At 38.2% G+C, this 72089-nt stretch overlaps 3 protein-coding genes across 3 annotated transcripts; 1 reads left to right on the forward strand and 2 right to left on the reverse strand.

The window, feature by feature from the left end:
• The first annotated feature begins 46008 nt into the window (after positions 1-46008).
• On the forward strand, positions 46009-56887 carry LOC139192956 (uncharacterized). The gene is made up of 2 exons (XM_070815891.1): positions 46009-47013; positions 48196-56887. Exon 2 carries the CDS (start codon positions 48392-48394, stop codon positions 53717-53719), a length of 5328 nt encoding a protein of 1775 aa, XP_070671992.1. The 5' UTR covers positions 46009-47013; positions 48196-48391; the 3' UTR covers positions 53720-56887.
• Positions 56888-64605: 7718 nt separating this feature from the next.
• LOC139193102 (uncharacterized) lies at positions 64606-65577 on the reverse strand. The gene is made up of 2 exons (XM_070816065.1): positions 64803-65577; positions 64606-64739 (listed from the first exon to the last, which is right to left on the reverse strand). The coding sequence occupies exons 1-2, from the start codon at positions 65575-65577 to the stop codon at positions 64606-64608; spliced, it is 909 nt and encodes a 302-aa protein (XP_070672166.1).
• Positions 65578-69174: 3597 nt separating this feature from the next.
• Positions 69175-69737, reverse strand: LOC139193103 (uncharacterized). The gene is made up of 2 exons (XM_070816066.1): positions 69314-69737; positions 69175-69182 (listed from the first exon to the last, which is right to left on the reverse strand). The coding sequence occupies exons 1-2, from the start codon at positions 69735-69737 to the stop codon at positions 69175-69177; spliced, it is 432 nt and encodes a 143-aa protein (XP_070672167.1).
• Positions 69738-72089: the final 2352 nt, after the last annotated feature.

The following is a 72089-nucleotide window of genomic DNA, read 5'->3' on the forward strand; positions in this document are numbered from 1 at the left end:
ATCGGAAACGATCTCTTACAACCAAAACAGTATGATTTTGTCACTCTCTCTCTCCCTCCCTCCCAAAAAAGCCAAAGGTGAATTTCTACCCTTCCCTCCTTATTCATCTAATTATTAACCTTTCAATTTAATGAAGAAGAAAAGAAGAATTAGAGGTACTGTTTTTCAATTTTTCTTCTTCAGTGGAATTCATCGTTTGTTTCTCCAGAATATAATTTTGAGATTTGTTAGCTTTTTTTTTTTTTCAGATACAATGTATATTTTTTTTCCAGATATAGTTTTGCCAACATTTTTTTCCAGAAACAATGTTATTTTTTTGTTTTCCAGAAACAGTATTATATTTTGGTTTTTTTTTCCAGATACAGTGTTTATTTGTACAGAAACAAAACAAACACTGTATCATATTATTTTTCTTGAAACAGTGTTATGTTTTGGTTTTTTTTTTTTTTTTTTCAGAGACAGTGCTAGTTTTTTCAAAAAATAGTGTTATGTTTTGGTTTTTTTTTTTCCAGAGATAGTGTTAGTTTTTTTCCAAAAACAATGTTTTTTTTTTGTTGTTCCAGAAACAGTTTTATATTTTAGTTTCTTTTTCTCCAGAGACAGTGTTAGTTTTTTTTCCAGAAAAAGTGTTAGTTTTTCGCCTATTTGTTCGTCCCTGCTGTCACATCTTGGCCCAGGCCCCACCACATCCCGGGCTCGACTCTACCGTAGCACGATATTGTCCGCTTTAGGTCTCAACCACACCCTCACGATTTTGTTTCTGGGAACTCACACAAAAACTTCCCAGTGGGTCACCCATCCTAGGATTGCTCTCACACAAACTTGCTTAACTTCGGAGTTCCTACGAAACCCGAAGCCAATGAACTCCCAAAAGGTCTCATGCTAAGTAGAGATGGGAATATACATATAAGGCTTACAAGATCCACTCCCCTGGGCGATGTGAGATGTTACAATCCACCCCCCTTAGGGACCCGACGTCCTCGTCGGCACACTTCTGGCCAAAGATTGGCTCTGATACCAAATTGTCACATCCCGGCCCAGGCCCACACCACATCTCGGGCTCGACTCCACCGTAGCACTATATTGTCTGCTTTGGGCCCCGACCACACCCTCACGGTTTTGTTTCTGGGAACTCATATGAGAACTTCCGAGTGAGTCACCCATCCTGGGATTGCTCTCACACAAACTCACTTAATAACTTCGAGTTCCCAGTGAGATCCCAAAAGACCTCGTGCTAGGTAGAGATGAGAATATACATAGAAGGCTTGCAGGATCCACTCCCCTGGGCGATGTGGGATGTTACACAAGCCCTTTTCATTAAAGCTCCCAAGATGTAAGGGGGTGTATTCAATTGTAGAGATTTTATGTAAAATTTTGATTCAATTCCCTCAAAATCTCATGGAGAGTGATGAGATTTATGGATGCTTAAAATACACTATAAAATCTCTCAAATTCCTCAACTTTTCCAAATTCTTTAAATTCAAATTCTAATTGAATACACCTGAAATGTTATAAATTTCTTTAAAATTATAATTGAATACACATAGATTTCTAAAGATTTTAATAAACTATCTTAAAATCCTAATTGAATACTTATTGAATTTCAGAGAATCACTTAAAATCTTGATTGAATATCTCTAGATTCACTAAAAGAAATAAAATCCCTCAAAATCTCAATTGAATACACCCCTACCAAAAGCAATAACCCATACAATTAATTAATTAATTTATTTATTTTTTTGTCCAAACCCAAATAATTAATCTATTCATTCTATAATGAATCCATTCCATACAGATTCGAGTTTAGGCGTTTTTTAATATATTTAATTTATTCCATAAATAATCGTGCTAAGGTTAATGTGTTCTCCATTCAATGTTTTTCACTCAAACACAATTATAAGGGAAAAAATTTCGCGGGAAATTAAAATGATGTAGCATAGTTGATTAATTCTTGCCATTTACCTGGAGCCTTACAAAAGATAAAAAGATGAAGAAGTCAAAACTCAAGGAATAGATAAAATCTACAGTAGAACCAAATAAACACATAAAACAGAGAGAAAATAATACACTCTCCAATTGTATATCTATATACTCTTCATTAGCCAAATTGTCTGAGAAATCAGACAAAAAAAAAAAGCCAAAAACACAAAGAATCAAATCTTAGGAGAGAATATATGCAAACCTCCATTTGAAAAGGGCCTTTACGAATTGGCTGTAGGAAAGGGATAAAATTTCATGAGCGGATAAGGTTTAAATGTAAGCAACCCTGTGTCTGCCAATCTCAAGAGAGTCTGAAGCCTAATCTGAAAATGAAGAAGCCTAATGAAAAACTTACCAAATAATAAAGCATAAAGTGCATATTACTTCTCCATGGCAAAGCTTTTGTTGAATTCCTGTTGAGAAACCTTGACTTTCATCAGATCTTGTTGTACCACACTTGTAGCTTTAAACAATTTGATAGTCCGATTCAAATCTACACCTATTCTCCTTGGGTTTATTGCCCTTCATACTGCAAGCATCGAAATAAAAATTAAAAAAAATTAAATATACTTACATGTCCAATTAACCAATGGAAGCCGACGCCAAATTTCAATGAACTCTTCCCTGTCAAAAAAAATCAAAGGCAAACTATAAGAAAAAAAAAACTTAAATTAATATACAATACATATAGATAAAACTTAAATTTTTTAAATTTATACAGAATAATAAGACACTAATACATATTTAATATACAATACATACATATACACTATGGCTATTATATTTTATGGTAAGGTTTTTTAGCAGTTTAAAAAATTAAAATCATCAAAATGACATTTTTCTCAACGTGTCAAAATGGGTTACCCACGTGTCACCCTCGAAAAAACCTGTTAAGCACCCGTTATTAACGGATTCCTATCATGTGACACCGATTAGTTATCATGTTAACCCGAAATCCGTTATTTTCGTGTCATTTACATGTTGTGTGATGTGAAAATTAACTAGCACTCAAATTAACCCTCTTTTTATCAATTGTAGTAAGTATGTAAGTAGGGATCGTTCTAGGCCGGGGATTAGGAGGGATTGTTAAATCACTTGAAAACTGACTCAAAAACGTAAAAACAAAGTTTAAAACACTAAACTAGACTCAAAAAATGTAAAACTATAACTTAAAACACCAAAACAAACCAAAAGACTCAAAACAGCACCAAAAACATTCAAAACTGCCTTAAAACACTTTCTGGGCAGTTTTGGGACTCTAATGCAAACTTGAACGAATTTTGGTTTCCTAATGACCTAAAACACTTAAAAACATAATCTAAGACAAGTTCTAACTAATATGACTCAAAGAAATAAAGTGGGGTTGATTTTGGACGAATTTAAATTAAATGGCAGATTGTAAAGAAAACAGATTGTAAGACAAAATTGTGATGAATCAATGGATGATGGAATAGCTAAGGGGTTCTTCTCCACACATGAAACATATGCAACGTAAATCAATTTCCAGTTATCAATTTAACAAGTTATGAACCTCGGCACTCCAAGTTAATTAGGTCCGCTTAAATTAACCTTCAGATTTCCCTACAATCATTGAATTGGATGAATATGCATCGCAAACAAATTATTCCTAACAAGTTCTCTATATGAACAGCATGATAAAGATACAAGTTAGAATCATTACGTTCTTTGGAAATCATAAGCATCGACAAGGCATTCGTAACTATGAAAAGCATGATACTCTTGCCAGGAATCTACTTAACATGATCGTGACTAGCGACCTTCACTACTTGCGAATATAAATTCATAACGATTAGGTGAAACAAACTTATATCCTAGCACCAAATTCAAGCATGCAAATTAAGCGTGCACTCTCAATCAACATACAAGAATAAGTTCTAAATCAAACGGTTAAGCAAATTGTAATCACGACTTATGCAACGATAACTGGAAGTAATCAACTTATTTCACATATATAATCATGGTTTTGAATCCCCCCCTAGCCAAGGGGGGTTTTAGTTCCTCATACTCGCAAAGCAAAGATACATAAAATTAGAAATTAAAATCCAAAGAAAGAAAACACCTAGAACGCTCCAACTTGGCAGCAAGATCATCAACGATTTCTCCTTACTCCTTACTGCGGCAGAGAAGTTTAGAACAGGTTTTGGGTGGTATTTAGGGTCTAGAATGGATGGGGAATGGTAGGGAACGGTGTAGGGTTGATGAGTGGTGCGGCTAGGGTTGTTTTTGGGCAGAAATTATGGACTATGGTGATGAAAAGGTGCGGCAGAGAGCAAGGAACAAATTCTGGCGTGAATGATGTGAATGGGAGATGATGATCTGATCTAGGGGTTATAATGAGTATATATAGGCATCCAAAACCCTAGGGTAATCAGATTAGGGTTTCTAGAAGCCCAAATCCACCAGAAATTAGGTTAAAACAATCAGATTTTTAGTGGGAATAAGGCCTAAGGTGCGGCTAGGGTTAGGGTCCACAAGGAATTAGGGTTTAGGTCATCTAAAAGCCCAAAGCCAAGAATAGAAACTCTCGAAAATGGAAACCTCCAAGAATAGAAACTTCCAACTTTAGAAACTTTGGTTTCCAAATCTGAATTCTTTGTTCTCCACTTTCATTTCTTCATTTCTTAAGATCCTTTGACCTTCAAACTCGTCCATTCCTTGTGCTCCATTAGCATACACTCCATTCCAGCTCAATTTTGCTCTAAAATGTTCCATTTTGCACTTCTTTGCATACTTCGTCTCTAAACCTGAAATTGCACGAAAATGACTTTAAACACTAAAATAACTAAAGAAAAACAACATAAATGCTTAAGAACAAGCCAACTAAGTCGCATAAATATGCTCCTATCAAATTCCCCCACACTTAGCTTTTGCTAGTCCTCGAGCAAAACAAAGAAACAAAACAAAACAAAAACACAATCTAGACCTTCCAACATTTGCCTCAGGGATTTCCAATGCGCATGACATGTTAAAAATCATCACTCCCACAGATTTTAGTCATCTTCACACTTAAGCACATACTTAATCATAGTCACCACGTACTAGTTCACATTTAACCAATTAAAACATGATTTTGAATGTAGTAACATGCCTTAGAGAATGTGCTCAATTCCTTACTCGATATGCACTCAATTTTCACTCAGATTTTCTGACTACACACCCTATACTAGTTATATGTGAGAAGATTGATGTAAATATGAAAACGAATGCTCACATATATGTATAACAAAGAAAGCACTTTTCGGAGTTAATAAGCATGTTTAGATATAATCTCATGAATGGAATGTTACTACTTAGATGCGAGAACCAGTGACACCATATGCTCATACCAATTTTAAACTCCACAAATTGAAACACATAACACTCAAGATTAAAGTCAAGGGTTGTAACGGGGCTAGGGGAGTTGGCTAACAACGAAAGGATAGGGAAAACAAACGTTCTTTAAGCAATAGTAAGCAAAACAATGAAATCGTACTCAGAATTCCCATTAGCATACAGAAATTAACTTTTAAACACAAAGGGAAGATTCAACAACAATTAGGGCCGAATTCACTGTTTTGGACCCTTCCTTCAACAAACACCACTTAAGAACTCTTTTTCACATCTTTTCAACTCCTTTTCATTCTTTTCACAACTTTTTCGTTCTTTTTTTTTTTCTTTTTTCTTTTCCACAAAATTTTTCTTTTTCTTTTCTTTTTCGTGCCTCATTCAAGACTTTGGCACACCCATAACAAAACTCACTTCCCCCACACTTGTTTTCTGCCAACAATGACCAAAAGGAATTCATTTTGAGTCATTCATTACTATGCTTCAAGAACGAAGGTATGGATGGTCCTAATCTAGGCTAGGTGAGGATAATGTGGGTTAACGAAGAAAACATAGGCTAAACAAGGCTCAACGGGGTTAAAACCTACAAAAACGACTGCATGGAATGAAGGCTTTTTGGCTATGGTCGTAACTACTAACTTCATCTTGAATATGTGTTATGTAATTCAATAACATGTTTTGAATGAAATTGGCATGAGTTCTAGCATTTGGAACTAAATGATGAAACGCCTTCTAAGTAATAACCAAGCAAAGAATAATGAGATCACGCAACGACTTTAGAAAACAACAATGCACAGATTTTAACTCTCCAAATAAACGTTTAGGCTCAAGTCTCACAAGGTTGTAGCGTTTGTTTGAGTTCCTTCCTTCAAGCATGTTACAAAAACTAATTTTTTTTTCTTTAGGATTACATGTGAATTCATAAGTTATAACCACAACCAAGCATAAACCAAAGAGTAAATCAAACTTTTATCCATGTTTATAACTCGCTTTAACAATCATGCAATTACAAACCGAATCCTCATCATTGTGTTGGAAGGTACCCTAAGACACAAACAAACACACAAAAACAACTCTTTTTGGGTTTTTAAAACAATTTTTTCAAATTTTTATGGGATTTTCGGATTTTTGAATCAAAACACACTAAAACAGCTTAAAAACACTTAAAAACACTTAAAAATAGCAAGGAACAACATTTAGAAGTTATGAGTGATAAACCCTACGAATTTGCATCAAAACACTTTGGTTACCCCCCCCACACTTAAATCAAACATTGTCCTCAATGTTTCAAGCATAGATGCACACAAATAACAAACAAACAAACCACACAACATCTAAACAACCTAATATGGCAGAAACGAAATAGCAACAAAGAGAAGGGTTTAGGAACGTAAATTTGGAATTGCAGTGCTTTCTCGGTCTTCCTTTGTTGAATGCATGGGTTGCCTCCCAAGTAGCGCTTTCTTTAACGTCATGCAGCCGGACGATGCTCCATTGAAGGTTTATGGAACCCCACGGCATGGAGGGTTTTTTCCACAACCTGTCCTACGAAATACTTCATTCTTTGGGTCCTTGAATGGGATGGGATAATGATCCTTTCTTATTGTCATGTTTTGCTTCTCTAAATCAACACGAACTCTCCCACCACGTTGTCTTCGATTAGGTACCTGCATCATACAAGGTAACAACCTATTAGTTGAAATGGGAATCGAATTTGGAATAGGTGGCTTACCTTTGTACGGCAAAGAAATGGTAGCACTATGGACAGATGCACAAGGAGTGCACTCGGCTAGATTTGGTGATTTCAAGGGTGGGGCCGTGCTCCCCTTGTTGTTCACTCCAATTCTTTCCTCGATGGTAGTTCGAGGTACTTTCGTCTTGATGAGTGTTGAACATTCTTGCCCTATATTTGCAATTACATTAATGGCACAACAAGAACGAACAACATTAGGAGTCTCAATAAATTTAGAAACTTTAAAACAAATCATGTCACCACCAAATGCCATAGTGACTTCTCCTTTGGCCACGTCAATCTTGGTTTGAGCCGTTTTCATGAAAGGTCGGCCAAGCACGAGTGGTGGAGGTGGAGAGTGGCCTGTATCCTCCATATCGAGCACGTAGAAATCTGCCGGGAAAATCAAGTGGTCTACCTGCACCAAAACATCTTCCAAAACTCCCTTTGGATAGGCATTAGATCGATCGGCCAATTGAATAATCACACCATCATTTTTCAACTCGCCTAAATTCATAGATGCATAAACTGAATATGGCATGACATTTATAGATGCACCTAAATCTAACATGGCGGAATCAAAGCGAGTGTTACCAATGACACAAGGAATTGTAAAACTACCCGGATCTTTGCATTTGGGGGGTAGTTTGCGTTGCAACATGGCGGAGACATTCTCACTTACATGTACCACTTTTTTCTCCCGAAAACGTTTCCTTGTTGTACAAAGCTTCTTTAAGAACTTGGCATACTTCGGGATTTGCTTGATTGCATCCAAAAGGGGTATGTTGACTTGAACTTTCCTAAATGTCTCTAGAACATCTTTCGCCTCCTCTTCGTTCTTGGATTGCAAAAATCTGCTAGGAAATGGTACATCCGGAGGAATAACATTAGAATTAACTGGAATTGGACCTTTCTTACCTGTGTTGGCCGAATTGGAATGCTTGGGTTGTTGCGGCAAAGGTGGTGCTACCTTTGCCGTGAGTGGACTTGGTGTCTCCTCTTCAGATTTCAATGTTTCATCCACTTTGGGACCTGATTTTGGTGGTGTAGGACCTGCCCCAACTTCTTTTCCACTCCTTAGCATGATTGCATTTGCGGTTTCAAAGCCTCCTCTCGGATTTGGAATGGTGGAACTAGGGAGTTGTCCGGGATCTCGAAACTTACCTACAAACTCGGCAATCTGCCCAATTTGTTTCTCAAGTTGATCCACCCTTTTGTCTTGGTTTTGCATAGCCTTAGCTTGATCTTCCTGCCCATTAGACAACTTAGTTAGTATCTTAAGAAGTGCATCATTGTCAAGAGACGTACCTGAGGCACTTGGGCCGGATTGGGCTTGATTTTGAGGTGGGCCGTAGGTTTTGGGAAAGAACCCCGGGGGTTGTTGCCTAAAGCCGCTTTGTTGTTGGCCTTGTTGGGGGTCTCGCCAGTTGAAATTCGGATGATCACGCCAATCGGGATTATAAGTATTGGGAAATGGATCACCACGTGATTGGTATTGGTTGCCATATCCCACGGCATTGAGTGTCTCCCACCCTCCATTCTCTATCAATTGGGGGCACTTGTCCGTATGGTGGTTTTGCATGGAGCATACGCCACAAGAAGCTACGGTTTTGACTTTTGAACCTTCCACCACCTGAGAAAGCAACGTAGTAAGGTTAGCCATTTGATTTTGAAGTTCGGTTATGGCACTTACCTCATTGACTTAATGTTGCCGTGGCATGCTCCTTTGTCCAACACCTTCGTATTGTTGAGCGTTCAACGCTCGATTGGCAATCAAAGTCTTTGCTGCCGTGGGGGTCTTGTCCACCAATGCTCCTCCCGCTGAGGCATCTAACATTTGACGTTCGATTGGTAGAAGTCCCTCGTAGAAATATTGTAAAAGAAGCTCCTCCTTCATTTGATGCTGTGGACATGAAGCAACAAGAGATTTAAAACGTTCGTAATACGTAGGAAAAGACTCACCTTCATCTTGTTGAATTCCACTTATCCTTTTTCGTAGGAGGATGACTCGAGAAGTTGGAAAAAACTTCTCCAAGAAGGCCCGTTTCATGCTCTCCCAAGATGTGACAGTTCCGGGAGCCAATTCATACAACCAATCTTTCGCCTTTTCCAAGAGAGAAAAGGGAAAGGCCTTCATCTTCAATATGCTCCCATCCACGTTGATTGGAGTCATGCTTGAACACACCACCTCGAATTCTTTCAAATGCTTGTTAGGATCCTCCATGGACAAACCATGGTACTTCAGAATGTGGTGTAGCAAACTTGACTTCAACTCGAATTCCTCGGTCTTTCCTTGGGCAGCCGCTGGGTATTGAATGCATAGGGGTGCGGCATTATCCAATCCTGAAGCCGAAAGCTCATTGATTGTACGATTGTCTTGTGCCATAACTTCCTCTTCTTCACCCACTCTTGTCGTGGGTTGGTCCTCTTCTTCAAGGGGATGTTCCTCACGCTCAGGTTTAGGAATTTGATCTTGTTGATTCCTATTCCTTCTCAAAGTACTCTCAAAATCGTCGTCAAAGTCCAAGATGTGTTCACGAATCGGATGAGAACTCCGAGTCATAAACTAGTACCTAAAAACAAGAAACAAAACAAACTCAGAATCTGGAACGAATTAAAACAAACTAAAATAAACAATCCAAGGGATTAGCAGTGTTGCTAATCCCCGGCAACGACGCCAAAATTTGATGTGAAAATTAACTAGCACTCAAATTAACCCTCTTTTTATCAATTGTAGTAAGTATGTAAGTAGGGATCGTTCTAGGCCGGGGATTAGGAGGGATTGCTAAATCACTTGAAAACTGACTAAAAAACGTAAAAACAAAGTTTAAAACACTAAACTAGACTCAAAAAATGTAAAACTATAACTTAAAACACCGAAACAAACCAAAAGACTTAAAACAGCACCAAAAACATTCAAAACTGCCTTAAAACACTTTCTGGGCAGTTTTGGGACTCTAATGCAAACTTGAACGAATTTTGGTTTCCTAATGACCTAAAACACTTAAAAACATAATCTAAGACAAGTTCTAACTAATATGACTCAAAGAAATAAAGTGGGGTTGATTTTGGACGAATTTAAATTAAATGGCAGATTGTAAAGAAAACAGATTGTAAGACAAAATTGTGATGAATCAATGGATGATGGAATAGCTAAGAGGTTCTTCTCCACACATGAAATATATGCAACGTAAATCAATTTCCAGTTATCAATTTAACAAGTTATGAACCTTGACACTCCAAGTTAATTAGGTCCACTTAAATTAACCTTCAGATTTCCCTACAATCATTGAATTGGATGAATATGCATCGCAAACAAATTATTCCTAACAAGTTCTCTATATGAACAGCATGATAAAGATACAAGTTAGAATCATTAAGTTCTTTGGAAATCATAAGCATCGACAAGGCATTCGTAACTATGAAAAGCATGATACTCTTGCCAGGAATCTACTTAACATGATCGTGACTAGCGACCTTCACTACTTGCGAATATAAATTCATAACGATTAGGTGAAACAAACTTATATCCTAGCACCAAATTCAAGCATGCAAATTAAGCGTGCACTCTCAATCAACATACAAGAATAAGTTCTAAATCAAACGGTTAAGCAAATTGTAATCACGACTTATGCAACGATAACTGGAAGTAATCAACTTATTTCACATATATAATCATGGTTTTGAATCCCCCCTAGCCAAGGGGGGTTTTAGTTCCTCATACTCGCAAAGCAAAGATACATAAAATTAGAAATTAAAATCCAAAGAAAAAAAACACCTAGAACGCTCCAACTTGGCAGCAAGATCATCAACGATTTCTCCTTCCTCCTTGCTGCGGTAGAGAAGTTTAGAACAGGTTTTGGGTGGTATTTAGGGTCTAGAATGGATGGGGAATGGTAGGGAACGGTTTAGGGTTGTTGAGTGGTGCGGCTAGGGTTGGTTTTGGGCAGAAATTATGGACTATGGTGATGAAAAGGTGCGGCAGAGAGCAAGGAACAAATTCTGGCGTGAATGATGTGAATGGGAGATGATGATCTGATCTAGGGGTTATAATGAGTATATATAGGCATCCAAAACCCTAGGGTAATCAGATTAGGGTTTCTAGAAGCCCAAATCCACCAGAAATTAGGTTAAAACAATCAGATTTTTAGTGGGAATAAGGCCTAAGGTGCGGCTAGGGTTAGGGTCCACAAGGAATTAGGGTTTAGGTCATCTAAAACCCCAAAGCCAAGAATAGAAACTCTCGAAAATGGAAACCTCCAAGAATAGAAACTTCCAACTTTAGAAACTTTGGTTTCCAAATCTGAATTCTTTGTTCTTCACTTTCATTTCTTCATTTCTTAAGATCCTTTGACCTTCAAACTCGTCCATTCCTTGTGCTCCATTAGCATACACTCCATTCCAGCTCAATTTTGCTCTAAAATGCTCCATTTTGCACTTCTTTGCATACTTCGTCTCTAAACCTGAAATTGCACGAAAATGACTTTAAACACTAAAATAACTAAAGAAAAACAACATAAATGCTTAAGAACAAGCCAACTAAGTCGCATAAATATGCTCCTATCATTGTGTTAATGGGTCGTGACACACCCTGACCGAGATCAAGGCATGCTGGCTGTCACGTGACAGTGACGTAGCCATGTGCACAGTGCGGAAGCAATAATGAAAAGAAATATACAAATAATCAAAAACCAAATTACTAGAGTGCACTACTAAATAGGAAGTGATAGGAGTTAGTTACAAACGTAAATACTCCTAATCAGAGCATAGTAAGTCTAGGTGCAATCCAATAGGACAAGTACTAATTATACAATACCAGAAATGTCCTACTATTATTTAGGTAGGTCAAAACTGCCGACGTCCTCAAGCCACCAACAACAAGCTTACTTAAAACCTGGAGGGGCGCAAAACAGAAAACGTGAGCCGGCAAAAACAAATGTTTTACAAAATCATTTTCTTTATCAACATAACTAACCCCTCGTTGTAAAACATGTATAATTTTTCCCAGAATCAGAATACAAGCATATACATAATATATATATATATATATATATATGAAATCATATTGATTCAATTCATGCTTCACATAATCATTTTCAAATATATGCCATGCCAATATATAACAGAGTAAGCAATTCAGGTAAGAATAAATTCATAGAAATATGATATGTTAGCCGAAACCCCTGTGGTAGTATGTACGGCTGAATTCATAGCTCAAAGTTACTCTAGCCGGAGTCACTACAATGACCTATACATCAACATACTACACATAAGTCGGAACCACTAAAAAGGGGTCTGTACGACAAGATTAGGTGTAATATAATTACGCCCAATTCTATTCTCTCATAATAGCCGGGCGATAAATCGCTAGTCACCTACGAGTCAGAACCATAAATAAGGTCTGTACGATAAGACTGTGCACTTAAGTTAGATCCACTATGAGCATATAGTGCGGGAGGTGACGTAAATAAACATGCATGTACTTTATATCTCTAGCTAAATCACAATCACCCTAGGTGCAGTTTTATGAGCTTAACATTATTCAATCACATATCACATCATTGATGATTCACATAACCAAACGTAACTTACCTGAACTTACCTGTGCCTCCACAACACCACATTTATATATATATATATATATATGCAACCATGAAATGCATATTCAGAATATGAAAGCATTTGGCATATTATTTCAAAGCATACTTTCCTAAAAAATGCATTTCTGGGAAATATATCAAGTATATAAGCATATACTGAAAACAAAAGCCCACTCACTGATATGTCGATGGGTCGTAACCCCTGAGTCGCCCATGGTTACGCTCGTCCTCGGGATAAGCCTCACCTATATCCGAATTAAGTATAAAAACGTTATTTTAAAGCACATAGACAAAACTATCGAATAACTTCTCATACAAAGCTTAATTTTGGTATTTGAATATACTAGCGTGACCTACACAACCTCACAAACATCGTGAAATTTTTAAAATAATTTTTCTGTGGCTCACGCGCCCTCACGAGCATCACATTCAACCTCTAGACACCAGAATAACGTCGCCGGTGCCGGATTCTGGGCAGACCTGCAACTGCCTCTTTCTCGCTCATTTTTGCACCATTTTTTATAAAATTTTCACCAGAATGTCATAAATCACGAGAGGAAGAAGGTTATACCTCTTGGGAGCTTCAAATCCCTCGAAAACTCGTCAGGAGAATCCTACCAAAATCGGCCACCTTCGAACTTCGTGATCCCGACATCAAAACCGAGCCAACGAAGCACTCCGAGCTTCGTGAGAACCTCTTAGAGCTCTCTGTGAGCTTGGATTGTCCTAAAACATAACCATTCAAAAGTTCATGAATAATGCTCAACTCAGAGCTTGAATTTCCAATGTGATATTGAACGAGTTCTTACCTGAAATTGGTACCTTTGAACTCGTATGGTCCTCACGAACACAATGGTACCATTTTCTTCCTCAATCTGTGAAGATTTGGCTTGGTTCAAGGTTATCCGTACGGAGGAAAGGGAAGAGATAGTGAGTCCGAGAGAGAGTACGGGAGAGAAGAGAGAGAAAGGGTATGGATATGTGTGTGTGGTTCCAAAATGTACACCAATCATAACTCTTTAATCTTTTAGCTCTAATTGGGTCCAATTAGTTAGGGATCAAAATAATTGACCCAATTTCTTAACCTAAAGTACAAGGGTAAATTCATCTTTTCACAATCATGATAATTATTTCTCGGGACGAGTTGTGACAATCTCCCCACCTTATAAAATTTCATCCTTGAAATTACATACAACTAATACATCTACTAATAATCATAAAACAAGCATGGATACATCTCTCTCATCTGATCCTCAGTCTCCCAAGTAGCTTCTTCCACTGAATGATTTATCCATACCACTTTTACCAAACGAACTGTCTTGTTCCTCAGTTCTTTATCCTTATAATCTAAAAGAGTCACTGGTTCCTCATCATAAGTTCAGTCCGAATTGATTTCCAAAGGTTGAGGAGGAATCACATGTGAAGGATCTGAAACATAGTGTTGAAGCATCGAAACACGAAATACATCGTGCACCTTGGACAACTCTGGAGGCAACTCAAGCCTGTAAGCAACCTCACCAACTCGCTCAGTGATCATATATGGTCCAATGTACCTAGGACTCACCTTTCCTTTCTTTCCAAATCGTACAACACCTTTCCAAGGTGATAGCTTTAGGAATACCCAATCGTCTACATCATACTTCCGATCAGTGGCATGTTTGTATTCTAAGCTCTTTTGTCGATCTTGGGCCATTTTCAGGTTAGACTTAATTACCTGAACATTTTGAGTAGTCACATCCACAATCTCAAGGCCTACTAAAACTCTTTCGCCAACCAACATAGAGGCGTACAACAAGATTTCCCATAAAGTGCCTCAAATGGTGTCATACCAATACTCGAATGATAGATGTTGTTGTAGGCGAACTCCATCAAATCCAAACAATCATGCCAACTATCTCCAAACTGCAACACTGAAGATCTTAACATATCCTCTAAAGTCTGAATGGTCCTCTCAGATTGTCCATCTGTCTGAGGATGATATGTCGTACTATAAATCAATCTCGTACCAAGAGCTTCTTGGAATGCTATCCAGAACTTGGAAGTAAATCTAGGATCCCGATCTGAGATAATATTAACTGGCACACCATGATACTTCACAATCTGCGATATAAATAACTTAGCTAATCGGCTTAACTCCCTCATTGGAATAAAATGTGTTGACTTCGTAAGCCGATCAACTACCACCCAAATGCCGTCATAACCATTCTGTGTGCGAGGAATTTTGTACACAAATCCATAGTAATATTTTCCCATTTCCACTGTGGAACGGGAAGTGGCTGCATCAACCTAAACGGCTTCTTCCTTTCAACTTTAACCTGTTGGCAAATGGCACACCTACTCATATATTCTCTTTTCATAACCGGCCAATAATAAAATGGTCTAATGGTATGATACATCTTAGTACCTCCTGGATGCATTGCATATGCCGAAATATGTGCTTAATCCAAAATTTCTTTCTTTAACTTAACATTATTCGGCACATACATCCTGCTTTCTTGCATAAGCATGCCATCAGTTTCTCGAATCCCAAAATCTTTCTTTTTGCCCTGGTTCCTTACTTGAATTATTTCTTGGGTTTCCTTATAAATCATCTGAGCCTCAAGCACACGATCAATTAAAACTGGCTTAACCTGAAAATTAGCAAGCAAAGCTTCTTCTCGAGTTTCCACTCCTAAATCCGCTCCAGTGGACCTCAAATCTACTAGAAGGGGAACATGACAATCATAAATGGCATTAAGTCTAGCTGGAGTCTTCCTACTAAGTGCATCCGCCACTACATTTGCACGTCTAGGATGATACTCAATCGTGCAATCATAGTCACTAAGTAACTCAATCCACCTCCGCTGTCGAAGATTAAGATCTCTCTGAGTAAACAAATACTGAAGACTCTTATGATCTGTAAAGATCTTACATTTCTCACCCTAAAGATAATGTCTCAAAATCTTCAAGGCAAAGATGATAGCTGCTAATTCCAAATCATGTGTAACGTAATTCTTCTTATGAGGTTTCAACTATCTCGAAGCATAAGCAATCACCCTACCATGTTGCATTAATACACAACCCAAACCATTCAGAGAAGCATCACTATAAACCTCATAATTACCGCTATCATCTGGAAGTGCTAGAACAGGTGCATGAGTGAGATAATACTTCAACTGTTGGAAACTTTGCTCACATTTATTATCCCACTCAAACTTAACATCTTTTCAAGTCAACCTCGTCAATGGTAGAGCAATCACTAAAAAATCCTTAACGAATCATCTATAATAACTGCTAAGCCAAGAAAACTCCGTACCTCGGTGACGGTTCGAGGTTGCTCCCAATTCTCCACAACCGCTACTTTCTGAGAATCCACTTGAATGCCTTGAGAAGAAACGACATGTCCCAAAAATGCTACTTGATTCAACCAAAATTCACATTTGCTAAACTTAGCATATAGTTGGTGTTCCCTCAAACTACTCAACACCAACTTCAAATGCCTAGCATGCTTAACCTTAGACTTAGAGTATACCAGAATATCATCAATGAAGACAATAACAAACCTATCCAAATATGGTTGGAATACTTGATTCATCAAGTCCATAAAAGCTGTTGGTGCATTAGTTAATCCGAATGGCATCACAAGAAACTCATAATGACCATATCGAGTCCTGAATGTGGTTTTAGGGACATCTTCATTTTTAATCTTCAACTGATAGTAACCCGAACTCAAGTCAATCTTAGAAAATACGCAGGCATCTCTGAGTTGATCAAATAAATCGTCTATACGAGGCAATGGATAACGGTTCTTAATTGTTACCCGATTTAATTGCCTATAATCAATGCACAGCCTCAAAGTTCCATCTTTCTTCCTCACTAATAAAACCGGAGCTCCCCAAGGTGAAGTACTCGGCTGAATAAAACCTTTATCCACTAACTCTTGCAATTGGACTTTCAATTCCCTTAATTCAGCAGGAGCCATTATATAAGTAGTTAAGGATATGGGATTCGTACCTGGAAGCAGATCAATAACAAACTCCACATCTCTATCTGGTGGCAATCCAGGCAAATCCTCAGGGAATACATCCGGAAAATATCTGACCACCCGAACATCCTCCACACTACTAGGAGCATCATCATTCAACACCACATGAGCCAAATATCCCTGACAACCTTTCGACAACAATCTCTTTGCTTTCATGGCTGAAATAATACCATGCCTCACCCCACTAGGTTCTCCTACAAATGTAACTTCAGGTAATCCAGGACAATGAAATGTGATTGTCTTCCCATAACAATCTATCTTGGCACAATTATAGTGCAACCAATCAGTGCCCAAAATCACATCAAAATCCATAATATCCAACGGCATAAGATTAGCCGGCATAATAATATCCTCTACTATCACTGGACATCCTGGATATACCTGATCCACGAAACATCTATCCCCTTTAGGCATAGAAAATTCTAAATTATATCCTAGACGTGTAAGATGAGGTTGTGTCACTTGAGCAAATGTATGAGAAGTAATAGAATGTGTAGCACCACAATCAATCAATACTCTAGCAAAATGACCAAGAATATTTAACGTACCCATGATTAAATCTGGATTATTCTGGGCATCTTGTAGTGACATGTTGTGGATATGCCCCTGGTTTTGCTGTCGTCCACCGCGACTTCTGTTGGCATGAATACCACGTCCCTGCGTCTGCTGACCCGACTACCTCGAAGATCATGTACTACTAGCAACAATCTCTCCCTACTGGGGCTATCCCCCTTGGTACCACTGAGATCTACCGGCTGAATGTGGCTAATAAGACATAGATCCTCCCTGTTACTGAGGATCTCTACTCTGATACTGAGGATCCTAAGAGTACTGCTGCTGTCCTGAGGTGTAAGAAGCGGCGTCACCCTGATAGTGGTAGACACCTTCTCGTCCAGTCTGAGTATATCCACCAGATCCTAAAGCTTGCTGGGTCGTTGCAGGTGGTGGGAATGAAAGGTGCTAGGATTTCTGCTGGTTTTGAGGGCATTGGGCAACCCTATGACCCATCTGTCCACAAGTAAAACATCTATTGCTGCCTCTCCTACACTCCCCAAAATGCCGATTATTACACCTGCGGCATAAAGGGGCACCGGAACCACCTGCACCACTAAAATCTCTCTGCCTCTGGAACTTAGGGCCTCCAGTAAATCTACCACCTCTCCTCTGCATATTAATACTCAATCCTTCGGTAGAAGAGCTGGAACTACCACCACTCCTCTTAAAGTTCTGGGTCTTGCGGGGTCCCTGAAATGCTTACCCTTTTCAATTGTCATCTCATCTATGGCCCCCATTCTTTCCTTCCTCATCCTCACTTTCACTAGGCATGTTTTCTGAGGCCTCAATCCTCAGTAGAATCTCATAAAACTCCTGGTAAGAGGCACAGTGAGTCGATGTCGCTATGGAACGCCATTTCTTCTTAGTACCTATACTGAAACGATGAAGCATCTCTACTGGATTAGCAGCCACCTCGGATCATATCTCAACAAATCAGTAAACATCCTGTAATACTCATAAGCGGACATCCTTCTTTGCCTCAGATGAGTAAACTTCTATTTCTTACGATCGATATATACATAAGGAATGAACCTTTTCCGAAACAGCTTCTTAAACACTCCTCAGTCCACAATCTCTACTGGGGTCAATTGATAAGACTCATGTTTCCACCATGATGCAGGCTGTTCTCCCAAAAACCAGGTATTCGTCTCGACCCACCTATCAGGAGAAAGATTCCCCTGACTCTGCATCACCCAAAAGGTCTTTCCACATGATTCAGCCATTTTTCTGCCCCCTCATGACCTTCATTTCCCATGAAGTGAGTCAACTTCAGATTATGAATTGTCTCAAGAGGTGTCCTCTGAGGAGTACGGAATGCTGTCTGAATGGCAGAAACTATAGCTTCCCCTAATTGACCAATATTAGGGAAACTAGATTCAGCTTATTAACGGGGCTCTCTATGAGGCGGCATAATTCTAACATAAGACATCACAAGGATTAGAATATTCAATAATTATACAGGACTACTAAACCTAGGCTTTGATACCAAACTGACACACCGCAACTGAGATCAAGGCATGCTGGCCGTCACGTGAAAATGACGTAGCCATGTGCACAGTGCGGAAAATGACGTAGCCATGTGAAAAGAAATATATGAATAATCAAAAACCAAATTACTAGAGTGCACTACTAAACAGGAAGTGATAGGAGTTAGCTACAAACATAATTACTCCTAATTAGAGCATAGTAAGTCTAGGTACGGTCCTGTAGGACAAGTACTAGTTACACAGTATCAGAAATGTCCTACCATTATTTAGGTAGGTCAGAACTACCGACGTCCTCAAGCCACCAACAACAAGCTTACTTAAAACCTGAAGGGGCGCAAAACAGAAAACGTGAGTGGGCAAAAACAAATGTTTTACAAAAACATTTTCTTTATCAACATAACTAACCCCTCACTATAAAACATGTATACGTTTTCCTAGAATCAGAATATAAGCATATACATAATTTATAAATATATGAAATCATATCGATTCAATTCATGCTTCACATAATCATTTTCAAATATATGCCATGCCAATATATAACAGAGTAAGCAATTCAGGTAAGCATAAATTCATAGAAATATGATATGTTAGCCGGAACCCCTGTGGTAGTCTGTACGGCTGAATTCATATCTCAAAGTTACTCTAGCCGGAGTCACTACAATGACCTATACGGCAACATACTGCACATAAGTCGGAACCAATAAAAAGGGGTCTGTACGACAAGATTGGGTGTAATATAATTATGCTCAATTCTATTCTCTCATAAAAGCCGGGTGATAAATCGCTAGTCACCTACGAGTCGGATCCATAAATAAGGTTTGTACGACAAGACTAAGCACTTAAGTTGGATCGAGTACGAGCATATAGTGCGGGAGGTGACGTACATAAACAGGCTTGTACTTTATATCTCTGGCTAAATCACATTCACCCTAGGTGCAGTTTTATGAGCGCAACATTGTTCAATCACATATCACATCATCGATGATTCACATAACCAAATGTAACTTACCTGAACTTACCTGTGCCTCCACAGCACCACATTTATATATATATGCAACCATGAAATGCTTATTCAGAATATGAAAGCATTTGGCATATTATTTCAAAGCATACTTTCCTAAAAAATGTATTTCTGGGAAATATATCAAGTATATAAGTATATACTGAAAACAAAAGCTCACTCACTGATATGTCGATAGGTCGTAACCCCTGAGTCGCCCGTGGATATGCTCGTCCCCGGGATAAGCCTCACCTATATGCGAATTAATTATAAAAACATTATTTTAAAGCACATAGACAAAACTATCTAATAACTTCTCATTCAAAGCTCAATTTTGGTATTTGAATATACCAGCGTGACTTACACAACCTCACGCGCCGGAGAGGGCATGGCCTCACGTGCCCTCACGCGCCCTCACGCGCATCACCTTCAACCTCCAGACGTCGGAATAGTGTCGCCGGCGTCGGATTCTGGGCAAACCTGCAACTGCCTCTTTCTCGCTCATTTTTGCACCATTTTTTATAAAATTTTCACCAAAATGTCATAAATCACGAGAGGAAGAAGGTTATACCTCTTAGGAGCTTCAAATCCCTCGAAAACTCGTCGGGAGAATCCTACCAAAACCTGCCACCTTCGAACCTTGTGGTCCCGACGTCGAAACCGAGCCAACGAAGCACTCCGAGCTTCGTGAGAACCTCTTAGAGCTTGTTGTGAGCTTGGATTGTCCTAAAACATAACCATTCAAAAGTTCATGAATAGTGCTCAACTCGGAGCTTGAATTTTCAACATGATATCGAACAAGTTCTTACCTGAAATGGTTACCTTTGAACTCGTATGGTCCTCACGAACACAATGGTACCATTTTCTTCCTCGATCTGTGAAGATTTGGCTTAGTTCAAGGTTGTCCGTACAGAGGAGAGGGAAGAGAGAGTGAGTCCGAGAGAGAGTACGGGAGAGAAGAGAGAGAAAGGGTATGGATGTGTGTGTGTGGTTCCAAAATGTACACCAATCAAAACTCTTTAATCTTTTAGCTCTAATTGGGTCCAATTAGTTAGGGATCAAACTAATTGATCCAATTTCTTAACCCAAAATACAAACACACACCTGACGCTCAAGGGTAAATTCATCTTTTCACAACCACGATAATTATTTCTCGGGATGAGCTGTGACAGATCGTGTAAGAAATTCCCAGGTGGCACAAAAATAAATTAAACTACTATTTTTAAAACTAATAACTAGGCTACTTAGTACTATGGTTTAATGGTATTCCTCTTCACTTATAAGTGAGAAGTCTTAGGTTTAATTCTCGCCAAAGGCGAATTTAAACCACATTATTACTAACTCATTGTGAGGCTAAGCCCACCCCCTCTTTCCTAGTGTAAATAATATTGCTTGTTCAAACAAAAAAAAAAACTAATTAAACTATGGAACTCGATAAGTTAGGGAGTAACTCTCCATTTTCTAATTAAACTAGTTACTGTTTAAATAATTAAATTGTTTTATAAACTTAATCAAACTATGGAATTGAAAATCTCGATTTCTAATGATTAATACGATCAACACAAGAAATGCAACCCTAAAAGTTGTAACAAACCGTAGGAAAATAAAACATAAAATTACAAAATTAACCAAAAAATTAAAAATGCATTTTTGAGCTACTAAGGGTTGATAAAATGGAAAACTAACCAAACCCCCTCCCCCGCCCCCCCCCCCCCCAAAAAAAACTTTCATTTTAATCATAAGGACAAATTTTTTTAATAATACCCAAAATGGGCATGGAGAAGAAGACAAGGAAAAGGGGATCTCAGAGATATTACATGCAAAAACAAAAATTGGGCTCCAAGAGACAGCTATGTAGTAAGCTCACATGCATTTATCAAGACATGCAAGTTCACATGCAAAATAGAAAAAGGACAAATAAGTCAGACCATGTTTCAGAAACAGTGATGATAATTTCAGCAACAGTAGAAGATGACAAGTACCAAGGAGATGTCCATACCATACATCTATAAAGATTTTTATTTCAGAGCACTCTCACTCAGTCTATATAAGAGGAGTTCCATTCATTGTAAAGACACACCTCACAACCTCTCAATACCTCTCAACATCTCAACACCTGAACACCCTATTCTCACCATATACTCACACCATCTTCATTCTCTCAAGCATCTGTAGTCTTCATAGCATCCTTGTAAACACTTTCTTGTAAACAACTATCTTTGTAAGCATTTCATATATCAATAAAAGTTCAAGTGTACATATTCAAGCAATCTCCAAGTCTTAAGTAAGCTTTCTTTTCTTTCTTTAGTGCGTTTGTTTAATTAGACTTCTAGTCCAAAATAGGGAAACACTATTGTAGTTATATTATTAACATGCTAAACTAACGATCATACTTTGTTCGAGCACTCTGTTATAGTTGAATGTTTGCCATATAAATAACTAGACATTAACCAGAGGACCTCTGAGTTCTTCGTACCTCTGAGTTTAGCCGTTAAGGCCTTATACTTGTACTGTGAGTGGTCGTCATGTTGAAACATGTCAAGTTCCATGTGCAAGATTTCATGTCTAGTTGTTATAATGGCCATCTGACTATCTAACCGGGTCTGCTTCACGAATCTGGTATTAGAGTCATGTTTAGCATTTTAATAGTATAATTATAATAGTAAAGTACCTTGAGAACGGAAGTCATTAACACAACTGATATCACACTTGTTTATTTTGTATGAACAATAGATAGTATTGTCCTTGCAGACCTTGTCAACCACAACCACCAAGTATTTATTATCCCAAACACCCAACTATAAATAGCATAAACAGAAGATTAGCATATATATCCAAAACAATTAGCAGGACTTTGAAGAAGCAAAAGTTTTATCTTGGTTATCTTGAACATTCTTCATTTATTCATAAATATAATAGCACAGAAGTGCAGCATAAAGTTTTAGAAGCAAAAAGAGCAACATATAAAGTTTTAGAGACCTTGAGAGAAGAAATAGAGTTTCTAAGGAACTAGTTAGCCGTAACTCTAGAGAAATGTAAACTGTAGTATATGATAGATTATCTTAATTTAGAAATCAGTGAACCTCAAAAAAAGAAAAATAACCTTAGACCAAAATAGTTTAGTTTGTTATTTTCCATTGAGAAAGCATAATCATATTTTGCATAGTGAAGAAAATCCACAAGCCAATAGTATTGTAGATCTTATGTGACAACCCGTACCTAATTTTATGTTTTTATAAATTTTAAAAGCGTGAATTGACGAAAATGCCCTAGAGGCAAGGACTTTGACTTCCGTTAACCCTCGTTTAGAGAAACGTATAACTTATTCTTTTAGCGTATTTAAGTAATACTCGTCACTACGAACGCATAAGCAAAAGCCGTTTACGAGTCCGGATTATAATGGTATAGTTATGGATGTTTGAAGTTGGTTATTTAAGGGTAGTTAAATTATTTGAACTCCCACCTTGTAGGATTGAGAACCAATCATCATATGGGTTAAGGGGACCAATCTGATTTGGAGTGAGGGAGAGTGAGAGCCAATCAGGAAAAAAAAAAAAAGGGAAAGCTCCCAGCCTTCCCATGGCCTTTCACACGCACCCTCACCCATTGCGACCACCCATCTTCCAAGGCCGATTCCGGCCAACTCCAGTGGAGTTTTTCGACGCCACCACTACCATCTTGAAGCTCTCATTCCCCTCTACAAAACCCAACCAAGAACCACCTTGATTAACCACTGTATGAGGAGGTTTAAGACCATGAAAGTCGACGGTTCTCGCGGTGCTCCGGCCACCATTTTCCATTTTTTGGAAAATCGGCAAAGCAATGGCTGATGCCACCACTTGGGCTTTGTAGCCCATCATCCTAGTAGAAAATCCCAACCAACCTTGACCCCGTTGGACCACCGTAGACGACGAATTGACTCTGGGAAGCTTTAGGCACCCGCCAGTTTTGTGGGCAAAATTGACTATCGTTCGTCCACTTTTTGACTTCATGGTAGGTATGAAAGTTGTTCCTCTCTTTGAGATCTTCTTTTTTGTGAATTTTGGTAATTTTTTGAAGGGCAAAAGACTGTTTACTACCCTCAAGTTTTATGGTTTTCAACATTTAGTACATCAATTTTTTTTCATCCCAGAGTCATACCTAAAGTGTAAATTTTGGGATAGTCTCATACATCCGTTAGTCAAACTGTTAACTTTGCTGTTAAATGATGATGTGGGACCCACGTGGACAATGACTGGGTGCCACGTGTCATTAAAAAATTTAAAAATAATTAAACTATTAAAATAATTAATAAAATGAAAGTAAAAATAAACAAAATAAAAAAATAAAAAAAATAACCCCAGATCCCCATTGTTTTCCCCATCCCGACCCCCCATCCCTTCTCCCTCCACACATCCATCCTTCCCCTCCCCCTTCTCCCCAGATTCCCTTTCGTTTTTTCTCCCGTTCCCTCTGCATAGGCCTAGTCCCGTCCACTCCCTCTGCACATCCAAGAACTCAGCCATCCACTCCGTCGAGGTCCAGGAACCCGACAAGTCCCTTGTCCTTGGATGGAAGCACGGCGACCCTCTCTTCCACAAAAATCTCGCCTAGCTGCAGAGATTCAAGAACAACAACCAACCAACCAAATCTCAATCAAACAACCAATCAGTCAATCAATCAATCCAAATCCAAAAATTCAAATTGTAGAGAGAGAAAAAGAGAGGGGGCGTACAGAGATGGCTCTGGGGGTGGCGTAGGGAGGGTGGAGCTCCGGTGAGGAAATCAGAGAGAGAGAACGGGAAGAAGGGAGGGTGGTTGGTGTGGGTTGTAAAGGAGAGAAGAGAGGGATGGAGAGTAGGTGGTTGCAGAGGAGAGAAGAAAGGGTGGGGGTTGCAGCAAGTGCCAGAGGGAGGAGTGGATGGAGAAAGGGTGGCTCGGGTAGGCAAGGGGTGGGTGCTGGGGGTGCTGGGATGGAGAAGATGAAGGGGGTGGATGGGATGAAAGGGGCGGAAGGGATGGGGGAAGGATGGATGTGCAGATGGAGAAGGGAGGAGGGTTGGGGTGGGGAAGACAAAGGGATCTAGGGATTTTTTTTTTAACTTTTAATTAATTAATTATTTTAATAGTTTATTATATTTTTAAAAATTTTAATGACATGTGGCACCCAGTCATTGTCCACGTGGGTGCCACATCATCATTTAACAGCAAAGTTAACAGTTTGACTAACGGATGTATGAGACTGTCCCAAAATTTACACTTTAGGTATGACTCTGGGATGAAAAAAAATTGATGTACTAAATGTTGAAAACCATGAAACTTGAGGGTAGTAAACAGTCTTTTGCCCTTTTTTGAAATAGTTGAATTTTCTGGCAAGTCGGGCGGCCAACCGCTACCTGCAGCGGCGTGTGGGCCGACGAGTCCCCTAACCTTCTTAGGCTAAATTCGAATACCTTGGTTCCGTTTGTGAAGTCTGATTGATGAAATTCTGTCATTTGAACTTAGTTCCATTAAGGTTCGCCACTTGATTATTACAGCAACCGATGATCCTACCGTTAGATCGTCATTAAATTTTAATAAATTATAGTACATAATATTTAAGGATATTAGAAACTTACGGATTGGGAATTTGATGTGCGAATCTTACCAAATTGGATTTGTAAGTTCGTAAAATAAAATGTTAACCACCACTTAAATTGGCAATTGGAGGAGATCCAACCGTTGGATTGTAATGAAACTTTAGTATGATGTCTTAGAAGCACAATGTGGATTTTTGGAATTACGGATCAGAAATCTAAAATGCGGATCTTCTGGATCGAGTTACGTAGGGTTGTGGACCCTACCATCGATCTTTGACTGACGATTGACTTTTGGTTAATGGGTCCTAAATCATTCTAGAACGTCTTTGGGGATATGTTTTATGTAAGTTACATATTTATTGATAAGAACTCTGAGATGTGACTTGATAATTGTTATAGGCGACGATGGTTCGTGATGTCTCGATTTTTGTGCTAAGGAGTCGTAGCACGGACCTCAGGTGAGTGGGTCTTTCCCTTTTATCGTATATAGATATGACTGATAATTCCACAAATGCTTTTAAATTGTTCTATGCATTTTATGCCATGTTATATATATATGTTAAAATACTATGGTATGGTTGAGTTTTAGATTGCATTATGGTATATCTATATGCATATTATCGGCATATAATTACTGTGATTGGTTTGAAGTACTAAGTTGAACTACGAATGGCTTGATCCCGTTTAAGGTTACATAGGCAGTCTAACACGACAGTTAGATGCAGCCATAAAATAATCCAAATTTAACATGGTACTTGATTTCCTTAAGGAAAGAAGTTATTATGGTTAAGTTCAGATTAAAAACGTTAAGACGGTAAAGTGGTTATGCCAAATGACGTTGCAGATGCCCAGGTAAGCTTCAGGTAGGTACATATTGATGATAGTGATTTCAGTGTGTATGGTTATGTTTTTCTGCATTTAACACTCATTATCATGCACCTTGGTGTTAGTGCTCCGCCCGAGGATAGGGTTTAGCCTTCATGTGATCATAGCACTTGAGTATATTTATTTACACCCAGCCTGTCGTACAAACCACATTAAGTGGTTCTGACTCGTGTGCAGGAATTAGTAGATGAGCTATATAGGCAACTCCAACATTGTGTGCTAGCATTGATTGATGAGATATGGATGAGTCGTACAGGTCACTATAGGTGACTCCGACTTTTGTGCTAGCATTGATTGATGAGATATGGATGAGTCGTACATGTCACTATAGGTGACTCCGACTTCTATGCTAGCATTGATTGATGAGATATGGATGATTCATATAGATCATTATAGGTGACTCCGACTTATGTGCTAGCATTGATTTATTGAGCACATGATTATTTATGAGATGCTCTGTCGTGGTATATTTATGGATTTACTGTTGATATACTTTTGATTTTACATTGATTCGTAGTATGATTTTTTTTTTTGGAAACTATACAGGTGTCACAGCGAGGGGTTATAACGATTTAGAAGGTTTTTATTAAAATTTTATTTCCAATGCCACTCACCCTTGCTTTGTTTCCACCCTCCAGGTTTTTTTTTTTAGTTGAGCTTTCTTCTCAACAAGGATTCGTGGCAAATCTTGGTATTGGAGATTACCTTCGATGGTATGATTCTCAATCCACTCTACTGCACTTTACTTATGCTCTGACATCACGTGTGAAATGGGTTCATTTTCGCTCACAGCGCACTCTCGTATTTAGGCACTTTTAGATTTAAATTTATTCACATTTTCCCACATCACTACACTTTATGGCTTCATCACCCTCTTAGTGTCGGCCAGTACAACTCGATTTGGAGTCCAGGTGGACTTTCCGAGTCGAGGTGTGTCATCTTATTATTAGTCAAGCAGAAAATATAAAATTAGAAAATAATAAGCATAATCATTTGTTAAACCAGTTGTTAGAGCATTTTCAGAAAAATTCCATAAAAACAATTAGACAAAATTTAGACTATATTACATCTCAGTTAGAAGATAATAATAAAAATATTCAAAAGTTTCCTAGCAAAAGAGAGATAAAAGAGCTTGTTGACCTCATACATAGTAAGCCAAAGCAAGTAGAACTTAAATCATTAGAAGTAGTTGAGCAGTTAAAATTAGAAGTCCAAAAAATTCAATTAGTGCAAAAAGAGCTAAGTGAACAAGTAGATAAGTTGCATAATAAAAAAGATAAATTATTAGTTTAATTATTAATTTAATGACCGATTCTAGAACTAGCAGAAAATATATCCAAGCCTTGAAAGAAATTAGTAACTTAGATAAAGAACCAATAGGTTTAACAGATTTTTCAGCACAAGTATCCAGTAGTAATATTCCCATTAGGCAAAATAATTTAATTATTCAATTAGTTTTAAGTTTGGCTGAAAAATTAGATCAAGTTGAATAACAAATAGTAGAAATAAATCAAGTTTTATATAACGCATCTTCATCACTTCCACCATTTTTGCTAGATAAATTAGAAAATTTAACTTTAAGTGCAAATAGTAATATTAGAAGACCTAAGCTAAATCCTTTTGATATTAGAAAGTGGAACTCTTTAGGAAAAAGGGAAAAGAAGTAGTTAGAGCTGAAGATATTTATCCTAATGAAGAAGAAGCACAAGAATTTATTAGAAGAGGTTTTGAGAGAACACAGAAAAATAAATATAATTTGTATCAATTAGGTTTATTTGAAATAGAAGTAGAATTGTAATTAGCATCAGTCAACATGAAGTTAGCTGTATTGATAAAGAAGTTACACTTAATTTAATTAGTAAGGAAGTAGTTATGCATTTGAGAAAATCACATTTCAATCAGATTCATATAGGAACAATATTAATTGGAATAGCAGGATTAACCAGAGCACAAGTAGGCACAAAAGCATTAGTATACGTATATGATGATGGATGGGATAATCACCAACAAGCAGTAATAGCAACAACAGAAGTAGACTTAAGTTCAAACTTAGCAGTCATAGAATGTATTCCAAATTATGTTATGACAATCAATGAATTTAGTAAATATATTAAAGTGAGCATAAGAACAAAAAATTATAATATGAAAGGAGAGTATAAAAATTTGTGTATTAGCTTAATGTATATTGGTAAAGTGTCTGATAAATACAATCATAAGTTTAATTTAGAATTTCAAAATTTAGTTCAAACATTTGGTAGTAAACATGTAAATATGATAGAAGCAAAACCCGTAGATAATAGGTTTTTAGAAGGAACTCAGTGGACATTACCTAATTTACAAGTAGTAAGAAATAGACAACCAGATAAAGTACAAATATATGAGACTAATACAGGTCAAGCAACAATTAGGCTTAGTAATTACAAGCAACTAGAAAAAATAGAAGAGGATGAGAGTGAGATCGAAAATGAGAGTATACATATGGCTTTTGATAATTTAGATATTAATTTAGTTGAGAAAAATTTTGCTCGTATTGTAGATAAACTTATAGAAGATATTAATCATTTAGATGAAGAAGAGTACTTAGAAAAATATAGGACATATGATTTAGGACTACATAAAATTTCAAATGAAGAGATGAAAAATTTAATTTTAGAAATAGGAGTAGAATATATTTTAGGGTCAAAAGAATATAATAATTTATTAGAATTGGAAGAAGAATGTAATCCAGCAGAAGAAAGTAGTACATCAGGAGTAAAAAATCCAGGACACGCAAGTAGAACCGACCAACAATTTTTTAGACCAACAAATGAACAATATAATGAAAAAGCAAAAGTACATTACATAGAAGAAAGTATGATAAAACCACCTAAAAAACATAGGATTCCATATTTGAGAGGGTTAGAACAAATTAATATAGCTGGTAATATATTAAATTTAGATAATGTAGATCCAAAAGATTGAGAAAGAATGATTGAGAGATGGGAAAATGGCTGCGTACATGCAGCATTAATGTTAGATTTTAGTAATTCATAAAATATGTGAGATTAATTTTAGCATACTTTGGATGGTTTAGTTTTTTATTATTTCAAGTCATGGAAAGTCCAAAATCCAAAACAGCATCAGGCAGCTAAAACACATTTTAATATTGATGGTTTTGTTACTTTGATTAAATAAGAATGTTTAGATAATAATAGTGTTGGAAGTATGCCCATAAAGCCACTCATTTGATGTAATAGCTTTTGGAATACTTATTGTATTAAACTATTATATGTTTAATGAAGGGCAAATCTTATTGTTAATCACTATTTATTGTATCATGTGTTCAAGCAATAAGGGAATCCAAGGAATGTATTTGATCTAAGAGAGAAGTGATTTAAGTAAGTGATGGAGCATATTTATGAGACTTAATTGGCTTATTCTCGTGCATTTGAGTTGTGTTTCCTTAGTTATTTTAGTGTTTAAAGTCACTTTTGTGTGTTTTCAGATTCCAAAGCCGAAGTGTGCAAAATGATGTAATTTGGAGTCTTTTGGAGCAAAAAGAATGGATGAATTGAAGACTTGAAGAAATTAGGATTCCTAATCAACGAAGGATTCTTAATCGACGAAGGATTCCTAATTGAAGATGGATTCCTAATCACATGAGGATTCCTAGAAGAACAAGGATTCCTACTCCAACAAGGATTCCTACTTGAAGTAGGAAAGTTAAGCCAAGGTTTCCTATTTTGGTTTGACCTTTCCTAATTCTAAATGTAATCATGTTCCAGCCACTTTGAGGACTACATATGTATTTGAGGACACAAAACAAAGGCCCTAGAACTCTTAGGGACCTTTGCCGCACCTTTCCCAAACCTTCATTCCCTTGCCGTGTCAGGGATCCACTTCCCCTTCAATTTTAGGACATCAAACCTTTCCCTAAACCTTTCCCACATCACAGCCGCATTCCCCTGACCTTTCCTCTTCCTTGCCGTGCAAGGGAGAGTGATTCTTCCCTATTTTCTGAATTAAAACACTTTCCTTTTGTGTTTCATACCCTAGCCGCACCTTTTAGCTAATTTCCCTTAAGTTTCTGATTTTGTTTCCTAATTCTAGAAGCCTTAGACTTAATTTCTGTTTGCCTACTTAACCTAGGGTTTTAATTTCCTAAATCCTTTTAAATAAACATCCTTGTACAGCCACAAACATCCCCATTCATCCAGAAACTTACCGTTCACGCCAGAAACTGAACTCTATCTTCAACCGCCCCATTCTACCACCATTCACCCAAATTTCTGCCACAAATCACCCCTAGCCGCACCACCCATCAACCCTAAACACTTCCATATGTCCTCCATCCATTCTACATCATTCAATAACCCAAGAATGAGGAACTAACACTTCCATATGTCCTCCATCCATTACAATGTATAAATCTGTTTTCCTTTGTTTTGTGAACATGAGGAACTAAGACTTTTGGCTAGGGGGTTATTCAATACCATGATTATGCTTGCAAGATGAATTGATTACGTCTAATTGTTATTTCATGAATTGTGAATGCAATTTGCTTAACCGTTTGATTGATGACTTATTTTTGTGTGTTAATTAAGGTGGCCAACTTAGTTTTCATGCAGGAATTTGAAGCTAAAACATAAGGAAGTTTCACCTAATAGTTACAACTTTATGTTTGCAAGTAGTGGAGGTCGCTTATAAACGATCGTGTTAAGTGAATTCTTGGCAAACGTTTCATGCTTTTCATAGTAACAATTGCCTCGTCAATGCTTATAGTTTTCATGAAGCTTAATGATCTTTGATTGTATCTTTATTGTGCTTTTCATGTAAGGAACTTGTAGAGAATGTTTGAGTTGTTGCATGTGCATTCCCATCCAATTCAATAACGTAAGGAAGACTTGAAGGTTAAAAAAGTGCTATCACAGTTAACCTAGGGCATTGAGATTCATAATTCATTGAAAGAAGCAATTGGAAATCAAGGTTGAATGCAAGTGTATCATGTGTGGAGAAGAACCCTCTAGTTGATCTATCACCCATCAATTTACTTAACTTTGTCTAAAAATCTGTTTACTTTGTTCTTGTTTGGTTTTAATTAATTTCGTCCAAAATCAACCCCACCTTATTCCTTTAAGTCATATTACTTAGAACTTGTCTTAGAATAAGTTTTTAGGTGTTTTAGGTCATTAGGAAACCAAAATTCGTCCAAGTTGTGTTAGAGTCCCAAAACTGCCCAGAAAGTGGTTTTTAGGCAGTTTTGAGTGTTTGTTTGCTGTTTTGAGTCTTTTGGTTTGTTTTAGTGTTTTACAGTTTAGTTTTGCATTCTTTGAGTCTAGTTTAGTGTTTTAAACTTTGTTTTACGTATTTGAGTCAGTTTAGAGTGTTTAGCAATCCCTCCTAATCCCCGGTTTAAGAACGATCCCTACTTATCCATACTACAATTATCAACAAGAGGGTTTAATTTGTGTGTTAAGTTATTTTACGCATCAAATTTTGGCGCCATTGCCGGGGATTAGCAACTTTGCTAATCCCTCATTCTTGTTGTTTATTATTTATTTTCGTTTGTTTTCTATTGCAGATTGCTAACTTGTTTTGTTTCTTTGTTTTTAGGTACTAGTGCATGACTCGAAGTTCTAAACCTGTTCGTGAGCATATTTTGGATTTCGACGACGATTTCGAGTGAACTTTGAGAAGAAGAAGGAACCAACAAGAGTCTAACCCACCTAGCCCAGAACCTGACCTTGAAAACAAGTTCTAGAAGAAGAGGAGGATCCCACGGCACAAGTGGGTGGAGAAGTTCAAGGCTTGGCTATGGACAACCGTACACTCAAGGAGCTTTCCGCCTCGGGTTTGGATAATGCCGCACCATTGTGTATCCAATATCCCATGGCTGCCCAAGGTAAAACCAAAGAGTTCGAGCTAAAGTCAAGTTTGCTCCACCACATTCCAAAGTTCCATGGGCTGTCCATGGAGGATCCGAACAAACATTTGAAAGAATTTGAAGTAGTGTGCTCAAGTATGACTCCGATTAATGTTGACGGAAGTATTTTAAAGATGAAGGCTTTTCCATTCTCTTTAATGGACAAGGCCAAGGATTGGTTATACGAGTTGGCTCCCGGAACAGTTACGTCTTGGGAGAGTATGAAGAGGGCATTTTTGGAGAAGTTCTTCCCAACTTCTCGAATCATCCTTCTTCGTAAAAAGATAAGCGGTATTCAGCAAGAGGAAGGTGAGTCTTTTCCTACTTATTATGAACGGTTTAAATCACTTGTTGCTTCTTGTCCACAGCATCAGATGAAGGACGAACTACTTCTCCAATACTTTTACGAGGGGCTCCTACCACTTAAACGTCAAATGTTCGATGCTTCGGCGGGTGGAGCATTGGTGGACAAAACGCCCATGGTTGTAAAAATCTTGATTGCTAATCGAGCGTTGAACGCTCAACAATACGAGGGTGTAGGCCAAAGAGGACCCCTACGGCAACAAGTTCATGAGGTAAGTTCCACATCCAATATTCAATCTCAGTTATCTAATCTTACTTCTATTGTTTCACAGATGGCCGAGGGAATGAAGATTCAATGACCCATGGTGTGTGGCGTATGTTCTATCCAAGGACATGCTTCCGAAAAGTGTCATCAACTCATCGAGAATGGTGGATGGAAGAACGCTAATGCCATTGGGTTTCAAAGCCAAAATCAGCCAAGACATGATCCATACTCCAACACGTACAATCCGGGATGGAGAAACCATCTAAACTTCAAATGGAGAGAGCCACAACAATCCCAACCACAAGGAGGCTTTAGGCAACAACCCCCGGGCTTCTACACCAAACCATACGCACCCCCTCAAGTCCAACCACAATCTGCCCCAAATACTTCAGGTAATGCTTTGGATAATGATACACTTGTTAAGTTACTAACCACATTGACTAATGGGCAAGAAAATCAAAACAAAAGGGTGGACCAACTAGAGAAACAAATGGGACAGATTGCCGAGGTTGTTGGGCAGATTAGAGACCAAGGAAGGCTTCCTAGTTCTACCATTCCAAATCCAAAGGGAGGGTTTGAATCAACCAAAGCAATCACCCTAAGAAGTGGTAAGGAGGTTGGGGCAGGTTCTTCATCAAAAATAGGTCACAAAGAGGATGAAAAACTTCAATTTGAGGAGGAGGAAGCAAGCCCACCCACGGCAAAGGTGGACACACCTATGCCGCAAGCCCCCATGGCTCCAAATCTGTCCAATTCGTCCAATAAGGGTAAGAATGTGTCAAATTCAGTTTCTACTAATGTTGTGCCTTCGAATGCTCCTTTTCCTAGCAGGTTTGTGCAAACAAAGAAGGAAGAAGCTGAAAAGGACATCCTTGAGACACTTAGGAAAGTTCAAGTCAACATACCCTTGTTGGATGCCATTAAGCAAGTCCCGAGATACGCTAAGTTTTTAAAGGAGCTATGCACCACTAGGAAGAGGATTTCAACCAAGGAGGTTGTGAAGGTAGGTGAAAATGTCTCCGCCATCTTGCAACGCAAACTACCCCCCAAATGCAAAGATCCGGGTAGCTTTACAATTCCGTGCGTCATTGGTAACACCCGTTTCAAATCTGCCATGCTAGATTTAGGAGCCTCTATAAATGTTATGCCATACTCCATTTATGTATCTATGAACTTAGGTGAGTTGAAACATGATGGTGTAATCATACAATTGGCCGATAGATCTAACGCTTATCCAAAGGGAGTTTTGGAAGACGTTTTGGTGCAGGTTGATCATTTAGTCTTCCCAGCAGATTTTTATGTGCTTGAAATGGATGAATTGGATCATGCTCCTTCATTGCCCATCCTCCTTGGAAGGCCATTCATGAAAACGGCCCGGACGAAGATTGACGTGTATAATGGAACTTTGTCCATGGAATTTGATGAGGAAGTTGTTAATTTTAATCTTTCTGATTCCATTAAGTACCCTAGTGAGGACCATTCATGTTTCTCTATTGATATAATTGACTCTTTGGCGCAGGGATATCTTGAAGATTTGAATGACGATGCGCTTGAAAAAGTCATTACACGAGGCATGGAACTCACAACCAAGGGAGCAGATTCTAGTGTAACCCACAGCATACATGAACTAGGCCATGCCGTGCCTCCTAGTGATGAAGTAATTGAGTTGGTTGCTGCCCTTGAGTCATTACCTAAGCATGGTGGTAAGTCTCCTAACTTTGATTCAATTCCAATTTCGACTAACAAGTTGCTTCCATCCATCGTTCAGGCACCCATACTTGATCTCAAACCCTTATCAAGCCATTTGAAGTACATTTTCTTAGGGGATAACGAGACCTTACCTGCCATCATTTCCTCATCCCTCACGGCACAAGAGGATGAGAAGCTAGTACGTGTGTTGAAGGAATTCAAATCTGCCCTAGGATGGACCTTGGCCGATATCAAAGGTATAAGTCCTATAACATGTATGCATCACATATTTCTTGAGGAGGGGGCCAAACCAACTTGAGAGGCTCAGCGCCATCTTAACCCTTCGATGATGGAAGTTGTGAAAAAGGTGATAATCAAGCTCCTTGATTGTGGTGTGATTTATCCCATCTCCGATAGCTGTTGGGTTTCACCTATCCAATGTGTGCCCAAGAAATCTGGAGTGATGGTTGTCGAGAATGCGGAGAATGAGCTTGTGCCCACCCGAATTCAAACCGGTTAGCGAGTGTGCATTGATTATAGGAAGCTAAACGCAACCACAAGGAAAGATCACTTCCCATTGCCATTCCTAGATCAAATGCTCGAAAGGTTAGCAGGTCATTCCTTTTATTGCTTTCTTGATGGATACGTCAGTTATTATCAAATTGTATTTGCCCCAGATGATCAAGAAAAGACCACTTTTACTTGTCCCCTTGGAACGTTTGCATATCGACGCATGCCATTCGGTTTGTGCAATGCTCCTGCCACGTTTCAAAGGTGTATGGTTAGCATCTTTTCTGATTATGTTGAGAGGATTATTGAGATATTCATGGATGATTTTAGTGTGTTTGGTAATTCATTTGATAATTGCTTGGATAATCTCACTTTAATCTTGAAACGTTGTGTTGAAACAAACCTTGTGTTAAATTGGGAGAAATGCCATTTTATGGTTAAACAAGGTATTGTTTTGGGTCATATAATCTCTGAACGTGGAATTGAAGTTGATAAGTCTAAAATAGATCTTGTACGTTACTTACCCTCTCCTACTTCGGTAAGAGAGGTTCGTTCTTTTCTTGGTCATGCAGGATTCTACTGACGATTTATCAAAGACTTTTCCAAGATTGCACAGCCCCTATGCCGTCTCCTACAAAAGGATGTGTCATTTGAGTTCAACGAGGCATGTGAGAAGGCATTCAAGCATCTCAAAGATCTCCTCACCACGGCACCCATCATAACTCCCTCGGATTGGTCCATTCCCTTTGAATTGATGTGTGATGCATCAGATTATGCACTTGGAGCTGTTTTGGGTCAAAGAAAAAATAAACAGCCACATGTTATTTATTATGCTTCACGCACTTTGAATGATGCTCAATTGAATTATTCTACAACCGAAAAAGAACTTTTGGCGGTTGTATTTGCTTTAGATAAATTTAGATCATATCTAATTGGTACTAAAGTCATTGTTTTCACTGACCATGCAGCCTTGAAGTACTTGTTCACCAAGAAAGAAGCTAAACCTAGACTCATTCGTTGGATGCTTCTACTTCAAGAGTTTGACATCGAAATCAAGGACAAGAAGGGGAGTGACAATGTTGTTGCCGACCACCTAAGCAAATTGGTGCGTGAAGAAGAGGATCTTCCCATCTCCGAAATATTTCCGGATGAACAACTCTTGTCCATTCAGGCAAGTTCTTCTTGGTACGCAGATTTGGTGACTAAACAAGTTCCTAGCACCCTAAACAAATTCCAACGTGATAAACTTAAAAAGGATGCTAGATTTTATGTTTGGGATGACCCATACTTGTGGAAATATTGTTCAGATCAGGTTATAAGAAGATGTGTGCATGAATCAGATTTTCACTCAATTTTACGTTTTTGTCACACATATGCATGTGGGGGTCATTTTGGCACCCAAAGGACAGCTTTTAAGGTTCTTGAATGTGGTTTTTATTGGCCTACTTTATTTAAAGATGCTAGAACCTTTTGTTTAACATGTGATCGCTGCCAAAGGACAAGTAATATAGGCCAAAAAGATCAAATGCCGCAGGTACCCATCTTTGTTGTTGAAATCTTTGATGTTTGGGGTATCGATTTTATGGGTCCTTTTCCTTCATATTTTGGTTTCACTTACATATTACTTGCCGTTGATTATGTTTCAAAGTGGGTGGAAGCGAAAGCCACTCGAACTAACGATTCTAAAGTTGTGGCAGATTTTGTGAAAACTAATATCTTTTCTAGATTTGGGATGCCTAGGGTGCTAATCAGTGATGGAGGGTCTCATTTTTGCAACCGTACCATTGAGGCATTACTCAAGAAGTACCATGTGACGCATAAGGTTTCCACACCTTACCACCCCCAAACCAATGGCCAAGCTGTGGTGTCTAATCGTGAGATTAAACAGATTTTGGAGAAGACCGTTGGGCTAAATAGAAAAGATTGGAGTTTACGGTTGGATGATGCATTATGGGCGTATCGAACGGCTTACAAAACCCCCATTGGTATGTCTCATTTTCGGCTTGTGTATGGCAAGCCTTGCCATCTTCCCGTGGAATTAGAACATAGAGCTCATTGGGCCATCAAGACCTTCAATTTGAATGTGGACCAAGCTGAAATTCATCGAAAGCTTCAATTGAGTGAACTTGATGAGATAAGGCATGAAGCTTATGAGAATGCTAGAATTTACAAAGAGAAGACCACGGCATTCCATGATAAGATGCTTCGAGGCAAGACTTTCGAAATTGGGCAGAAAGTGTTGTTGTTCAACTTCCGTCTTCGTCTATTCCCTGGTAAGTTACGTTCCAAGTGGGTTGGCCCATTTGTTGTTACTAATCTTTTTGTGCATGGTGCAGTCCAAATTAAGAGCTTGAGAACCGGGCAAGAATTCAAGGTGAATGGACATCGCTTGAAGCCGTACTACGAGCACTTTGTGGAGCATGTTGTGGAGGAGATCCCACCGCATGCCGTGGGTTCCAAGGAGGAGTGAAGAAGCTCTTCGTCCGGCTGCACGACGTAAAAGAAAGCACTCCGTGGGAGGCAACCCATGCGTACAACAAAGGAAGCCCTAGGAATCACTCCAATTCCAGATTTGCGTTCCTAAAACCCTTCTCTTTGTTGTTGTTTATAACCTGCCAGTTTATTTGTTTACTTGCTGTTTGTGTGTTTAATTTTATTTGGTGTGATTTTATGCTTGACACATTGAGGACAATGGTTGATTTAAGTGTGGGGGGGGGGGTAACTAAGTGTTTTTTATGCAAATTCGTGGGATTTTATCACCCATTACTTAGAGACTTGTTCCTTGCTGTTTTTAAGTGTTTTTAAGCAGTTTTGGTGTGTTTTAGTGTGTGTTGACTTATAACTCCGAAAATTACATAAAAATTTGAAAAAAACAGTGTTTTGAAAAACCTAAAAAGAGTGTTTTGAGTCGTTTTTGTGTGTTTGTGTCTAGGGTACCTTCCAACACAATGATGAGGATTCGGTTTGTAATTGCATGGCTGTTAAAGAAAGTTATGAACATGATGAAAGTTTGAATTACTCTTTGGTTATGCTTGGTTGTGGTTATAGCTTATGAATTCACATGCAATCACAAAGGATAAAAATTAGTTTTTGTAACATGCTTGAAGGAAGGAACTCAAACAAACGCTATAACCTTGTGAGACTTGAGCCTAAACGTTTATTTGGAGAGTTAAAATCTGTGCATTATTGTTTTCTAAGTCGTTGCATGATCTCATTATTCCTTGCTTGGTTACTACTTAGAAGGTGTTTCATCATTTAGTTCCAAATGCTAGAACTCATGCCCATTTCATTCAAAGCATGTTATTGATTTGCATAACACATATTCAAGATGAAGTTGTGTAGTTACCACCACCAAAGCCAAATTGCCGTATATCCCATATCATTTTATGTTTAAGTTTAACCCCGTCGAGCCTTGTTAGCCTTCATTCTTTGTTAACCCACGTTATCCTCACCTAGCCTAGATTAGGACCATCCTTACCCTTGTTCTTGAAGCATAGTAAAGCATGATTCAAATTGAATTCCTTTTGATTAATGTATGGCAGAAAACAAGTGTGGGGGAAGTGTTTCTCATGTAAGTAGTGTGCCATAGGCATGGGTGGAAAGAAAAGAAAAGAAAAATTCGTGCAAAGAAAGAAAGAAAAAAGAAAAGTGTGAAAAGTATGAAAAAAAAAAAGAGTTGAAAAGATGTGAAAAAGAGTCCTAAAGTATTGTTTGTTGAAGAAAGGGTCCAAAACTTTGAATTCGGCCCTAAATATTGCTTGAATCTTTCCTTCGTATTTAAAAGTTGATTTCTGCAATCTAAGTGAATTCTAAGTTTCAATTTCATTACTTTGCTTGCTATGGCTTTAAGAACGTTTGTTATCCCTATCCTTCATTTGTTAGCCAACACCCCAAGCCCCGTTACACCCTTGACTTCAATCTTGAGTGTTATGTGTTTCAATTTGTGGAGTTTGAATTTGGTATGAGCATATGGTGTCACTGGTTCTTGCATCTAAGTAGTAGCATTCCATTCATGAGATCATATCTTAACATGTTTATTAACTCCAGAAATTGCGTTCTTTGTGATACATATATGTGATTGTTCATTTTCATATCTACATCAATCTTCTCACATATAACTAGTATAGGGTGTGTAGTTAGAAAATCTGAGTGAAAATTGAGTGCATATCTTGTAAGGAATTGAGGGAATTCTCTAAGGCATGTTACTACATTCAAAACATTGTTTTAATTGCTAAAATGTGAACTAGTAAGTAGTGACTATGATTAAGCATGTGCTTAAGTGTAAAGATGACTAAAATCTGTGGGGAATAACAATTTTTAACATGTCATGTGCATTGGAAATTCCTGAGGCAATTGTTGGAAGGTTTAGGTTGTGTTTCGTTTTATTTCTTTGTTTTGCTCGAGGACTAGCAAAAGCTAAGTGTGAGGGAATTTGATAGGAGCATATTTATACGACTTAATTCGCTTGTTCTCGTGCATTTGAGTTGTGTTTCCTTAGTTATTTTAGTGTTTAAAGTCACTTTTGTGTGTTTTCAGATTCCAAAGCCGAAGTGTGCAAAATGATGTAATTTGGAGCCTTTTGGAGCAAAAGGAATGGATGAATTGAAGACTTGAAGAAATTAGGATTCCTAATCAACGAAGGATTCCTAATCGACGAAGGATTCCTAATTGAAGATGGATTCCTAATCACATGAGGATTCCTAGAAGAACAAGGATTCCTACTCCAACAAGGACTCCTACTTGAAGTAGGAAAGTTAAGCCAAGGTTTCCTATTTTGGTTTGACCTTTCCTAATTTTAAGAGTACTCAAGTTCCAGCCACTTTGAGGACTACATATGCATTTGAGGACACAAAAAAAAGGCCCTAGAACTCTTAGGGACCTTTGCCGCACCTTTCCCAAACCACCATTCCCTTGCCGTGCAAGGGATCCACTTCCCCTTCAGTTTTATGACATCAAACCTTTCCCTAAACCTTTCCCACATCATAGCCGCATTCCCTTGACCTTTCCTCTTCCTTGCCGTGCAAGGGAGAGTGATTCTTCCCTATTTTCTAAATTAAAACACTTTCCTTTTGTGTTTCATACCCTAGCCGCACCTTTTAGCTAATTTCCCTTAAGTTTCTGATTTTGTTTCCTAATTCTAGAAGCCTTAGACTTATTTTCTGTTTGCCTAATTAACCTAGGGTTTTAATTTCCTAAATCCCTTTAAATAAACATCCTTGTGCAGCCACAAACATCCCCATTCATCCAGAAACTCACCATTCACGCCAGAAACTGAACTCCATCTTCAACAGCCCCATTCTACCACCATTCACCCAAATTTCTGCCACAAATCACCCCTAGCCGCACCACCCATCAACCCTAAACACTTCCATACGTCCTCCATCCATTCTACATCATTCAATAACCCAAGAACCTGCCCTTAGTCCCTGTGCCGCAGCAAAGGAAAGGAAGAAGAAGTACTTGAAGATTCTAGCCGTTCAACATCGAATCGTTGGAATACTTAGGTGTTCTCTTTCTTATATTTACAATGTATAAATCTGTTTTCCTTTGTTTTGTGAACATGAGGAAATAAGCCTTTTGGCTAAGGGGTTATTCAATACCATGATTATGCTTGCAAGATGAATTGATTATGTTTAATTGTTATTTCATGAATTGTGAATGCAATTTGCTTAACCGTTTGATTGATGACTTATTTTTGTGTGTTAATTAAGGTGGCCAACTTAGTTTTCATGCAGGAATTTGAAGCTAAAACATAAGGAAGTTTCACCTAATAGTTACAACTTTATGTTTGCAAGTAGTGGAGGTCGCTTATAAACGATCGTGTTAAGTGAATTCTTGGCAAACGTTTCATGCTTTTCATAGTAACAATTGCCTCGTCAATGCTTATAGTTTTCATGAAGCTTAATGATCTTTGATTGTATCTTTATTGTGCTTTTCACGTAAGGAACTTTTAGAGAATGTTTGAGTTGTTGGATGTGCATTCCTATCCAATTCAATAACGTAAGGAAGACTTGAAGGTTAAAAAAGTGCTATCACAGTTAACCTAGGGCATTGAGATTCATAATTCATTGAAAGAAGCAATTGGAAATCAAGGTTGAATGCAAGTGTATCATGTGTGGAGAAGAACCCTCTAGTTGATCTATCACCCATCAATTTACTTAACTTTGTCTAAAAATCTGTTTACTTTGTTCTTGTTTGGTTTTAATTAATTTCGTCCAAAATCAACCCCACCTTATTCCTTTAAGTCATATTACTTAGAACTTGTCTTAGAATAAGTTTTTAGGTGTTTTAGGTCATTAGGAAACCAAAATTCGTCCAAGTTGTGTTAGAGTCCCAAAACTGCACAGAAAGTGGTTTTTAGGCAGTTTTGAGTGTTTGTTTGCTGTTTTGAGTCTTTTGGTTTGTTTTAGTGTTTTAGAGTTTAGTTTTGCATTCTTTGAGTCTAGTTTAGTGTTTTAAACTTTGTTTTACGTATTTGAGTTAGTTTAGAGTGTTTAGCAATCCCTCATAATCCCCAGTTTAAGAACGATCCCTACTTATCCATACTACAATTGTCAACAAAAGGGTTTAACTTGTGTGTTAAGTTATTTTACGCATCAGTAAGTTAGATTAACGAGACCTTTCTCTTATGTTCATTCCTAAAAAGTTCCTAGCCATAGGATTGCCAATTGGGCATTGACAATCCGCTAAGGTTCGTATGTGTTATGTCAACTCAAGCATGAGTATGACTAGTCTCAAGTCATTTAGTGTTGGACACTAAGACAAACACATAGGTGCTTGAAAAAGTAATCAAGTACACTGAACAACGATCAAAAGAGAGTTTGAACATACATGTCATGTAAGAACTCGTAAGTTGCAATATGCAAAGTAGTCCTTTGACCTAAGGCATCATAGATGTCTAATGGTTAGGTCCTTGATCTTTGATCATGTCAAAGGCATTCCATCGAGAGTGTCCACGGCATTGTTGGGGTCAAGCTATCTAGTCATGTAGGCATATGAATGCACAACAAGGGATCTCTAACCTTCCATAGTGGAAGGAGAATACTCTAAGATATAATTCGGGAGTCTTTGGCCAAAGCATACGAATATGACTTAGGAAGTATGTTCTAAATCATATTCAATTGAATCATATAGATAAGTATTACATTGGATAGTAGACATGAAACAAACTATCACTTAAACAATGTGATTAAGAGTATTGTATTAGAGAAGGACCGTATTGCATTGAAATTGTAACTGGATAGGTTCTCCAACCAATTCTATTTAGCTTGGGTAGCCATGACATGCTGCTAGGTGTCACTCATGGATTGTGGAAGCCCTGAAGATTAGCAAACACTAATCTTCAACAAAGGGAGAATTTAAATGTTGTTTCAATTCACAATCGATCGTTAAGAGTAACAATCGCCCACTGCCTCGCTAATTGGAACCTAATGGATCGTACACCGAGTAAGGATGAAAGTGAAGAAATATAAATGAAATGGATATGCAATTAAATGGTTTAATTGAAAATGGTCAAGATTAATTAATTAGTTAATTAATTTTACGAAAGGTTCGTATTGGGCTTTTAAGTTGGTTTTGGGTTTCGGGGCCCAAAAGTGTTTTGGCCCACAAAGCCCATTATGTTTAAGTTGTATGACAACTAAAACAAAATGAGCAATTAGCCCAATAACAATGACAAGACCAGCCATAAGGGTGAGTGGATGCAAACTTGAATTAATTACAAGTTTGCCACTCAAATGTGATGTAGTACAAAGTTAACTTTATAGCTATTTTCTCATTAAGGTTTTCTTTGAGGCAAAGAGGTGAAACATTTTCTCTCTTTCTCTCTACAATGAGGCTGGCCACATAAGGAAGATTTAGCTAGCAATCTTTTCTTCTCTAAGTCATCCATTTCATCTTCACACCTCATCCTTGGTGTGGAGACTTAGAGACACCAAACCTTTGGTGTTTTGGAGATCTTTTCCTCACATCCTCAATGAGCAAAGGAGCATCAAAAGGATGAAAATAACAAGGAAAATCCAAGGAGCTAGGAGGTGACTTGAAGGCCCTCCACTTGGGTGAATCCCTTGTGTAAACAAGGATGAGCTTCAAGGGTAATGAATCTTTAAATCCTACCTTCTCTTTAATATTGTTAAAGAGTCTCATGGTTCACCATTCACTAGGCTTTGAAAGTCATGGGTTTTAGAATTGTTTTTGAATGCATGCCTACTTTAATGTGTTAATGATGTGAAAATTATGTCGACACACAAATTAAACCTTATTTGTGACAATTGTAGTAATGATGTAAGTAGGGATCGTTCTAACCGGGGATTAACTAGGGGTGCTAATTGATGCGAAATAAATAAGCACACAAATTAAACCCTCGTTTTGACAATTGTAGTATGGATGTAAGTAGGGTATCGTTCTAGGCCGGGGATTAGGAGGGATTGCTAATCTATTCTAAATTAATTTAATAATATTAAACAAGGCTCAAGGACACAAAACTAGGCTAAAAACTCTAATAACTCGAAACACACTTAGGATGACTCAAAATAATGAAAACAATCAAATTAGACACTAGGAACTGCAATGGACGGAAATTGAATTAAAAGACTAACAACAAAGAAAACTAACTAAATAAAATAATTTAATAATGGGGGGTTTGGTTTTGACGAGAAGTAAATTAAACTTAAATAAATTACAGAATTGACAAAAACATGAAATTAAGGTGAAAGGATAGGTGATGGATTAGCTAGAGGGTTCTTCTCTACACATGACACATATGCAACCTAAATTGATTTTCAGTTGTTCTTTCAATAAGTTGTGAATCTCAACACTTCAGATTAACCGTGAACATCACTTTTTTAATCTTCAAGTTTTCCTTAAGTTATTGAATTGGACGGGAAAACGCATACAACAATTCAAAACATTCTTCAAAAGTCCCCTACGTGAAAAGCACAATAGAGATACAATCAAAGATCATTAGACTTTGTGAAAACTATAAGCATTGACGAGGCATTCGTAACTATGAAAAGCATGATACTCTTGCCAAGAATTCACTTAACACGATTGTGGATAACAACCTTCACTAGTTGTGAATATAAGTTCATAACGATTAGGTGAAATTCACTTATATTCTAGCATCAAATTCATGCATGTAAATTAAGTATGCATCCTTAATCGACATACAAAAATAAGTTATCAATCAAGCAGTTAAGCAAATTAAATCACAACTCAGAAATCACAACTGAAGGTAATCAATTCATATTACAAATATATTCATGGCTTTGAATTAACCTCTAGCCAAAATAAAATTAGTTACACATTATTAAAACATTTAACCAAAAGTAAAATATAAGTTGGAAAGTTTTAACCGAAAGAGGAGAAGCTTGCTCTCTGCCTCTGTGCTTCTGCTCTGCGCAGCCCCTGACCTCTCTTTCCTCCCGTCCTTTTTATTTCCTTTTTTTTTCTTCTGGCAGCCTTGCTGCCTTCCTCACGCCGTCTGTTTTGGTCCGTCTCTCACGCTGCCGCAAGGCAGCTGTCTCTCCTCTTTATTTTCTGCCTTTGTTTTTGTTCTTCTCTGCAGCCTTGCTACTTCTCTCTGCCTTTCTCGCTCCTGCCGTGTCAGTCTCCTCTCTCTCTCTTGGATTCTTTTTCCGTCCCCCATGTGGACTCCTCCATTTCCTCTGCTTTGCCAGTTGTTGTCCCCTAATTCTTCTGACTTCCTTGGATCCCTTTGTCGCTGACCTGCTTTCCTCCAGCTGCAAAGGCAGCTTGCTTTCCTCTATATTCTCCTCCCGATGCTCTCCTTTTATTTTCATTTAGTTTCTAGCAGCCCCACATAGCAGAAAAATATGTTCTTTGGATCATGTTACTCCTACAAACACAATATATCAAAAGTATCATAAATACTTAAAGCTTCCAAATAAATTAGACAAGAAAAGAAATATAAAATGATGAAATATATAGTTTAAATATTGGTTTATCATTTAGCGTCACAATGGGTTAGCAATATTGTAATTTAAATTTGCTTTTCACGAATAAAATTTCACTTGTTCTATTTTTATTTTCTTTGCATAACAAATCCTATAAACACAAAAATAACGTAAATAGCTCAAAAATATAAGGAACTAACCAAGAAAAGACGAGTGAATTTAAAGTAAAAATATATATAAATATGATCCGATCACTAATCTAATATAAATTGATTTGGAAACACAAAAACTAAACTTAAAGACTCTAACAAGACTACTATGACTCAAAACATATTTGAAACACTCAAAACTGCCTAAAACAATCAAATTGACTCAAACAGAAACTAGAACTTGATTTGGACGAATTTAAAAGTGTTTATGACTCCAATTGCTTAAAAACACAAAATAAAACAGATTTGAATGACTAAGACTCAACAAAATATGGGGGGATTGTGTTTGGACGAAATTAAATTAAATGGGCAGATTGTACAGAAAACGGATTGTAAGACAAAATTGTGATGAATCAATGGATGATGGAATAGCTAAGGGATTCTTCTCCACACATGAAATACATGCAACGTAAATCGATTTCCAGTTATCAATTTAATAAGTTATGAACCTCGATACTCCAAGTTAATTAGGTCCGCTTAAATTAACCTTCAGATTTCCTTTGAATCATTGAATTGGATGAATATGCATCGCAAACAAATTATTCCTAACAAGTTCTCTATATGAACAGCATGATAAAGACACAAGTTAGAATCATTACGTTCCGTGGAAATCATAAGCATTGACAAGGCATTTGTAACTATGAAAAGCATGATACTCTTGCCAGGAATCTACTTAACACGATCGTGACTAGCGACCTTCACTACTTGCGAATATAACGATTAGGTGAAACAAACTTATATCCTAGCACCAAATTCATGCATGCAAATTAAGCGTGCACTCTCAATCAACATACAAGAATAAGTTCAAAATCAAACGGTTAAGCAAATTGTATTCACGACTTATGCAACGATAACTGGACGTAATCAACTTATTTCACATATATAATCATGGTTTTGAATACACCCTTAGCCAAAACGAAATTAGCCAATCATACTTAAAGCAAAACAAAGATTAAATGAATTAGACATTGAAATATAAGATAGAATACACCTAAAATTGTTCAACAACTTGATAGGAGCATATTTATGCGCCTTAATTGGCTAGTTCTTATGCTTTTCCATGGTGTTTTCTTAGTTAAAGTAGTCTTTTAAGCTAGTTTTATGTGTTTTCAGGTTTTAAGGCCAAAGGATGCAAGAAGATGCATTTTGGAGCTTTTTGGAGCAAAATTGGGCTTGGAATGATTATCACATAATTGGAGCCAAGGTTTGGACGAATTTGAAGACTTGAAGATGATGATTCCTACTTGAACAAGGTTTCCTAGTTGAAGTAGGAAAGTGCTTACATGAAGGAGGATTCCTAATCGACGAAGGATTCCTAATTGAAGATGGATTCCTAATCACATGAGGATTCCTAGAAGAACAAGGATTCCTCCTCCAACAAGGATTCCTACTTGAAGTAGGAAAGTTAAGCCAAGGTTTCCTACTTTGGTTTGATTTTTCCTAATTGTCCCTAAAAGTTCCAGCAATTATGAAGACTTCCTAAGCATTCTAGGACATCAAATACACATTTCTTGCACCTTTTGAACCCTTGCCGCACCCCCCTTGGTATTTCCTCTTTCTTATTTCCTGATTCTAGGCTTTAAAACACTTTCCTTTTGTGTTTTTAACCCTAGCCGAATTTCCCTTGCTATTTCCTTTAATTTTCTGATTTGTTTCCTTAATTCTAGAAGCTTTAAACTTAATTCCTGATTACCTAATTAGTCTAGGGTTTTTAATTTCCTAATCCCTTTAAATAAACATGTTTGTGCAGCCACAAACATCTCCATTCAGCCACACACTCTCCCAAATTCGTCAAAACCCATCCACAACCTCAGAAACCAGTCCTCCTCCATCTCTGCCGATTTCCACCACCATTCTTCATCTCCACACCTTCCACACAACACCCATACACTACCCCCAAGCCTTGCCGTGCCCCTACACCATCCATAATCCATTCTACATCACAAAAACCCCCCAGAAATCATCCTCCCCCAATCTGCCGCAAGGAGAAGAGAAGGAGACAGTTCATGAAAATTGTTTGGCTCTTCAATCTGAGTTGTTGAACAATTTTAGGTGTATTCTATCTTATATTTCAATGTCTACTTCTTGTAATCTTTGTTTTTCATTGAGTATGATTGGCTAAATTCGTTTTGGCTAAGGGTGTATTCAAAACCATGTTTATTTATGTGAAATAAGTTGATTACTTCCAGTTATCGTTGCATAAGTCGTGAATACAATTTGCTTAACCGTTTAATTCAAAACTTATTCTTGTATGTTGATTGAGAGTGCACGCTTGATTTGCATGCTGGAATTTGGTGCTAGAATATAAGTTTGTTACACCTAATCGTTATGAATTTATATTCGCAAGTAGTGAAGATCGCTAGTCACGATCGTGTTAAGTAAATTCATGGCAGGAGTATCATGCTTTTCATAGTTACAATTGCCTTGTCGATGCTTATGATTTCCAAAGAACTTAATGATTCTAACTTGTATCTTTATCATGCTGTTCATATAGAGAACTTGTTAGGAATAATTTGTTTGCGATGCATATTCATCCAATTCAATGATTCTAGGGAAATCTGAAAGTTAATTTAAGTGGACCTAATTAACTTGGAGTGTCGAGGTTCATAACTTATTGAATTGATAACTGGAAATCGATTACGTTGCATAAATTTCATGTGTGGAGAAGAACCCCTTAGCCATTCCATCACCCATTGATTCATCACATTTAGTTCACAATTTGTTTTAATTTACAATCTGTGCATTTAGTTCAAATTCGTCCAAACACAATTCCCCCATATTTTGTTAAGTTTGAGTCTTCATAATCTGTCCTCTTTGGTGTTTTTAAGTATTTTGAGTCATAAGTTTTGTCAAATTCGTCCAAATCTTGTCTTAGTTGCTGTTTGAGTCAATTATTTTGTTTTAGTCAGTTTTGGGCAGATTTGAGTGTTTCAAATCTGTTTTGAATCTTAGTAGTCTAATTAGAGTCTTTAAGTTTAGTTTTTGTGTTTCTAAGTCGATTTGTATTAGATTAGCACCCCTAGTTAATCCCCGGTTAGAACGATCCCTACTTACATCATTACTACAATTGTCACAAATAGGGTTTAATTTGTGTGTTAAGTTAATTTTCACATCAAATTTTGGCGCCGTTGCCGGGGATTAGCAAAGTTGCTAATCCCTCGTTATTTATTTTTGTGTTATTTTTGTTTGTTTTAAATTCAGTTTCTGACTTGGTTTCTTGTTTTCTTGTTTTAGGTACAAGTGTATGACTCGAAGTTCCAAATCTGTCCAAGCAAACATTTTGGAGTTCGACGACGATTTTGAGCGAACTTTGAGAAGAACAAGAAGGCAACAAGCATCCAATCCACCTAGCCCGGAACCTCATTGCGAATAAAACGAATTTGAAGAGGAAGAAGAGCCCACGGCTAGAGTTGTAGAGGAGAACCAAGAGATGGCAGCGGACAACCGAACCATTAAGGAGCTTTCTGCCTCGGGTTTGGATAATGCAGCCCCTCTTTGCATCCAATACCCCGCGGCAGCCCAAGGGAAAACCGAAGAGTTCGAATTGAAGTCGAGCTTGTTACATCATGTTCCAAAGTACCATGGGCTGTCCATGGAAGACCCAAACAAACACTTGAAGGAGTTTGAAGTTGTTTGTTCAAGCATGATGCCGGTAAATGTTGATGGCAACATTTTGAAGATGAAAGCTTTTCCATTCTCTCTAATGGATAAAGCTAAAGATTGGTTATATGAATTGGCCCCGGGGACGGTTACCTCGTGGGAGAGCATGAAACGAGCGTTTTTGGAAAAATTCTTTCCAACCTCAAGAGTCATTCTTTTGAGGAAACGCATTAGTGGCATCCAACAAAGCCAAGGTGAGTCATTTCCAACATATTATGAACGTTTTAAAACTCTTGTTGCTTCTTGTCCACAGCATCAAATGAAGGAGGAGTTGCTCCTTCAATACTTCTACGAAGGACTCCTCCCCATGGAACGCCAAATGCTAGATGCCTCGGCGGGTGGTGCATTGGTGGACATGACTCCGGTGGCTGCCAAGACTCTCATTGCGAATCGAGCACACAACGCACAACAATATGAAGGTGTTGGGCAGAGAGATACCCCACGGTCACATCATGTAAATGAGGTAAGTTCTATTTCTGAGTTACAATCCCAAATGGCTAACCTTACTTCTATGTTATCGCAGTTTGTTGAAGGCCCCAAAATGCAAGGAACTACAATCTGTGGTGTATGCTCCATTCGAGGACACCAATCGGATCAATGCCCTCAATTAATTGAAAATGGAGGGTGGGAATCTGCCCATGCCGTGGGTTATGGGAATCAAAACCAACCAAGGGGTGATCCTTTCTCTAATACATACAATCAAGGATGGCGTGACCACCCAAATTTCAGATGGAGAGATGCACAACAACCTGCCCAACAAGGTGGATTTCGACAACCTCCGGGTTTCTTTCCAAGGCCAATGGCACCACAACCACCTCCTCAAGCACAATCATCACAAAACAACTCAGGTACTTCTATGAATGATGATAAAACTTATCAATTACTGACCACAATGGCGCAGGGATTGCAGACCCAAGCAAAGGAAGTTAATGAGCTCAAGAAGCAAATGGGCCAAATGGCAGAATTTTTGGGGCAAATTCGTGAGAATGGTAAGTTACCAAGCACTACGGTAGTCAATCCTAAGGGTGGGTTCGAATCTGCAAAAGCTATCACCCTAAGAAGTGGAAAAGAAGTAGGAAGCAAAGCACATGAATCTGCCCAAAATAAGGAAGAGCCATCACACCCCACGGCAAGGGTGGTACCACCTATGCCGCAGCCACATAAGCCCTCCCATCCGTCCACCTCAGGTAATGTTGTTCCAAATGTTGTGAATTCAAACACTAATCTACCCAATGTTCCTTTCCCTCGCAGATTTACACAATCAAAGAAGGAAGAGAGCGAAAAAGACATTTTGGATACCTTTCGGAAAGTCCAAGTAAACATTCCTTTACTTGATGCCATTAAGCAAGTACCCAGGTATGCAAAGTTTTTGAAAGAGTTATGCACAACTAGGAAAAGAATTTCAAACAAAGAAGTTGTGAAAGTAAGCGAAAATGTATCCGCGGTTTTGCAACGAAAGTTGCCTCCAAAGTGTAAGGATCCGGGGAGCTTTACTATCCCATGTATCATTGGAAACACTAGATTTGAACAATGCATGTTAGATCTAGGTGCTTCTATTAATGTTATGCCATATTCCATTTATGCATCTATGAATCTTGGTGAGTTAAAACAAGATGGCGTTATAATTCAATTGGCCGATCGTTCTAACGCTTATCCCAAGGGAGTCCTTGAGGATGTTTTAGTGCAGGTCAATCACCTTATCTTTCCTGCAGATTTCTATGTTTTGGAAATGGAGGATTCGAGCCATGCTCCATCATTGCCAATCTTGTTAGGCCGTCCATTCATGAAAACAGCAAGGACAAAGATAGATGTGTTTAAAGGAACTTTGACCATGGAGTTTGATGGGGACATTATTAACTTTAATCTTTCTGAAACCATTAAATATCCAATTGAGGACCATTCTTGTTTTGCTATTGATATTGTTGATTCTTTGGCGCAGGTGCATTTGGATCAAATGAATGAAGATGCACTTGAGGTAGCCCTAGTGCACGGCATAGGAGCAAGAATGGGGTGTGGGGGAAGCCAAGCAACCCACGGCATGCAATCTGACCATGTTGCCATGCCCCCTTGTGGTGAAGTGATTGAGATGGTTGCTGCCCTCGAGTCATTGCCCTCACACTTTGGTAAGTCTCCACTCTCAATTCTAGATTCGGTTTTGACTAACAAGTTGCTTCCATCAATTGTGCAGCCACCTACACTTGAGTTAAAGCCCTTACCTAGTCATTTGAAGTACGTTTTCTTGGGAGAAGATGAGACACTCCCCGTCATCATATCTAGCTCACTCACGGCCCAAGAAGAAGACAAGTTGATAAGGGTGTTAAAGGAGCATAAACCTGCCATTGGATGGACCTTGGCGGATATTAAAGGCATTAGTCCCACCACGTGCATGCATCGCATCCTTTTGGAGGAGGGAGCCAAGCCATCTCGGGAGGCTCAACGTCGCCTTAATCCACCTATGTTGGAAGTAGTAAAAAAGGAGGTTATAAAATTGCTTGATTGTGGTGTTATATATCCTATTTCTGATAGTCGTTGGGTGTCACCTGTGCAGGTTGTTCCAAAGAAGTCCGGAGTCACGGTGGTGAAGAATGAAGAACAAGAGCTTGTACCCACTCGTGTTGTGACCGGTTGGCGTGTTTGTATTGATTACAGGAAGTTAAATGCCATGACAAGGAAGGATCATTTTCCTTTGCCATTCTTGGACCAAATGTTAGAAAGGTTAGCCGGTTATCAATTTTATTGCTTTCTTGATGGATATTCTGGATATAACCAAATTGTGATAGCTCCGGAGGACCAGGAAAAGACAACTTTCACGTGCCCATTTGGCACCTTTGCATATAGGCGCATGCCATTTGGTTTGTGCAATGCCCCTGCGACATTTCAACGTTGCATGGTAAGTATATTTTCTGATTATGTGGAGAAGATTATTGAGATATTCATGGATGATTTTAGCGTGTTTGGTAATTCATTCGATCATTGCTTGCATAATCTGACCTTAATTTTGAAGCGTTGTGTTGAAACGAATCTTGTGCTTAATTGGGAAAAATGTCACTTCATGGTTAAGCAAGGTATTGTTCTAGGACATATTATTTCTGAAAAAGGCATTGAAGTGGATAAATCTAAAGTAGACCTTGTTCGTCACTTACCCTCTCCAACTTCGGTTAGAGAGGTTCGTTCGTTTCTTGGTCATGCAGGTTTTTATAGGCGTTTCATAAAGGATTTCTCCAAGATTGCACAGCCACTATGCCGATTGCTCCAAAAAGAGGTGGTGTTCGAGTTTGATGATGCATGTTCCACGGCCTTCAAGCACTTGAAGGAAGCTCTCACTTCGGCTCCCATTATCACACCTCCAGATTGGAGCCTTCCATTCGAGTTGATGTGTGATGCTTCGGATTATGCCATTGGTGCTGTTTTGGGGCAGCGAAAGAACAAACAACCTCATGTTATTTATTATGCATCTAGGACATTAAATGATGCTCAATTAAATTACTCAACCACTGAAAAAGAATTACTTGCTGTGGTATTTGCATTAGATAAGTTCCGATCATATTTACTTGGTACTAAAGTTATTATTTTTACTGATCATGCAGCCCTCAAGTATTTGCTCACGAAAAAGGAGGCCAAGCCTAGGTTAATCCGATGGATGTTGCTTCTACAAGAGTTTGACATCGAGATTCGAGATAAGAAGGGCGTGGAGAATGTGGTAGCTGACCACCTAAGTCGAATGGTGCATGAGGAAGCATCGCCAATTTCTGAAACCTTCCCCGATGAGCAACTACTGTCGGTCCAGGTAAGTGAGCCTTGGTATGCAGATTTAGTGAACTTTTTGATGTCTAAACATATCCCTAGCACAGTTAATAGGAATCAACGTGATAAGCTTAAAAAGGATGCTAGGTTTTATGTTTGGGATGATCCATACCTTTGGAAATTTTGTCCCGATCAGATTGTACGACGTTGTGTGAATGAATCTGAGTTTCAATCTATTTTAACATTCTGTCATTCATATGCATGTGGGGGACATTTTGGCACCCAACGCACTGCCCTTAAAGTCTTAGAATGTGGGTTTTATTGGCCAACCATTTTTAGGGATGCTAGGACATTTTGCCTTACATGTGATCGTTGTCAACGAATGGGTAATATAAGTGCTAAGGATCAAATGCCACAAAACCCTATACTTTCTGTTGAAATATTTGATGTGTGGGGCATTGATTTTATGGGTCCTTTTCCGTCATCACATGGGTTTCTCTATATCTTGTTGGCGGTGGATTATGTTTCCAAATGGGTGGAAGCAAAAGCCACCCGTACTAACGATTCCAAAGTTGTGGCAGATTTTGTGAAGTCTAACATTTTTGCTAGGTTTGGGATGCCCCGAGTCCTCATAAGTGATGGTGGTTCACATTTTTGTAATCGCACCATCGAGGCGTTGCTCAAGAAGTATAATGTTACACATAGGGTTTCGACACCCTATCATCCTCAAACAAGTGGGCAAGCCGAGGTGTCGAATCGGGAGATAAAACAGATTCTTGAGAAGACGGTTAGGCCAACAAGAAAAGATTGGAGCTTGAGGTTAGAGGATGCATTGTGGGCTTATAGGACAGCCTACAAAACACCCATAGGCATGTCCCCATTTCGGCTTGTTTATGGCAAACCGTGTCACCTACCTGTGGAGTTGGAGCACAAAGCTCATTGGGCCGTGAGGAAGTTCAACATGGATGTAGATGAGGCGGGAATTCATCGTAAGCTCCAATTGAACGAACTTGAGGAGATACGGAATGAAGCTTATGAGAATGCTCGCCTTTACAAGGAAAAGACCAAGGCCTTTCATGATAAGATGATCCGCACCAAGTCCTTTGTTGTTGGACAAAAAGTGTTGTTGTTTAATTCTCGTCTTCGTCTATTTCCGGGTAAGTTACGTTCACGTTGGATTGGACCCTTTGTTATTACTGATGTTTTTCCTCATGGTGCAGTCCAGGTTCGTAGTTTCAAAACAGGTCAAGAGTTCAAGGTGAATGGGCATCGCTTGAAGCCTTACTACGAGAGCTTTGTCGAACATGATGTGGAGGAGACAACCCACTATGCCGTGGGTTCCCATGAAGATTGATCATGTTCTTCGTCCGGCTGCAAGACGTAAAAGAAAGCGCTACTTGGGAGGCAACCTATGCAATTCAACAAAGGAAGACCAAGGAATCACTCCAATTCCAGATTTGCGTTCCTAAAACCCTTCACTTTGTTGCTTGTTTCTAATCTGCCTAGTTTTGTTATTTACTTGCTGTTTGTGTGTTTCTTTTTGTTTAGTGTTGTTTTATGCTTGAAACATTGAGGACAATGTTTGATTTAAGTGTGGGGGGGTAACTAAGTGTTTTAGATGCAAATTCGTGCGATTTTATCACCCTTAACTTGGAGACTTGTTCCTTGCTGTTTTTAAGTGTTTTTAAGCAGTTTTGGTGTGTCTTAATGTGTGTTAACATAAAAATCCGAAAATCACATAAAAATTTGAAAAATTTGTTTTAAAAACCCAAAAAGAGTTGTTTTTGTGTGTTTGTTTGTGTCTTAGGGTACCTTCCAACACAATGATGAGGAGTCGGTTTGTAATTACATGGCTGTTAAAGAGAGTGATTAACATGGATGAAAGTTTGATTTACTCTATGTTTATGCTTAGTTATGGTTATAACTTATGAATTCACATGCAATCATAAAGAAAAAAATCAGTTTTTGTAACATGCTTGAAGGAAGGAACTCAAACTAACGCTACAACCTTGTGAGACTTGAGCCTAAACGTTTATTTGGAGAGCTAAATTCTGTGCATTCTTTGTTTTCTAAGTCGTTGCATGATCTCATTATTCCTTGCTTGGTTGCTACTTAAAAGGCGTTTCATCATTTAGTTCCAAATGCTAGAACTCATGCCCATTTCATTCAAAGCATGTTATTGATTTGCATAACACATATTCAAGATAAAGTTGTGTAGTGACCACCACCTTAGCCAAAAAGCCGTGTGCCCTACTCCATTATATGTTTAGGTTTAACCCCGTTGAGCCTTGTTTAGCCATTGTCTTTGTTAACCCACATTACACCTACCTAGCCTAGATTAGGACCATCCATACCCTTGTTCTTGAAGCATAGTAAAGCATGATTCAAATCGAATCCCTTTTGATTAATGTATGGCAGAAAACAAGTGTGGGGGAATTTGTATGTGTGTGTTGATATGCCAAGAAAAGAAATAAGGCATGAGTGAAAAAAAAAAAGAAAAAAAAAAAAAATTTCGTGGAAAAAGAAAAGAAAAAGTTGTGGAAAGAAAGAAAAAAAAAAAGAGTATGAAATAAGTGAAAATAAGTTCCCCTTGTGGTAGTTGAAGAAAGGGTCCAAAACGTTGAATATGGCCCTGAGAGTTGTATGAATCTTCCCCTTGTGTGTCTAAGTGAGTTTCTGCAATCATAAGTGATTCTAAGTCTAGATTTCATTACTTTGCTTATTATGCTTTAAGAACGTTTGTTTTCCTTACCTTTCGTTGTTAGCCAATCACCCCTAGCCCCGTTACAACCCTTAACTTCAATCTTGAGTGTTGTGCGTTTCAATTTGTGGAGTTTGAATTTGGTATGAGCATATGGTGTCACTGGTTCTCGCATCTAAGTAGTAGCATTCCATTCATGAGATCATATCTAAACATGCTTCTTAACTCTAGAAATTGCATTCTTTGTGAAACACATATGTGAGCATTCGTTTTCATATCTACATCAATCTTCTCACATATGACTAGTGTAGGGTGTGGAGTTAGAAAGTCTGAGTGAAAATAGAGTGTATATCTTGTAAGGAATTGAGGGAATTCTCTAAGGCATGTTACTACATTCAAAGCATTGTTTTAATTGATTACTTGTGAACTAGTAAGTAGTGGCTTTAATTAAGTATGTGCTTATGAGTAAAGAGAACTCAAATCTGTGGGGATAACAATCTTTAATACGTCATGTGCATTGGAAATCCCTAAGCAAATGTTGGAAGGTTTAGGTTTTGTTTTGGTTAGTTTGTTTCGTTTTGTTTCCTTTCTTTTGTTTGTTTTGCTCGAGGACTAGCAAAAGCTAAGTGTGGGGGAATTTGATAGGAGCATATTTATGCGCCTTAATTGGCTAGTTCTTATGCTTTTCCATGGTGTTTTCTTAGTTAAAGTAGTCTTTTAAGCTAGTTTTATGTGTTTTCAGGTTTTAAGGCCAAAGGATGCAAGAAGATGCATTTTGGAGCTTTTTGGAGCAAAATTGGGCTTGGAATGATTATCACATAATTGGAGCCAAGGTTTGGACGAATTTGAAGACTTGAAGATGATGATTCCTACTTGAACAAGGTTTCCTAGTTGAAGTAGGAAAGTGCTTACATGAAGGAGGATTCCTAATCGACGAAGGATTCCTAATTGAAGATGGATTCCTAATCACATGAGGATTCCTAGAAGAACAAGGATTCCTCCTCCAACAAGGATTCCTACTTGAAGTAGGAAAGTTAAGCCAAGGTTTCCTACTTTGGTTTGATTTTTCCTAATTGTCCCTAAAAGTTCCAGCAATTATGAAGACTTCCTAAGCATTCTAGGACATCAAATACACATTTCTTGCACCTTTTGAACCCTTGCCGCACCCCCCTTGGTATTTCCTCTTTCTTATTTCCTGATTCTAGGCTTTAAAACACTTTCCTTTTGTGTTTTTAACCCTAGCCGAATTTCCCTTGCTATTTCCTTTAATTTTCTGATTTGTTTCCTTAATTCTAGAAGCTTTAAACTTAATTCCTGATTACCTAATTAGTCTAGGGTTTTTAATTTCCTAATCCCTTTAAATAAACATGTTTGTGCAGCCACAAACATCTCCATTCAGCCACACACTCTCCCAAATTCGTCAAAACCCATCCACAACCTCAGAAACCAGTCCTCCTCCATCTCTGCCGATTTCCACCACCATTCTTCATCTCCACACCTTCCACACAACACCCATACACTACCCCCAAGCCTTGCCGTGCCCCTACACCATCCATAATCCATTCTACATCACAAAAACCCCCCAGAAATCATCCTCCCCCAATCTGCCGCAAGGAGAAGAGAAGGAGACAGTTCATGAAAATTGTTTGGCTCTTCAATCTGAGTTGTTGAACAATTTTAGGTGTATTCTATCTTATATTTCAATGTCTACTTCTTGTAATCTTTGTTTTTCATTGAGTATGATTGGCTAAATTCGTTTTGGCTAAGGGTGTATTCAAAACCATGTTTATTTATGTGAAATAAGTTGATTACTTCCAGTTATCGTTGCATAAGTCGTGAATACAATTTGCTTAACCGTTTAATTCAAAACTTATTCTTGTATGTTGATTGAGAGTGCACGCTTGATTTGCATGCTGGAATTTGGTGCTAGAATATAAGTTTGTTACACCTAATCGTTATGAATTTATATTCGCAAGTAGTGAAGATCGCTAGTCACGATCGTGTTAAGTAAATTCATGGCAGGAGTATCATGCTTTTCATAGTTACAATTGCCTTGTCGATGCTTATGATTTCCAAAGAACTTAATGATTCTAACTTGTATCTTTATCATGCTGTTCATATAGAGAACTTGTTAGGAATAATTTGTTTGCGATGCATATTCATCCAATTCAATGATTCTAGGGAAATCTGAAAGTTAATTTAAGCGGACCTAATTAACTTGGAGTGTCGAGGTTCATAACTTATTGAATTGATAACTGGAAATCGATTACGTTGCATAAATTTCATGTGTGGAGAAGAACCCCTTAGCCATTCCATCACCCATTGATTCATCACATTTAGTTCACAATTTGTTTTAATTTACAATCTGTGCATTTAGTTCAAATTCGTCCAAACACAATTCCCCCATATTTTGTTAAGTTTGAGTCTTCATAATCTGTCCTCTTTGGTGTTTTTAAGTATTTTGAGTCATAAGTTTTGTCAAATTCGTCCAAATCTTGTCTTAGTTGCTGTTTGAGTCAATTATTTTGTTTTAGTCAGTTTTGGGCAGATTTGAGTGTTTCAAATCTGTTTTGAATCTTAGTAGTCTAATTAGAGTCTTTAAGTTTAGTTTTTGTGTTTCTAAGTCGATTTGTATTAGATTAGCACCCCTAGTTAATCCCCGGTTAGAACGATCCCTACTTACATCATTACTACAATTGTCACAAATAGGGTTTAATTTGTGTGTTAAGTTAATTTTCACATCACAACTCAGAATGAAGAGCTAAACAATTGAGTGAAACTATCCCTTTTCCTTGCTTGCGGCAGATTGGTTGTTGAAGGTTTCTGGGCTGTTTTGATGATGTAGAATGGATTTTGGGGGGTGTAGAGGCACGGCAAGGGGTGTAGGGTGAGTGTGGAAGAGTGTTTGATGGTTGGAAAGTGGTGGAGAACTCGGCAAAGAGGGTGGGAGAAGGCGGAGCGGCTGTTGTATTTTCTGGGCGCTAGAATGGTGTTTCTGGGGTGTTTTGTTGCCTAGGGTGTGTATGGACGAATTTCTGTGATGAATGATGAATATGGGAGGTGGTACCTTTGGCCAAAAGGTTTAATGAGTATATATAGGCACTTAAAAACCCTAGCAAATCAGATTAGGGTTTCTAGAAGCCCAAATCCATCAGAAACTAGGTTAAAACAATCAGATTTTTAATGGGAAAAAGGCCTAGGGTGCGGCTGGATGGATAGGGTAAAGGATGGGCCTTCTAGAAAGCGTTGCAAGGCAAGGCAAAAGGTTTCTAGAAAGGGGAAAGGTGCGGCCCAAGTCTAAGAGGATGAGGATAGGTCATCTAAAAGCCCAAAGCCAAGAATAGAAACTCTAAAAAATGGAAACCTCCGAGAATAGAAACTTCCAACTTTAGAAACTTTGGTTTCCACTTCTGCATTCTTTGTTCTTCACTTTCATTTCTTCATCTCTTAGGCTCCTTTGACCTTCAAACTCGTCCATTCCTTGTGCTCCATATGCATACACTCCATTCCAGCTCAATTTTGCTCTAAAATGCTTCAATTTGCATCATTTTATGTAATATACCCTTAAAACCTGAAAACACATGAAACTAGCTTAAAAGACTACTTTAAACTCAGAAAACGTAATGAAAATGCATAAGAACTAGCTAACTAAGGCGCATAAATATGCTCCTATCAAATTCCCCCACACTTAGCTTTTGCTAGTACTCGAGCAAAACAAAGAAATAAAACGAAACAAAACAAATAAAACACAACCTAAACCTTCCAACATTTGCCTCAGGGATTTCCAATGCACATGACATGATAAAAATCATCATCCCCACAGATTTGAGTCATCTTTACACTTGAGCACATACTTAATCATAGTCACCACTTACTAGTTCACAATTAACCAATTTAAACAATGTTTTGAATGTAGTAACATGCCTTAGAGAAATCACTCAATTCCTTACAAGATATGCACTCAATTTTCACTCAGATTTTCTAACTACACACCCTGTACTAGTTATATGTGAGAAGATTGATGTAGATATGAAAACGAAAGCTCACATATATGTATCACAAAGAAAGCAATTTCTGGAGTTAATAAGCTTGCTTAGATATGATCTCATGAATGGAATGCTACTACTTAGATGCGAGAACCAGTGACACCATATGCTCATACCAAATTCAAACTCCACAAATTGAAACACATAACACTCAAGATTGAAGTCAAGGGTTGTAATGGGGCTTGGGGTATTGGTTAACAAATGAAGGATAGGGATAACAAACGTTCTTAAAGCAATAGCAAGCAAAGTAATGAAATTGAAACTTAGAATTCACTTAGACTGCAGAAATCAACTTTGAACACAAAGGGAAGAATAAAGCAATACTTAGGGTCGAATTCAATGTTTTGGACCCTTTCTTCAACAAACAATACTTAAGAACTCTTGTTCACATCTTTTCAACTTTTTTTTCATACTTTTCTTTTTTTCTTTTTTTTTTCTTTCTTTCAAGGCAGTGCCTATGGCACACAAATTCACTAGAATCTCTTCCCCCACACTTGCTTTCCGCCAAACATTAATCAAAAGGAATTCAATTTGAATCATGCTTTACTATGCTTTAAGAACAAGGGTAAGGATGGTCCTAATCTAGGCTAGGTGAGGATAACATGGGTTAACAAAGAATGTAGGCTAACAAGGCTCAATGGGGTTAACTTAAACATAAAAATGAGGTAGGGCACACAACAATTTGGCTTTGGTGGTGGTAACTACACAACTTCATCTTGAATATGTGTGATGCAAATCAATAGCATGCTTTGAATGAAATGGGCATGAGTTCTAGCATTTGGAACTAAATGATAAAACGCCTTTTAAGTAGCAACCAAGCAAGTAATAATGAGATCATGCAACGACTTTAAAAAACAATAATGCACAGATTTTAACTCTCCAAATAAACGTTTAGGCTCAAGTCTCACAAGGTTGTAGCGTTTGTTTGAGGTCCTTCCTTCAAGCATGTTACAAAAACTAATTTTTATCCTTTATGATTGCATGTGAATTCATAAGCTATAACCACAACCAAGCATAAGCAAAGAGTAATTCAAACTTTCATCCATGTTAATAACTCTTTTTAACAGTCATGCAATTACAAACCGAATCCTCATCATTGTGTTGGAAGGTACCCTAGACACAAACACACAAAAATGACTCAAAACACTTTTTTTTTCAAATTGTTATGTGATTTTCGGAGTTTTATGTCAACACACACTAAAACACACCAAAACTGCTTAAAAACACTTAACAACAGCAAGGAACAAGTCTATAAGTAATGAGTGATAAAATCCCACGAATTTGCATAAAAAACACTTAGTTACCCCCCCCACACTTAAATCAAACATTGTCCTCAATGTTTCAAGCATAAAATCACACCAAATAAAATTAAACACACAAACAACACCTTAATCAACTAAAATGGCAGATTAGAAAGAATCAACAAAGAGAAGGGTTTTAGGAACGCAAATCTGGAATTGGAGTGATTCCTAAGTCTTCCCTTGTTGAATGCATGGCTTGCCTCTGATGTGAAAATTATGTTGACACACAAATTAAACCCTATTTGTGACAATTGTAGTAAAGATGTAAGTAGGGATCGTTCTAACCGGGGATTAACTAGGGGTGCTAATCTAAACACAGAAACTAAACTTAAAGACTATAACGAGACTACTATGACTCAAAACAGATTTGAAACACTCAAAACTACCTAAAACAATCAAATTGACTCAAACAGAAACTAGAACTTGAATTGAACGAATTTGAAAGTGTTTATGACTCCAAATGCTTAAAAACACAAAATAGAACAGACTTTAATGACTAAGACTCAACAAAATATGGGGGGATTGTGTTTGGACAAAAATAAACTAAATGGGCAGATTGTAAAGAAAACAGATTGTAAGACAAAATTATGATGAATCAATGGATGATGGAATAGCTAAGGGGTTCTTCTCCACACATGAAATATATGCAACCTAAATCAATTTCCAGTTATCAATTTAATAAGTTATGAACCTCGACACTCCAAGTTAATTAGGTCCGCTTAAATTAACCTTCAGATTTCCCTACAATCATTGAATTGGATGAATATGCATCGCAAACAAATTATTCCTAACAAGTTCTCTATATGAACAGCATGATAAAGATACAAGTTAGAATCATTACGTTCTTTGGAAATCATAAGCATCGACAAGGCATTCGTAACTATGAAAAGCATGATACTCTTGCCAGGAATCTACTTAACACGATCGTGACTAGCGACCTTCACTACTTGCGAATATAAATTCATAACGATTAGGTGAAACAAACTCATATCCTAGCACCAAATTCAAGCATGCAAATTAAGCGTGCACTCTCAATCAACATACAAGAATAAGTTCTAAATCAAACGGTTAAGCAAATTGTATTCACGACTTATGCAACGATAACTGAAAGTAATCAACTTATTTCACATATATAATCATGGTTTTGAATCCACCTTTAGCCAAAACGAATTTAGCCAATCATACTTAAAGCAAAACAAAGATTACATGAATTAGACATTGAAATATAAGATAGAAAACACCTAAAATCGTTCAACAACTCAGAATGAAGAGCCAAACAATTGTAGAGAATTTGTCCCCTTTCCTTGCTTGCGGCAGATTGGGTTGTGATACTTCCTGGGCTGTTTTAATGATGTAGAATGGATTTTGGGGGGTGTAGAGGCACGGCAAGGGGTGAAGGGTGAGTGTGGATGAGTGTTTGATGGGTGGAAGGTGGTGGAAAGCTCGGCAAGAATGGTAGAGGGGTGCGGCAGGTTGTAGAACTAGGTTTTCTGGTGGTGTAGAATGGATATGCAGATGGTAGTCCGGCCTAGATGTTATAATGTGTATATATAGGCATCCAAAACCCTAGGGCAATCAGATTAGGGCCTCTAAAACCCAAATCCATCAGAAATTAGGTTAAAACAACCAGATTTTTAATGGGAAAAAGGCCTAGGGTGCGGCTGGTTTGCTAGGGTTAGAGATGGGCCTTCTAGAATGCCTTGCAAGGCAAGGAAATCAGGTATTCTAGAAGGCTAGGTACGGTAAGGGTTAGGGTGATCAGATTAGGCAATGGGCTAGGGTTTAGGTCCACTTAGTTGTAGAAAGGGATGTGTATAACCCAAATCCACAAGGAAAGGGCCTAACAAGTCAGAATTCAAGAGAGATTGGGCTAGGAAGGTGCGGCTCCAATCTAAGAGGGTAAGGATGGGTCATCTAAAAGCCCAAAGCCACGAATAGAAACTCTCGAAAATGGAAACCTCCAAGAATAGAAACTTCCAACTTTAGAAACTTTGGTTTCCAATTCCGAATTCTTTGTTCTTCACTTTCATTTCTTCATTTCTTAAGCTCCTTTGACCTTCAAACTCGTCCATTCCTTGTTCTCCATAAGCATACACAACATTCCAGCTCAATTTTGCTCTAAAATGCTCCATTTCGCACTTCTTTGCATACTTTGTCTCTAAAACCTGAAATTGCACGAAAATGACTTTAAACACTTAAAATAACTAAAGAAAAACAACATAAATGCACAAGAACAAGCCAACTAAGTCGCATAAATATGCTCCTATCAAATTCCCCCACACTTAGCTTTTGCTAGTCCTCGAGCAAAACAAAGAAACAAAACAAAACAAAACACAATCTAAACCTTCCAACAATTGCCTCAGGGATTTCCAATGCACATGACATGTTAAAAATCATCACTCCCAAAGATTTTAGTCATCTTCACACTTAAGCACATACTTAATCATAGTCACTACTTACTAGTTCACATTTAACCATTTAAAACATGATTTTGAATGTAGTAACATGCCTTAGAGAATTTGCTCAATTCCTTACTAGATATGCACTCAATTTTCACACAGATTTTCTGACTACACACCCTATACTAGTTATATGTGAGAAGATTGATGTAAATATGAAAACGAATGCTCACATATATGTATAACAAAGAAAGCAATTTCCGGAGTTAATAAGCATGTTTAGATATGATCTCATGAATGGAATGCTACTACTTAGATGCGAGAACCAGTGACACCATATGCTCATACCAAAATCAAACTCCACAAATTGAAACACATAACACTCAAGATTGAAGTCAAGGGTTGTAATGGGGCTTGGGGTATTGGTTAACAAATGAAGGATAAGGATAACAAACGTTCTTAAAGCAATAGCAAGCAAACTAATGAAATTAAAACTTAGAATTCACTTAGATTGCAGAAATCAACTTTTAGACACGAAGGGAAGATTCAAGGAATATTTAGGGCCGAATTCAATGTTTTGGACCCTTTCTTCAACAAACACATCTTAGAACTCTTTTTTTTTCATTCTTTTCACAACTTTTCTCTTCTTTTTTTTTTTTTTTTTTTTTTTCATGCCGTGACTATGGCGCACTAATTCACACTTCCCCCACACTTGTTTTCTGCCATACATTAATAAAAAAGGAATTCAATTTGAATCATGCTTAACTACGCTTTAAGAACAAGGGTATGGATGATCCTAAACTAGGCTAGGTAAGGATAATGTGGCTTAACAAACAACAAAGGCTAAACAAGGCTCAATGAGGTTAAACCTACAAAAACAACTGCATGGAATGAAGGCTTTTTGGCTATGGTGGTAACTACTAACTTCATCTTGAATATGTGTTATGCAATTCAATAACATGTTTTGAATGAAATTGGCATGAGTTCTAGCATTTGGAACTAAATGATGAAACGCCCTCTAAGTAGCAACCAAGCAAGGAATAATGAGATCATGCAACGACTTTAGAAAACAATAATGCACAGATTTTAACTCTCCAAATAAACGTTTAGGCTCAAGTCTCACAAGGTTGTAGCGTTTGTTCGAGTTCCTTCCTTCAAGCATGTTACAAAAACTAATTTTTTTCCTTTATGATTACATGTGAATTCATAAGTTATAACCATAACCAAGCATAAACAAAGAGTAAATCAAACTTTCATCCATGTTAATCATTCTCTTTAACAGCCATGCAATTACAAACCGGATCCTCATCATTGTGTTGGAAGGTACCCTAAGACACAAACACTCACCCACAAACAAATAAAAAACAACTCTTTTTGGTTTTTTTTCAAAACAATTTTTCAATTTTTTCTGGGATTTTCGGATTTTTAGAACAACATATACTAAAACACATCAAAACAGCCTAAAAACACCTAAAAACAGCAAGGAACAACATTTGAAATTATGGGTGATAAAACCCTACGAATTTGTATCAAAACACTTTGGTTACCCCCCCACACTTAAATCAAACATTGTCCTTAATGTTTCAAGCATAAACTAACACAAATAACCAACAAGCAAAGAAAACAGCAACTAAACAATCTAAATGGCAGAAACGAAATAACAACAAAGAGAAGGGTTTAGGAACGCAAATCTGGAATTTGAGTGCTCTCTAGGTCTTCCTTTGTCGACTGCATGGGTTGCCTCCCAAGTAGCGCTTTCTTTAACGTCGTGTAGCCAGACGATGCCACATTGATCAACCTTCATGGGAACCCACGACATAGTGGGTTGTCTCCTCCACATCATGTTCTACAAAGCTCTCGTAGTAAGGCTTCAAGCGATGCCCATTCACCTTGAACTCTTGACCTGTTTTGAAACTACGAACTTGGACTGCACCATGAGAAAAAACATCAGTAATAACAAAGGGTCCAATCCAACGTGAACGTAACTTACCCGGAAATAGACGAAGACGCGAATTAAACAACAACACTTTTTGTCCAACAGAGAAGGACTTGGTGCGAATCATCTTGTCATGAAAGGCCTTTGTCTTTTCCTTGTAAAGGCGAGCATTCTCGTAAGCTTCATTCCGTATTTCCTCAAGTTCATTCAATTGTAGCTTATGGTGAAGTCCCGCCTCATCTACATCCATGTTGAACTTCCTCACGGCCCAATGAGCCTTATGCTCCAACTCCACAGGTAAGTGACATGGTTTACCATACACAAGCCGAAAGGGGGACATTCCTATGGGTGTTTTGTAGGCGGTCCTATAAGCCCACAATGCATCTTCTAACCTCAAGCTCCAATCTTTTCTTGTAGGCCCAACTGTCTTCTCAAGAATCTGTTTTATCTCCCGATTCGACACCTCGGCTTGCCCGCTTGTTTGAGGATGATAGGGTGTCGAAACCCTATGTGTAACGTTGTACTTCTTGAGCAATGCCTCGATTGTGCGATTACAAAAATGTGAACCTCCATCACTTATAAGGACTCGAGGCATTCCAAACCTAGCAAAAATGTTAGACTTCACAAAATCTGCAACCACTTTGGAATCGTTAGTCCAGGTGGCTTTTGCTTCCACCCATTTGGAAACATAATCCACCGCCAACAAGATATAGAGAAAACCATGTGAGGAAGGAAAAGGACCCATAAAATCAATTCCCCACACATCAAATATTTCAACAGAAAGTATAGGGTTTTGTGGCATTTGATCCTTAGCACTTATATTACCCATTCGTTGACAACGATCACATGTAAGGCAAAATGTCCTAGCATCCCTAAAAATGGTTGGCCAATAAAACCCACATTCTAAGACTTTAAGGGCAGTGCGTTGGGTGCCAAAATGTCCCCCACATGCATATGAATGACAGAATGTTAAAATAGATTGAAACTCATATTCATTCACACAACGTCGTACAATCTGATCGGGACAAAATTTCCAAAGGTATGGATCATCCCAAACATAAAACCTAGCATCCTTTTTAAGCTTATCACGTTGATTCCTATTAAGTGTGCTAGGGATATGTTTAGACACCAAAAAGTTCACTAAATCTGCATACCAAGGCTCACTTACCTGGATAGACATTAGTTGCTCATCGGGGAAGGTTTCAGAAATTGGCGATGCTTCCTCATGCACCATTCGACTTAGGTGGTCAGCCACCACATTCTCCACGCCCTTCTTATCCCGAATCTCAATGTCAAACTCTTGTAGAAGCAACATCCAACGAATTAGTCTAGGCTTGGCCTCCTTTTTCGTGAGCAAATACTTGAGAGCTGCATGATCAGTAAAGATAATAACTTTAGTACCAAGTAAGTATGATCGGAACTTGTCTAATTTAAATACCACAACAAGTAATTCTTTTTCAGTGGTTGAGTAATTTAATTGAGCATTATTTAGTGTCCTAGATGCATAATAAATAACATGAGGTTGTTTGCTCTTTCGCTGCCCCAAAACAGCACCAATCGCATAATCCGAAGCATCGCACATCAACTCGAATGGAAGGCTCCAATCTAGAGGTGTGATAATGGGAGCCGAAGTGAGAGCTTCCTTTAAGTGCTTGAATGTCGTGGAGCATGCATCATCAAACTCGAAAGCCACCTCTTTTTGAAGCAATCGGCATAGTGGCTATGCAATCTTGGAGAAATCCTTTATGAAACGCCTATAAAAACCTGCGTGACCAAGAAACGAACGAACCTCTCTAACCGAAGTTGGAAAGGGTAAGTGATGAACAAGGTCTACTTTAGATTTATCCACTTCAATGCCTTTCTCAGAAATAATATGTCCTAGAACAATACCTTGCTTAAACATGAAGTGACATTTTTCCCAATTAAGCACAAGACTCGTTTCAACACAACGTTTCAAAATTAAGGTCAGATTATTCAAGCAATGATCGAATGAATTACCAAACACGCTAAAATCATCCATGAATATCTCAATAATCTTCTCCACATAATCAGAAAATATACTTACCATGCAACGTTGAAATGTCGCAGAGGCATTGCACAAACCAAATGGCATGCGCCTATATGCAAAGGTGCCAAATGGGCACGTGAAGGTTGTCTTTTCCTGGTCCTCCGGAGCTATCACAATTTGGTTATATCCGGAATATCCATCAAGAAAGCAATAAAATTGATAACCGGCTAACCTTTCTAACATTTGGTCCAGGAATGGCAAAGGAAAGTGATCCTTCCTTGTCATGGCATTTAACTTCCTATAATCAATACAAACACGCCAACCGGTCACAACACGAGTGGGTACAAGCTCTTGTTCTTCATTCTTCACCACCGTGACTCCGAACTTCTTTGGAACAACCTGCACGGGTGACACCCAACGACTATCAGAAATAGGATATATAACACCACAATCAAGCAATTTTATAACCTCCTTTTTGACTACTTCCAACATAGGTGGATTAAGGCGACGTTGAGCCTTCCGAGATGGCTTGGCTCCCTCCTCCAAAAGGATGCGATGCATGCACGTGGTGGGACTAATGCCTTTGATATCCGCCAAGGTCCATCCAATGGCAGATTTGTGCTCCTTTAACACCCTTATCAACTTGTCTTCTTCTTGGGCCGTGAGTGAGCTAGATATGATGACGGGTAATGTTTGATCTTCTCCCAAGAAAACATACTTCAAGTGACTAGGTAATGGCTTCAACTCAAGTGTAGGTGGCTGCACAATTGATGGAAGTAACTTGTTAGCCAAAACCGAATCTAAAATTGAGAGTGGAGACTTACCAGATTGTGAGGGCAATGACTCGAGGGCCGCGACCATGTCAACCACTTCATCACAAGGGGGCACGGCAATATGGTCAGATTCCATGCCGTGGTTTGCATGGATTCCCCCACACTTGTTTCTTGCTCCTATGTCGTGTACTAAGGCTATTTTAAGTGGATCGTCGTTTATTCGATCCAAGTGTACCTGTGCCAAAGAATCAACAATGTCAATAGCGAAACAAGAATGGTCCTCCATTGGATATTTAATGGTTTCAGAAAGATTAAAACGAATAATGTCCCCATCAAACTCCATGGTTAATGTTCCCATGAACACGTCTATCTTTGTTCTCGCTGTTTTCATGAATGGTCGGCCTAGCAAGATTGGCAATGATGGAGCATGGCTCGAATCCTCCATTTCTAAGACATAAAAATCTGCAGGAAAGATAAGATGATTGACCTGCACTAAAACATCCTGAAGGACTCCCTTGGGATAAGCGTTAGAACGATCCGCCAATTGAATTATAACACCATCTTGTTTTAACTCACCAAGGTTAATTGATGCATAAATGGAATATGGCATAACATTAATAGAAGCACCTAAATCTAACATGCAATGTTCAAATCTAGTGTTTCCAATTACGCATGGGATAGTAAAGCTCCCTGGATCTTTACACTTTGGAGGTAACTTTCGTTGCAAAACCGCGGATACATTTTCACTTACTTTCACAACTTCTTTGTTTGAAATTATTTTCCTAGTTGTGCATAACTCTTTTAAAAACTTTGCATACCTGGGCACTTGCTTAATAGCATCAAGTAAAGGAATGTTTACTTGGACTTTTCGAAAGGTATCCAAAATGTCCTTTTCGCTTTCTTCCTTCTTCGATTGTGCAAAACTGCGAAGGAAAGGAACATTGGACAGATTAGTGTTCGAAATCACAACATTTGGGACATTCTTACCTGAGGTGGACGGATGGGAGGTCTTAGATGGCTGCGGCATGGGTGAGCTACCCTTGCCGTGGGGTAGGTGTGCTCCTCCTCTTCGATTTGTATCTTCTCATCTTCCTTGTTTCTCACTTCTTTTCCACTTCGTAGTGTGATAGCCTTTGCAGATTCGAAACCACCCTTGGGATTGACCACCGTAGTGCTTGGTAACTTACCATTTTCACGGAATTGTCCCAAAAGTTTTGCCATTTGGCCCATTTGCTTCTTTAGCTCATTAACCTCATTTGCTTGGTTCTGCATTCCCTGCGCCATGGTGGTTAGTAACTGATATGTTTTATCGTCATTCATAGACGTACCTGGGTTGGTTTGGGATAATTGTGCTTGAGGAGGTGGTTGTGGTGCCATTGGCCTTGGAAAGAAACCCGGGGGTTGTCGGAATCCACTTTGTTGGCCATATTGTGGTGCATCTCTCCACTTGAAATTGGGGTGGTCACGCCATCCCTGATTGTATGTATTGGAGAAAGGATCACCCCTTGGTTGGTTTTGATTCCCATAACCCACAGCATTGGCCGATTCCCATCCTCCATTCTCAATTAATTGAGGGCATTGATCAGATTGGTGTCCTTGAATGGAGCATACACCACAAATTGTAGTTCCTTGCGTTTTGGGGCATTCAACAAACTGCAATAACATAGACGTAAGGTTAGCCATTTGGGATTGTAACTCAGAAATAGAACTTACCTCATTTACATGATGTGGACAAGAAGTAACAAGTGATTTAAATCGTTCATAATAAGTTGGAAAAGATTCACCTTGGCTTTGCTGAATTCCACTAATCTTCTTACGAAGAAGAATGACTCGTGATGTCGGAAAGAACTTCTCTAAGAAAGCTCGCTGCATACTCTCCCATGATGTGACAGTGCCGGAAGCCAACTCATACAACCAATCCTTGGCCTTTTCCAACAAAGAAAAAGGAAAACCCTTCATCTTCAATATGTTGCTGTCCACGTTCACCGGTGTCATACTTGAGCATACTACTTCGAACTCCTTTAAATGCTTATTGGGGTCCTCCATTGATAACCCATGGAACTTGGGTATATGATGTAGCAAACTTAACTTCAACTCAAATTCATCGGTCTTCTCAGGGGCTGCCCTAGGGTATTGGATGCAAAGAGGGGCTGCATTGGCCAAACCCGAGGCAGAAAGCTCCTTGATGGTTCGATTGTCGACTGCCATAGTTGGTACTTCCTCTTCAAACCTTGCCGTGGCCTCCTCTTCAAACTCAACTTCTTGCTCTTCTAATTCAGGTTTGGGACTAGGAGGATTAGACTCTTGCACTTTCTTTTTCCTTCTCAAAGTCCTCTCGAAATCACCGTCAAAGTCGAAGATATGCTCACGAACAGGTTGTGAGCTACGTGTCATAAACTAGTACCTGCACACAAGAGCAAACAAGGTTAGTAACCAACTTAATAGACTCGGCACAAGTAAGGAAATAAGGTGCCTATACACGGCACAAAAACAAAACACACACACACGGTGCAAAATTTAAAAACAAAACAGAAACTAAACAATTTAGACAAGACTCAAGACAAGGGATTAGCAACTTTGCTAATCCCCGGCAACGGTGCCAAAATTTGATGTGAAAATTATGTTGACACACAAATTAAACCCTATTTGTGAAAATTGTAGTAAAGATGTAAGTAGGGATTGTTCTAACCGGGGATTAACTAGGGGTTCTAATCTAACATAAATTGATTGAAAAACACAAAATTTGAAGACTTTAACGAGACTACTATGACTCAAAATAGATTTGAAACACTCAAAACTGCCTAAAACAATCAAATTGACTCAAACAGAAACTAGAACTTGAATTGAACGAATTTGAAAGTGTTTATGACTCCAAATGCTTAAAAACACAAAATAGAACAGACTTTAATGACTAAGACTCAACAAAATATAGGGGGATTGTGTTTGGACGAAAATAAACTAAATGGGCAGATTGTAAAGAAAACAGACTGTAAGACAAAATTATGATGAATCAATAGATGATGGAATAGCTAAGGGGTTCTTCTCCACACATTAAATATATGCAACCTAAATGAATTTCCAGTTATCAATTTAATGAGTTATGAACCTTGACACTCCAAGTTAATTAGGTCCGCTTAAATTAACCTTCAGATTTCCCTACAATCATTGAATTGGATGAATATGCATCGCAAACAAATTATTCCTAACAAGTTCTCTATATGAACAACATGATAAAGATACAAGTTAGAATCATTACGTTCTTTGGAAATCATAAGCATCGACAAGGCATTCAAAACTATGAAAAGCATGATACTCTTGCCAGGAATCTACTTAACACGATCGTGACTAGTGACCTTCACTACTTGCGAATATAAATTCATAACGATTAGGTGAAACAAACTCATATCCTAGCACCAAATTCAAGCATGCAAATTAAGCGTGCACTCTCAATCAACATACAAGAATAAGTTCTAAATCAAACGGTTAAGCAAATTGTATTCACGACTTATGCAACGATAACTGAAAGTAATCAACTTATTTCACATATATAATCATGGTTTTGAATCCACCCTTAGCCAAAACGAATTTAGCCAATCATACTTAAAGCAAAACAAAGATTACATGAATTAGACATTGAAATATAAGATAGAAAACACCTAAAATCGTTCAACAACTCAGAATGAAGAGCCAAACAATTGTAGAGAATCTGTCCCCTTTCCTTGCTTGCGGCATATTGGGTTGTGATACTTCCTGGGCTATTTTGATGATGTAGAATGGATTTTGGGGGGTGTAGAGGCACGGCAAGGGGTGAAGGGTGAGTGTGGATGAGTGTTTGATGGGTGGAAGGTGGTGGAAAGCTCGGCAAGAATGGTGGAGGGGTGCGGCAGGTTGTAGAACTAGGTTTTCTGGTGGTGTAGAATGGATATGCAGATGGTTGTCCGGCCTAGTGAAGGATGATTTTGTGAAAACATGTTCATTTGAATAACATCTATAGCATGCAATTAACAATTAAAAGGCGGAATCATGCTTGCATGCATTCAAAAACAAAACATTACCCATGAAATTCAAAGCCTAGTAGATTGGTGAACCATTAATCAACTCAAAACAAAGTGAGTTGAGATTTATACCTTTGTAGATTCCTCTTTGCATAAGCAAAGGCTAATCACCCAAAGAGAGGGCCTTCATTCCTTGCATCTTAAATCTATGGATTTGGATGGATGAAAAGGTTTCTCCAAGTTCCCAAAATTGAGAACCTCTAAGTTTCTTCACCAAGGAGAGATTGGAGAAGAAATGAGTGACCTTGGAGTAGTGGGATTGCTAGATGCACCCTCCAAGGGGGCCGACCTCTTTAGAGAGAAATGGAGAGACATGTTCTCTCCAATTTTCTCCAAAACAAACCCTTAATGAATTTTGGCTATCAAGTCATATTTATACCTTTATTCATTTGAGTGGCAAACTTGTAAATAAGTCCAAGTTCACTACCCTTAACCATATGGCCGGCCTTAGGGTGTTGTTTGGGCTTTTGGGCTTTTGTGAATTAAGTTGTCATACAACTTAAGT

This window comes from Malus domestica, chromosome 16, assembly GCF_042453785.1.
Source record: "Malus domestica chromosome 16, GDT2T_hap1".
NCBI lineage: Eukaryota > Viridiplantae > Streptophyta > Magnoliopsida > Rosales > Rosaceae > Malus > Malus domestica.

What these genes read in the sequence shown, in the direction of transcription:
- LOC139192956 (XM_070815891.1), top strand. Translation starts at nt 48,392, where the DNA reads ATGGCAGCGGACAACCGAACCATTAAGGAGCTTTCTGCCTCGGGTTTG.
- LOC139193102 (XM_070816065.1), bottom strand. Translation starts at nt 65,577, where the DNA reads ATGGGTAATATAAGTGCTAAGGATCAAATGCCACAAAACCCTATACTT. An exon ending in GCGTCTTCGTCTATTTCCGG is followed by an intron (nt 64,740 to 64,802) that starts GTAAGTTACGTT and finishes CTCATGGTGCAG; the next exon opens with TCCAAGTTCGTAGTTTCAAA.
- LOC139193103 (XM_070816066.1), bottom strand. Translation starts at nt 69,737, where the DNA reads ATGGCAGTCGACAATCGAACCATCAAGGAGCTTTCTGCCTCGGGTTTG.